The 61,923-nt window shown below is 39.2% G+C and overlaps 1 pseudogene; it reads left to right on the top strand.

Moving 5' to 3' along the window:
* Positions 1-34,788: 34,788 nt before the first annotated feature.
* Positions 34,789-60,088, top strand: LOC118907570 (potassium/sodium hyperpolarization-activated cyclic nucleotide-gated channel 1-like; annotated as a pseudogene).
* The last annotated feature ends 1,835 nt before the right edge of the window (positions 60,089-61,923 follow it).

Raw genomic sequence — 61,923 nt, 5'->3', positions numbered from 1 at the left:
ATATAATAACCCATGTTTACTCAGAAATTATTTCCTTAGTATTACCAAGAGAGACAAACATCTAGATGGTCCATCTGACTTATTTTATACTCACAAAAACCTTTTATTGCTATTATTATAAAAATAATACATATTTGTAATAAAAAGGCCTAAAAATTCATATAAGCTAAGAAGAAAATAATTAAAATCTGGTAGAACAACCACTTAGGAATAATCTCTTAACATTTCTATGTAGAGATAAGAGTGAGGTTGATAGGTCACTGCATTTATTTAGCACAAAAAAAGTACTAAACCTTACTTTATTAGCTCATCTAAATCAAAGAACAATTCTGTAAGGTGGTGCTATCATAAACTCTTTTTAAAGAAGAGAAAGCTGAGGAACAGAGTTATTAAATTACCTGCCAAAGATCACAGCACTACTACGTAACAGCTGGAATTTGACAATCTGACTTTAGAGTCAGTATTCATGGTCACTTGCTAAAATCATACTTACTAATACATTTTTTTAAACAGCTTTATTGAGGTATAATTGACATAGAATAAACAGCACATATTTAAAGTACACAACTTGATGCTTTTTAAAACCATCTTAACTATTTTTAAGTGTACAGTTCAGTAGTGTACAGTATATTCACATTATTGTGGGGTAGATGTCAAGAACTCAAGAGCCTTTCATCTTGCAAAACTGAAACTTTATAACCATTAAACAGCATCTCCCCATTTCCCCCTCCCTCAGCCTTTGGCAACCACCATTCCATTCTCTGTTTCTATGAATTTGACTACTTTAGATACTTCATATAAATGGAATCTACTTTAGGTTCTTCATATCAATGGAATCATGCAATATTTGTCTTTTTGTGACTAGCTTACTTCATTGAGCATAATGTCTTCAAAGTTCATCCATGTTGTATGACAAGATATCCTTCCTATCCTTTTTTTAAGGCTGAATAATATTCCATTGCATGTGTGTACTACATTTTGTTTATATACTCATCTGTCAATGATATATGGCTGACTTTCATCCTTTGGCTATTGTGAATAATGCTGCTATGAGCATGTTGTGCAAATATGTCTGAGATCCTGCTTTCAGTTCTTTTGGCTATACATTCAGAAGTTGGATTGCTGGACCATATGGTAACTTTATTTTTAATTTTTTGAGGAACTACCATACTGTTTTTCCATGGCAGCTGCACCATTTTACATCCCACCAACAGTGCAGAAAGAGTCCAATTTCTCTATGTCTTTGTCCACTGTTGTTATTTTCTGGTTTGTTTGCTTGTTTTGGATAGTAGACATTCTAATGGGTGTGAGATGATATCTAACTGTAGTTTTGATTTACATTTCTCTAATGATTAGTGATGTTGACCATCTTTTCATGTTTGTTGGTCATTTGTATATCATCTATGGAGAGCTGTCTAGTCAAGTCCTTTGTTCATTTTTAAATTGGGTCGTTTGATTCTTTTGTTGTTGAAAGAGTTCTGGGTATTAATACTCAATATATTTTTAAAATAAACATGGAAAATACTTAAACTTTGCAGGCTGTTTTACAAAGTGCTATTTCATTTTATGGATTTTGAATATATTTAATATTTTGTTATGAGATCTTTATTCTGTCATGTTTATAATTTTTAATGATCCCATAGACATCTTATAGTATTTTCATTTTTTGCTATTTTAAATTAAACTACACTGATCATATTTATTTATTTTGTGATATCTTCTGTATTAGTTTCTGGCATCCACTGTAACAAATTACAACAAACTTGATGGGTATAAGCAACAGAAATTATTCTCTCATAGTTAGTTCCAAGAGCTACAGATCTGAAATCTGGCAAGGCCACACTTATTCAAGGATTCCAAGAGAGAGAATATTCCTTGTATTCTCCAGCTTCTGGTAGCTGGGGGCATTCCTTGACTTGTGGCTGCATAATCCCAATATCTGCTCTGAGGTCAGATTGCCTCCTCCTTATCTGTTCATGTAGCCTCCTTCTACCTTAATCTCATAAAGACACCTGTCATTGGATTTGGGGCCCACCCAGATAATACAGAATGATCTTGTCATCTCAAAATCCTTAACTAAGTTATAACTGCAAAGAGCCTCTTTTTTTTATATATAGAATAACATTAACAAATTCTGGGGATAGGACATGGACGTATCTTTTGGGGGGACTATGACTCAATCCACTACAATTTCATTAAGATAAATATCTAACTTGGTAGTTCATAGTATGTAAAATTGAAATGTTTTTAGAGAAATATTTTGATTGTGCTCTAGAATGACTTTGAATTGCACTTTTAATGTCCTTAAACATATGTGTGCTTACATCCAGATCATGCAAATATATGTGTACTTCATACAAATTAAAAAAGGAAAGAAAAAAGAAGAGAAAGTTGGAGGTGTGGAGAAATAGAAGAAAAATTAGTGGGGGCTCTTAGAGCTGTCTTCCATGATAATTTAAAGTCTATCCATAGTTGTATTGATAAAACGTACCTTACTCGTCTAGGCCTAGAGAGGTATGTTGCCACACTTGTGTAGTTTTGATTTATTTGATACCTCTGTTTTGTTTCTGTCTAGAAATATATTTTGTGTTCAGATCTTTGTATTTTTATGTAAAACAATTAAGCTTTGATTATGACATTAAGTTTTCAATTAAAAAGATATTTTTCTCTTTTTTTGAATTGTCACATCATCTTTACAATGTAGGTATAAATGTTTGACTTTGAGACTAAGCTAAGAAAATCTTTATATGTATGTATATATTGTGTTGGGAGGTGGAAAACATTAAGATTGGGTACTTCTTTTCTTAAACATATTTGAAAAGTTCACCAGAAAGGAACTATGTCTTAGAATAAAAGTCCTTTTCAAGAACATTTGCATAATAAATCATGTGGAATTGTATTTTCAGTACTTTATCCTGAATAGCAGTGAATCACTAGCTTCTTGAGAGGGAGAGACTTTTTGTTACCAACTTGCAGAATTTACACATTTAATTGAGTGTGTGTCCTTCAACGTCAGAGGCAATGAACTTATTCTATGATGCGACCAATGTTCAAAATTGGGTTTTGAACTTCTCTCTTAAAGCTAACTGCTTTTAACTATGGCTTAAGATTCTCAGAAATAAATCAGTTTTCATTTATTTGATATACCCATCTTGTATTCTGTCCAAAATTTGTATTTATTTTTCACTGTGACCATCCACTAGACTTGACTTTGAATAACTTTTGTTTGGTTCCAAAAATCAAGTCCACATTCAAGGAAAAGTAATTTGCCACCAGAAAGGATACTCCATACATTGCTATGTTTCCCAAAAATGATGTAAGTAACAGCATTATCATTAACATATAAGTATATGGCCTCCCAAGGAGTGTACATTGAGAGAGAACACTTAGAAATGTTATTTGTGGTATATTATCATTAGTGTGCTGACACCTTGCTACAGAAGTAATACAATAGAGTATAGGTTATTGGATTTTATGAAGAAGAAGATACTCTCAAGATTTTCTAGTCAAACCTCCTTAAAAATAAGGAAAGATGAGGTTCAGGCAACTTAAAGAAATTACAGAGGGTTAGCTACTTCCTTATTTCTTGAATGAATTTAGGGAGATCCAAGGTTTTTAATTTGACCTTAGGGCTTTTTTTGTTAAGTGTAACATGGTATAGCTGAAGTTGTGAATTGGTAAGTGGCTTGCAAAATTCAAACTGTTTGTGTTGGCTAGAACTTTTTCTAAAACTTAAGGTGGGACAGTAATATTCCACTTCAGATTAGCAACAGATTTTAGTCATGTGTGAAACATAATGCCTTTGGGTAAAGTTGCCAGATTTAACAAACAAAAATTTGAATTTCAGATAAGTAATTCTTAACCCTTTTTAAGATAAATAATGCTTAGTATTTTACTGTATGTAGTCCCAAACATAGCATGGGATATATTGATACTAAAAAAATTCATTTATTAGAATTCAAATTTAAATGGGTGTTATATTTTATCTGGCAAATATAGCTTTGAAGCATAGGAGGCATACATGTCACCATTTTGAATCTGACCCACCAGCCAGACATGGCAGAAATGTTTACTTTTCACTAAGTAGCCTTATGTTGCCCCACATTTCGCAGCTTCCTTGAAGTCAGGAAGAGCCACATGACTAGTTCTGGACAATGTGCTGTGGTTGGAAGTAATGTGTGTCAGTGGACTGATGCATTTAAAAGCTGTGCAACCACCCCTCAGGTCACTCCTTCCCTACTGCAGTAACTAGCAGCCATGTGTTCAAGCTGCCTAGATGCACGCACAGCAGACTTGTATCCCTGAAGAAAAGTTGGAATGAAGGGACCCAAGAGAATCACTGGACCCACAGCATACTTTGCAAGTGTAAGAAATAAACATTTATCTGTTCAAATTGAAATCTATTGAAATTTCGGTTTCTGGAGCTTGGTGTATCCTGATGAACACACTGTATATTAGGTAAATTAAATTCTGTGAGTCTCAGTTTGCTGTTGTTTGTTAATCTCTATGGAGTTGCCATCAACTTTGCAGATTTGTTTGGTGGATTAACTCCAGTTATAGGTGAAAAGCTTTGGCACTTCACCTGCTGCATGGCACGCTGCAGCAAATGAGAATGTTTAATGATAACATGCTGATTATGATTATTGTTGTAATTCTTATAACAGTCCTATGAAATTAGTGTTATTATCATTTCCATTTTATAACTAAGGCAAATGAAGCTTGGACTGGTTAAGCAATTGGCCCAAGGTCATTTCACAGAGCTCTTATTAAATAGTTAGCTAGATCTCTATTCCAGGACAGTCTGACACCATTATATTTTCAAATCTACATGAACATTTGCCTGTGACATTCAGAAGCCTGTCTCTATGCCATTCACTCATTTCAAAAATATTTATTGATTGCCTATCATATCGGATGCCTATCTTAGCATTAGAATACAAAAATGAAAGACCAAACCAATCTTGTACTTAAGGAAGTTTCAGTCTTGCTTAGACAAGTACACACATAATTAGGGGTTGGTACAATAAGTTATTTTACAGAGGCAAGTATAGGCTTCTGAAGGAACACATGTTGGGAATGGGAATGGGGTTAGAAGAGGCTTCAAGGAGGTGGTAAAACCTGAGCTGAGGCTTAGGGGATGAATGTGAGTTGGTCTTACAAAAACACCCTGGACATTTTAGGCAGAGAGAATATGTACTAAGCAGGGACAAACCCACTTGGTATGTTCAAGAATTATAGTTAGTTACATGCCTGGGTTGCAATATTACAGTAAGTTCATGAGTTGGATATAACAAAGTAGGACTTAGAAACACAGCAGAAGGAGTGGGATTATAGAGATAGGGGCTGTCAGAGGGACAAAGAATATGTAGGTACCAACACAGATACAGAGAGAGGGGGAGAAATACCCTGACTCACTTCTTCCTCCTGCCATTCAATCTCCCACCTCCTCCTCCCATTCTGGCAAGGGAGGAAGGAAATACAGCCTCAGGGGCCAGCTTTCTGCCATACAGAACAGAACAGGGGAAAGGTGAAGAATGGATCCTAGAACAAATAGCACAAGAATATCAATTCCATCCCTTGCTCTGAAAAGAGTATTCATATTCTTCATTCAATAATATTAATATATCCGATTATCTCCAATTGGGTTTCCTTAGAAACAGACCTTGAGATGGAGATTAGGATATGAGTTTATTGAGGAGTGCCTTCAGGATCAACACTTGCGGAAGAGAGGAGAATGAACTGGGATTGGACAGAGGTAGAAATTGAGCTGCAGTGCAGTCCCAACAAAGCCTCAGCTGAACCCATGTGTAGCTATGCAGCCAGGACAGCCCTTCAGAGCTGCCTTGAGATGGGTCACTGGGATGGAACCTTTATACTCCCATGCTGATTAGTCATTGGATACTAGCTATCCTGGGAAGGAGGCATGACCTCGGGCACAGTAGTTTTCTTCAGCTGAGGAAATCCTTACAGAAGGCTGACAATTGAGCATCATTTTCCAGCCGCATTCCCAGAAGCTGAGGTGATAAATCACAATGTCTACCATAATCTACTCATTGGGCCTCTCAATCTTGTATAGTGTCCAAAGCAGCTCCCCATGGGCCTTTCCTCCTGAGGAAATTTGGAAAAGATCAGTGGGACAAACTAGAGTTCCCACTGCTGCCGCTGGTTGCAGGGCCACAGTTAACACCGGCTGTCTCTCTCCTCTATCACACGTCCTAGGTCCCCATACCCTCAGTAATCATCTCTACTGGTCTCAGTAGTTTATCTGGTGGCATGACCCAGACCCTTCTTTCTGAGGTATCTGAGCACTGCTCACCAGGCCTTCTCTGGCCAGAGTTACTGCACTTGTCATTGAACCATCAGAGCTGGGTGAGAAGGGTTACCCAAGAGATCCCCCTGAGGCTACACATGTATTCCAATCAGCACTACCTCCTCTTGATGATTAGGATTGATTTCCCCTGCAAAAATGGTGCCTCCTTGTTTTGCTGACTGGTCCCTGCACACAAGGAGCCAGAAGAGCCCAGGTAGCAGTACATTCACAGGTCACGTGGGCTCGTGCTGTGTCCTCTGCTAGAAACGTTCTCCCTTTGAGAACCAGGATCTCTATACCCACAGAGCCCCGGGTTCCTTGCAAACAGTAACAAAGAAACCTTAAAATTTCAGTGAAGATCGATGTAAGTCCAGGGAAAGGAAATCCCTTGGCAAAATACCTCTAAAAACCAAAATCAGTCAAAGGGAAAAATAAAGTTTAAAATCCATTTATTGCTCACAAACTACAGTACGGGGTCGTCTCTCTTTCCTGCTCCAGCAGAAGCAAAACCAGCCCTCCCCCTCACATCTCAGGTACAGATAAGCCCTCCATACCCCAGCTAATTACCCACTGATACGGAGATGAACTTCTCTCCACCCCTGAGGAATGATGCAAATGCGCTAAAGCCATACTTCTTTCTACCTCTGAGTGCCTATTGATATGCAGGTATACTAAAGCCAGGTGAGATATTCTGGAAATACCACAATTTTACCCGCAATCAATATTTGGGGTCTTAAAAATTTAGAGGGCCAGATAACATAAGAAAAGCTAGAGTAAAGAAGTGGCCAGTTATATCAGAAGGAAAACAAGCATATATGTCTCTGAAGCCAAAAGAAGAAAGTTTCTCAAGAAATAGTTTTGATCAATTCTTGTCAAAGACTGCTCTGGAAAAGGTACGCTAAGATAAAGACCGAGGACAGACCACTGGGTTCAGGAAGAATTAGTGACCTCAAGGAGTTTATTTTCAGGAGAGTGGGGGAATGAAAGCCTGATGAAAGAAAGTTAAAAATAGGAATAAGAGGGAAGAAAGTGAAGATGGTGAGTATAGATGTTTTAAAGATGTTTTTCTGTAGAAGGGAAATAAAAAGAAGGCAGTTTGAGAGCAAAGGCACAGAGGGATTTTTTTTCTTTTAAAAGAGGCAGATATTATAGTGTGCTGATAAAAATAACCCAATAGAGGGAATGATTGAGGAGGCCTAGTTGTTTCTGGCATAGATGCCTAACAATAAGTGCTCAGTAAATGCTAGCTACTCTGATTATTTCACATAACTTTTAAAATCGGGCCTTAATAATTATGAAATCATCCACAGACTTTCTTGAAATTTTTATTGAACTTTTGATATCTAGCAAGTTTTTGGATATCATCAAATTACCCAAAATTTAAGGTCCATAGATGTTGCTGTGAAAAATAATAAACAAGATGTTACTGTTTCTTATGACCATGTGAAAATAAAATTACATACATATTTTTGGAGAGAAGGACTTCTGGAGGCTGCTCTATGCATCTGAATATAAACCTGTTATTTCCACAGAATAATTCAGAATTATAGGGTTTATTATTTGAGTAGATTTTTGTCAGTTAATAACAAGAGTGCCCAATGGGTGTATAGAGCCATAAAAACAAAGAATTTAAAACAACAAACAACAGCAACACAGACCAACGAATAAGGTCAATGGTGCTGTTGCAAAGCACTAAACATAATCTGAGTGTTCAGATAAAAATTATCCCTTTTTAAAAGCGTTGACTAGGCAACTAGTCAGGGTACCTAGGATTAGACCTAATAATTTAGTGAATCAAAGACAGAAAGGAAGGGTATGATATATAGTTTTTGTTATTTTGAACAAAATAGAAAAAAGTGAACTTATTACTTGTGAAATTGTTCAATTTGTGTGTGAGGAAAAGCCATGACTATAACCAATCAGAGTCTCTGTCCAAGTAAGATTGTAGAGAATTATTGTCAGATGCTGAACTTTTCCTTCCAGAGAAATGACAACCCTATACCTCAAAATTTCAAGATAAGTTCCAAAACCCCTAAAAAACAGTAAACTAATATACTTGCAATTTTAGTACAAATCAGGATATGCAGAAATTACAGTACTCACAGTTATATTAACTAAGTTCACAGGGCACACATGTAGGACTTTTTATTCCAAAGCAACCCAGTTTGAGGAGTTAGTATTTCTTTGGAGACTGAATACTTGTATTTTCCGTCTTTAATCAAGATTAGAAAACAAAAATAACTGTTTGCATACTTCATTTAAAGTATAATTTCTTAGCATTGCCAAGATGTTTGGCTGACCTCTGATTTTGTATCAGTATTTAAGGGAAGGTATTAAATGGGAAATCATCTTGAGAGAAATTCAAAGACCATGTCATATACTAGGGTTTTTTTAAATGTTTATATTTATGATGCAGTAACTGTATTTCATGACGTTTCTAAAACATATTTTTGTCAATTGAAAAGAAAAATATTTAATTTCTAAGAACAAAGCCCCAGGTTTATACTTCTTAGGGCTAAAATGCTGAACAGCAGAAAATCATGCAATTTAACATTTCCTTATTTTTCTCATAAAATTTTTCTCATGCTTTGTTTACTTTTTTAAACTGTCCAAATATTTTCAATTGGTTAAAATATAATGGAAAATATGCATATTGATTTGGGAGCTGATAAAATACTTCTTAAAATCATGATGGCATGTCTACTTGCCAGTGTAAAAATGGGCATAACTAAAATATCCCTAAATCCTACATTTTTTAGTTGAGGAAAAAAATACATTCCTCTAAAGAATTATGGCAAATCAGCCAATATGATTTTATCATATGGGGACAGTCTGAGTTGCTGTGTGGAACACGTTTCAGAATTGTCCACTCAAAGATTGAAGAGGGGAGTATTTCTCTACAGATTCTTTTCCCACATTGGTTTAAATCTCTTGCACTTCCAAGTTTGTGTGTGAATCAGAATTAGCTGAATAGTTTCCCACAGGCACTACAGCAAAAATCCCTGATGCAGAGACCAAGAACTGCAGTGGAGGTAAGGTGCTGTCCCATTATACTTGTGCACACCTGAGTGTCATAACACCTAGGCTAGGCTGGAGGTACATTAAGAGAAAGTGAAGGAAGTGGAACACGAGAGGTGTCTAAACACCTTCTCATGATGAATTTTGTAGAAACAATATGGCATAACCATCAATAGATGTGGTTACTTGCAAACAGATATTTAAGGTGATATAGGAATATTCAAAATTTATCAAGGTGACTGTAAATAAAAATACTTAAGCCCAATCAGTCATATTGTGTTTAAGGTAAAAAAAAAAAAAAGATACCCTATAGTTAAAGAATAAATCCATGTTTTCAAGCCTGAATGGGGCCTATTAAGGGGAAGGCAGAAAGTACCATAGAAGCTTTGTGTGTCTTCAATATAGTTACAAAGCATTGTCTCCTATGAACTGGTCAAATATATAATCTGTTTAGCAGCATGGCTTTAGTGAAGAAGGGCATCAGGCAATCATAGCTTAAAGATATTAACTTGAAATATTATCTAACTACCCTGCTTCCATGTTTAAACAACCTCTGATTCTACTGAGGCTTCTTCATAAATTGGTCTGCAGGGATAAAATTTTCAACATGAGTACTTATGCTCCGTTCATAGTCTTATTTATCATTGTAAATTTAAAAATTGAACCATGGTTTACATATCAGTCCTTTGTGAATTTGGGTAATGTGAGATGAAGAAGACTGAGCTCATGTTGGGATATTGCTTAAAAATATATCAAGCATGGATGTGACAAGGAAACCATGGATATGACAAAAAGGATTACTTTAATTTTTAGTAAGAAAAGCAGTTGAACAAAAGTTTCTAGTGGAACAATAAATGGCTTGGGAGGAGTAGATGGTGAAAAGGGTGTGCTGTCATTCTTCCTCACTGTGGACAGGTGAATGGTTTGAAAGACAATGTAGTTTTTAATTAATGGGAGACAGAGCATTTGAGAAAAGGTTCAAGACTATAGCTTGGCTATTTTGACAGTAGAAGGGGCTCCTCAAAATATTGTAAACCAAATTATCCTAAATTTCCAATTGGAGTGTGATGTAATAGTGCCTTCTACCTTAGGAAAATTGCTTCTCCAATGGTGGTGTGATTTGATTTATTACCAAAAGTCTTTGGAGATGGGAAATAAAGGTGATTGCAAAACATTTGGTAAATGAATTAATACTAAACTGAACATTAGCAACTTTCCAGCAAATGTCTCTGAAATAAGTGGTGTATTTTGTTTAAAATTTCATAAAGTGGTTTCTTAATACATTAAAATGTTTTTCTCTTATTAGTGATGCTTTCATAGTTGGCTTGATTCACTTGATATTGATGATCTACACTGTAATAAAATTTAAGCAAAGAAACTTAATACAGTATGAATTAGGAACCACAGCTTCATTGGGACTTAATGTATCATATTGCAGCATAACATTCTAATATATATAATTTTCTAAATCATGCATTGACTTCAGGGAGTACTTAAATATTCAGCTCAACTCTCTCTTAAGTGTTCAGAACACAGTTAACAATATAATGTCCTGCATGTGGAAAGTAGGAAAGCTCCCCTCCACACCCAGCAGAAACAGCAGAGCCAGAAAATGAGGCAACAACTATATGAAAAAGCTTTCTGGAAGTCATTTCCAGCACATTTTGATGGGACAACTTTGGAAGAATCAATATTTCCTGAATGCTTACTGTGTGCCAGCCCTTTCACTAGTATTTTAATGTCCCTTAGTCATCTACAAGTATAGGTATTCATTATTTCCATTTCACTTTTAAGGAAATTAAGCTCAGAGATGCTGCTAAAGCTATCATAGCTGTGGTGGAACTGACAATCAAATCCTGTCTTCATCCTGTTTACACACTTGACCAAGGATCTATGTCCAAATCTATGAATGTGAGATAGTTCTGCCCAAGCACCGCATCATGGGTATTTTAGCATCATTCCTTCTTCAGACAATCCTTTCAGGGCTATCAAAGCATGCATGCATTTAACAAATGAAAAATCTCTGCTGCTTCCTTAAAAGCAGGAGGTGTTTATCAGAAGAGTTTCTGCTCTTTTAGTAACAATAGGTATGGTTTCAGGAACCATGCTTTTAACATGTTCACCAATTGTAAATTCCTGAATGGCAGAGGCAATGACCTTGACTTCCAAATTTCCAATTTATACCTGGCTTAAAAGAATCTTGCCTAGATTTGAATCATGGTAACAGAAGGTTATATTCCAGTTGCTGAATTCTTCCTCTTAACACTAAACACTCAAGTCCTGAATTTTTTCAATTATTTGTGAAATAAACCAATGCTCACATCAATACAGCTCTTCATTTATTTGATATAAATTAGTGAGGAAAACGTTTGGCAATTGCTTGCTGTGACAGTGAATTGCTTTGGCTTTTTGACTGATTGGCAAAGGATTTCGATATTAATATTTTCAGTTGGCAGTAGGAGGGAGAAAGAATTCTCCATCTGCTTCTTGACATTGTGAGTTTAAAGAATGCTTTCTGCTATTACCCTGATAGACTTACAAAACAAAATAAGCAAGAAATGGTAACCTACATTTTTCAGTGGAAGACTACTGAGGGAAAAAACAAGTATGTTTTCATTTTCCAAAGGGTAAAATCTGTCACAGAAGGAAGGGGAACTCTTATTTTTGAGGCTAGCATATAAAATATTAGTTTCATATAGCTTCATAGGCAAACAGATTAGAATTCACTTTAACTCCATGAGGAAGTTCATAAATATATGAGGAAACTAAGGTTAGTACTTCAAATGAAAAACTTACAAAGGGATGTAGTATGCAGCTTCTCAAAAACACCTAATGGTCCCTGCCTCTTGGTATGCTCACCTTATATAATCCTCTCCCATTGAGTGTGAGCTTGAATTAGTCACTTTGAATGAACAAAATAAGGTGGAACTAATAGTATATGTCATTAAAGGCAGTGTTCTCTCTCTAAGATCTTTAACTCTGGGAGAAGCCAGTTGCACTACTGTAAGCAATCCTGTGGTGAGGCCCATGTGTTGAGGAACTGAAGCCTCTTGCCAATAGCCATGTGAGTGAGCTTGGAAGTGGATCCTTTAGCACTATTCAAGCCTTTAGATGACTGCAGCCCCAGCTGACAGTTTGATGCAGCCTCATGAGAGACTGAATCAGAAGCATTTAGCCAAGCTGCTCCCAGATTCCTGATCCTGAGAAACTGTAAGATAATAAATGTTCAGTGTTTTAAGCCACTGTATGTTGGGGGTAATTTGTTGTGCAGCAATAGGTAACTAGTATAAGGGGGCAGGATTGATAATACATGGTCTAGACTGGGAAGGACAGGGCCAAGAATTCATTTCAGCAAGAGGACTAGACAAGAATATATCATGCTTAAGTAGGTCATTTAAGAGAAGCAAATATATGTCACAGATCTTAATACTCAGCATGTCAAGGCTGAAGGACTGGAGGGACAGGAAAATTGGCACACTTTAGAAATTTGGTTCCTAGGAGTTTAACCCAAAGGTTAGTAGAGAATGCAGGTAAATGACCTTAATGGAGGCAGCTACAGAGAAGCTAGAATTACTTCGTAGACTGGGAGACTTTGTAAGACATGTCTTAGTTATCAGTTGTTGTCAGTTATCAGTAAACAGTTGTCCTAGTTATCAGAGTTCATTCCATTAAATAGGCTTGGTTGCTACCCGCCAGGAACTTATACTTTCAATGGATAAATTGACATGGGCGAGCATACAAAAAAGCATAACTCAAAATTCTAAATGCATGTTCTTCTTCCTCTTCCTCATTTTCTTTGCCTGCCTTATAGCTCAGGCTCTCAGCACCTCATGCCGAGCACTTAATTGCTACCAGGTTGTTTCTTGTTCTTGAGTTTTGCCTCCTCAGTTAGACTGGAGGCTGCTTAAGGAAAAGATCATGTCTCATTTAATAATCCTTCAATAATCAAGTTCTTCTTATTTGAAATGTGAGTATATGTGGATTATTTCTATATACCTTCTCTGAACCACACTGATTTTGGATCAGTATTCATGAGTCACATCAGGTTGCCATCATCTCATCTGTAGCGCTATTCAAAATCCTCCAGGTCATTTGTTTCTACCCTCTTCTGTCTCTCTATTCTGGCTACATTCTCTCCAATTTTTGTGAAGATGTATTCTTTTATTTACATTATGGACATTATGATGTGGTGCAAGAAATGGTGCTAAGTGTTGGGAGGACATAGTGCCATAGATAAGATAGACATGGACCCTTCTTTCCTGCCATTTGCTGCCCATGTAGTCTGTACAATATTCGGAGAAAAGTAATTAAACAACAATACACATAAGCTATGGCAACTCCCTAGAAGGTTGAAGCAGTACCTGTGATGTGTTCTACATTTCCCAATGGAGGATCCAATTTTGGACCCAATAAGTAATATTTCTTAACAATAATAAGCAGTAAGCAATATTTCTTAACAAAGAAAGCTTCATAAGATCTTCCAATACAGAATGCTTTTCAAGACAAAAAGATGCACTTACATAAAAGGATACAGACAAAAAACATAGGTGTTGGAGAGACAAAAGAGAAGTATCTTTAAAGCAGGCAGCTAGCAATTGTCAGACACACTGAAGGGAGATGAGACCTTAGAAAATAACTTATTAAGCCTTGGTGAGGGTAGGTAGAACAGAACATGTTGCCTCGGTAGAATCAGCCAAGTTGAGACACTGACATTAGGCATTGTGGTCAGCTAGCCAAGTGGGATGCATAAGAAACCACTCCTTGAAATGGCCAGCCTGAGAAACAAGGGGTTTTTCTGATTCCAGCCCAACCCTAGCAACAAGTCCTAAGCAACCAGGTAGACTTCCTCCTTTCCAGTGCTTATAATCCACTAGACACAGCAGCCCAAATGTCATCCTCCCTTGGAGACCCTCCTGATTAACAGGATAGCTTTCTTTTCCTTCCTTAAAAGCTTTGCTGGTTGCTCTATCCTCTGGTCTATTGGCTTCATTCTCCATTGCCTCCAAGACAAGATCATGGGAAAAACAGCATCTCAGCTGGTAACACTTGTATATAAAAATTTTCATTTGAGCAAGTAGATGTAAAGTATATTTTAAAAAGACCTTAACACATATATTAAATAATTCACTACAATTCTATAAAATCACTAACTCCTTCTAATCTATTAGGTGTCCATGTAAAGTTGTTTCTTCCAGGAAGTCTTCCCATGTAGTCCAATACTCCCTTATACTCTATACTTAGCATAAAGTAAAGAAATTTAATATGTAATTGTCCATTTGCATCCAATAAGCTTTTAATGAGAGCAGGGTCTTGTCTTGATTAATTTTGTACTGCTAGTCCCTAGCACAGCACCTTATATGGAAAGTGCCCCCAAAAGAGTTTTTTAGAGGCGGAGCCAACATGGCGGCGTGAGTAGGACAGTGGGAATCTCCTCCCAAAAACATATATACTTTTGAAAATACAACAAACACAACTAGCCCTAAAAGAGAGACCAGAAGACGCAGGACAGTGGCCAGACTGCAGCTACACCAGCGAGAACCCAGCGACTGGTGAAAGGGGTAAGATACAAGCCCCGGCCCGGCGGGACCCGAGCGCCCCTCCCCCCAGCTCCCGGCGGGAGAAGAGCAGGCAGAGCGGGAGGGAGACGGAGCCCAGGACTGCCGAACACCCAGCCCCAGCCATCCGGGCCAGAGCGCAGACACAGTACGTGCCCAGGGGGCCCTGGATACTGGGAGAACAGGGGGTAAGACCTCGGAGCGGGTGCCGAAGCTGATGCCCCTGTGACAAAGAAAAGTGGGGGCTTTTTGAAAGTCTTAAAGGGAAAGGAACTTAACAGCTTGACAGAAACAACCCAGGTCACAGTACAGCAGCTGGAAATTACAGGGAAAACCGGGTGCACTAACCCCCTGGGCAACAGCTCTGAGACCCCTCACGGAGGCAAACAGTCAAGCAGCCCCCCCATCCATCACCCCACCGGGCGCTGCGAAAGCAGAGAAGCAGCCTGAGACAAATTCCGCCCACAGAAAGGGAAATTTCTCCCTCCCGGCCAGGCAAGACACAAAGACCCACTCTACACGCAATTACCCAACACAAGCCACTAGGGGTCGCAGTTGCCCCAGTAAAGAAAGGCCAGTAGTAAGTGAAAATTTTGGCCCTCCCAGCTGACAGTCAATAGCACCTGTCAACATGAAAAGGCAAAAAAATATGATCCAGACAAGACTAACCCAGACAGCTTCGGCATCTGCTACATCTTCCCCTGAGAAGGAATCTGGGGAGATAGATTTAGCCAGTCTACCTGAAAAAGAATTCAAAACAAAAGTCATAACCATGCTGATGGACTTGCAGAGAAATATGCAAGAACTAAGGAAGGAGAATTCAGAAATAAAACAAGCTCTGGAAGGACTTCAAAACAGAATGGACGAGATGCAAGAGACCATTAATGGACTAGAAAACAGAGAACAGGAACGCAGAGAAGCTGATGCAGAGAGAGATAAAAGGATCTCCAGGAATGAAAGAATTTTAAGAGAGCTGAGTGATCAATATAAAAGAAATAATATAAGAATCATAGGCATTCCAGAAGAAGTAGAGAGAGAAAAGGGGATAGAAAATGTCTTTGAAGAAATAATTGCTGAAAATTTCCCCAAACTAGGGGAAGAAATGGCCTCTCAGACCACAGAGGTACACAGAACTCCCATGACAAGGGATCCAAGGAGGGCAACACCAAGACACATAATAATTAAAATGGCAAAGATCAAAGACAAGGACAAAGTATTACAAGCAGCCAGAGAGAAAAAAAAGGTTACCTACAAAGGAAAACCCATCAGGCTATCATCAGACTTCTCAACAGAAACCCTACAGGCCAGAAGAGAATGGCATGATATACTTAATGCAATGAAACAGAAGGGCCTCGAACCAAGACTACTGTATCCAGCACGAATATCATTTAAATATGAAGGAGGGATTAAACAATTCCCAGACAAGCAAAAGTTGAGGGAATTTGCCTCCCACAAACCACCTCTACAGGGCATCCTACAGGGACTGCTCTAGATGGGAGCACTCCTAAAAAGAGCACACAACAAAACACCCAACATATGAAGAAGGGAGGAGGAGGAATAAGAAGGGAGAGAAATAAAGAATCATCAGATTGTGTTTATAATAGCTCAACAAGCGAGTTAAGTTAGACAGTAAGACAGTAAAGAAGCTAACCCTAAACCTTTGGTAACCACAAACTTAAAGCCTGCAATGGCAATAAATTCATACCTTTCAATAATCACCCTAAATGTAAATGGACTGAATGCACCAATCAAAAGACACAGAGTAATAGAATGGATAAAAAAGCAAGATCCATCCATATGCTGCTTACAAGAGACTCACCTCAAACCCAAAGACGCGCACAGACTTAAAGTCAAGGGATGGAAAAAGATATTTCAAGCAAACAACAGAGAGAAGAAAGCAGGTGTTGCAATTCTGGTATCAGACAAAACAGACTTCAAAATAAAGAAAGTAACAAAAGACAAAGAAGGACATTACATAATGATAAAGGGCTCAGTCCATCAAGAGGATATAACCATTATAAATATATATGCACCCAATACAGGAGCACCAACATACCTGAAACAAATATTAACAGAACTAAAGGAGGAAATAGAATGCAATGCATTCATTCTAGGAGACTTCAACACACCACTCACTCCAAAGGACAGATCCACCAGACAGAAAATAAGTAAGGACACAGAGGCACTGAACAACACACTAGAACAGATGGACCTAATAGACATCTACAGAACTCTACATCCAAAAGCAACAGGATACACGTTCTTCTCAAGTGCACATGGAACATTCTCCAGAATAGACCACATACTAGGACACAAAAAGAGCCTCAGTAAATTCCAAAAGATTGAAATCCTACCAACCAACTTTTCAGACCACAAAGGCATTAAACTAGAAATAAACTGTTCAAAGAAAGCAAAAAGGCTCACAAACACATGGAGGCTAAACAACACGCTCCTAAATAATAAATGGATCAATGACCGAATCAAAATGGAGATCCAGCAATATATGGAAACAAATGACAACAACAACACTAAGCCCCAACTTCTGTGGGACACAGCAAAAGCAGTCTTAAGAGGAAAGTATATAGCACTCCAAGCATATTTAAAAAAGGAAGAGCAATCCCAAATGAACGGTCTAATGTCACAACTATCAAAATTGGAAAAAGAAGAACAGATGAGGCCTAAGGTCAGCAGAAGGAGGGACATAATAAAGATCAGAGAAGAAATAAATAAAATTGAGAAGAATAAAACAATAGCAAAAATCAATGAAACCAAGAGCTGGTTCTTCGAGAAAATAAACAAAATAGATAAGCCTCTAGCCAGACTTATTAAGAGGAAAAGAGAGTCAACACAAATCAACAGTATCAGAAATGAGAAAGGAAAAATCACAACAGATCCCGCAGAAATACAAAGAATTATTAGAGACTACTATGAAAACCTATATGCTAACAAGCTGGGAAACCTAGGAGAAATGGACAACTTCCTAGAAAAATACAACCTTCCAAGACTGACCCAAAAAGAAACAGAAAATCTAAACAGACCAATTACCAGCAACGAAATTGAAGCGGTAATCAAAAAACTACCAAAGAACAAAACCCCCGGGCCAGATGGATTTACCTCGGAATTTTATCAGACATACAGGGAAGACATAATACCCATTCTCCTTAAAGTTTTCCAAGAAATAGAAGAGGAGGGGATACTCCCAAACTCATTCTATGAAGCTAACATTACCCTAATACCAAAACCAGGCAAAGACACCACCAAAAAAGAAAACTACAGACCAATATCCCTGATGAACGTAGACGCAAAAATACTCAACAAAATTTTAGCAAACCGAATTCAAAAATACATCAAAACCATCGTACACCAGGACCAAGTGGGATTCATCCCAGGGATGCAAGGATGGCACAACATTCGAAAGTCCATCAATATCATCCACCACATCAACAAAAAGAAAGACAAAAACCACATGATCATCTCCATAGATGCTGAAAAAGCATTTGACAAAGTTCAACATCCATTCATGATAAAAACTCTCAGCAAAATGGGAATAGAGGGCAACTACCTCAACATAATAAAGGCCATCTATGAAAAACCCACAGCCAACATTATATTGAATAGCGAGAAGCTGAAAGCATTTCCGCTGAGATCGGGAACTAGACAGGGATGCCCACTCTCCCCACTGTTATTTAACATTGTACTAGAGGTCCTAGCCACGGCAATCAGACAAAACAAAAAAATACAAGGAATCCAGATTGGCAAAGAAGAAGTCAAACTGTCACTATTTGCAGATGACATGATACTGTACATAAAAAACCCTAAAGACTCCACCCCAGAACTACTAGAACTGATATCGGAATACAGCAAAGTTGCAGGATACAAAATCAACACACAGAAATCTGTGGCTTTCCTATATACTAAAAATGAACCAACAGAAAGAGAAATCAGGAAAACAACTCCATTCACAACTGTATCAAAAAAAATAAAATAACTAGGAATAAACCTAACCAAAGAAGTGAAAGACTTATATTCTGAAAACTACAAGTCACTCTTAAAAGAAATTAAAGGGGACACTAACAGATGGAAATGCATCCCATGCTCATGGCTAGGAAGAATTAATATCGTCAAAATGGCCATCCTGCCCAAAGCAATATACAGATTTGATGCAATCCCTATGAAACTACCAGCAACATTCTTCAATGAACTGGATCAAATAATTCAAAAATTCATATGGAACCACCAAAGACCCCGAATAGCCAAAGCAATCCTGAGAAAGAAGAATAAAGTAGGGGGGATCTCACTCCCCAACTTCAAGCTCTATTATAAAGCCATAGTAATCAAGACAATTTGGTACTGGCACAAGAACAGAGCCACAGACCAATGGAACAGACTAGAGAATCCAGACATTAACTCAGACATATATGGTCAATTAATATTTGATAAAGGAGCCATGGACATACAATGGCGAAATGACAGTCTCTTCAACAGATGGTGCTGGCAAAACTGGACAGCTACATGTAGGAGAATGAAACTGGACCATCGTCTAACCCCATATACAAAAGTAAACTCAAAATGGATCAAAGACCTGAATGTAAGTCATGAAACCATTAAACTCTTGGAAGAAAACATAGGCACAAACCTCTTAGACATAAACATGAGTGACCTCTTCTTGAACATATCTCCCCGGGCAAGGAAAACAACAGCAAAAATGAACAAGTGGGACTATATTAAGCTGAAAAGCTTCTGTACAGCAAAAGACACCATCAATAGAACAAAAAGGAACCCTACAGTATGGGAGAATATCTTTGAAAATGACACATCCGATAAAGGCTTGACGTCCAGAATATATAAAGAGCTCACACGCCTCAACAAACAAAAAACAAATAACCCAATTAAAAAATGGGCAAAGGAACTGAACAGACGGTTCTCCAAAAAAGAAATACAGATGGCCAACAGACACATGAAAAGATGCTCCACATCGCTAATTATCAGAGAAATGCAAATTAAAACTACAATGAGGTATCACCTCACACCAGTAAGGATGGCTGCCATCCAAAAGACAAACAACAACAAATGTTGGCGAGGCTGTGGAGAAAGGGGAACCCTCCTACACTGCTGGTGGGAATGTAAACTTGTTCAACCATTGTGGAAAGCAGTATGGAGGTACATCAAAATGCTCAAAACAGACTTACCATTTGACCCAGGAATTGCACTCCTAGGAATTTACCCTAAGAATGCAGCAATCAAGTATGAGAAAGATCAGTGCACCCCTATGTTTATCGCAGCACTATTTACAATAGCCAAGAATTGGAAGCAACCTAAATGTCCATCGATAGATGAATGGATAAAGAAGATGTGGTACATATACACAATGGAATACTACTCAGCCATAAGAAAAGGGCAAATCCAACCATTTGCAGCAACATGGATGGAGCTGGAGGGTATTTTGCTCAGTGAAACAAGCCAAGCAGAGAAAGAGAAATACCAAATGATTTCACTCATCTGTGGAGTATAAGAACAAAGGAAAAACTGAAGGAACAAAACAGCAGCAGAATCACAGAACTCAAGAATGGACTAACAGGTACCAAAGGGAAAGGGACTGGGGAGGATGGGTGGGTAGGGAGGGATAAGGGGGGGAGAAGTAGGGGGGCATTAAGATTAGCATCCATAGCGGGGTGGAAGAAAGGGGAGGGCTGTACAACACAGAGAAGACAAGTAGTGATTCTACAACAGGTTGCTACGCTGATGGACAGTGACTGTAAAGGAGTATATAGGGGGGACCTGGTATAGGGGAGAGCCTAGTAAACAAAGTATTCGTCGTGTAAGTGTAGATTAATGATTAAAAAAAAAAAATGCAGTTCCTATGTGATGACCTCTAATGAGTTCTACACAATGATATAAAGGACATATAAAAGTGTAGGCAAAGGGTCTGTTTGTGTTTATACAGAGGATCAAAGCCTAATTTGGCTACCCCGAAAATGAACTAAGAAACGATATGAAAGAGAACTTCCAACATCAGCACTCTCGGGAAGACTCATGCCAGAAGATGATCATCAAAAAACCCCAACAAAGATCCACGCACTGCTACAGCTGTAGATGCACTCATCCCACCAGCTCCTGGACTTGCCATGGGAATGAAGGAGATATCTAAGCTGGCCTGTGCATACAGTAAAACAACAAATTTGACTGGATCTATACTGTTGGAACTCAACCAAGAATTAGGAGAAGTGCAAATTGTAGCGCTCCAAAATCTTACAACTACAGACTATTTACTGTTAAAAGAACATATGGGATGTGAACAGTGCCCAGGAATGGGTTGTTTTAATTTGTCTGATTTTTCTCAAACTATTCAAATTCAGTTAGATAATAACCATCATATCATTGATAAGTTTTCACAAATGCCTAGGGTGCCTAACTGGTTTTCTTGGTTTCACTGGAGATGGCTGGTAATTACAGGTATGCTTTGGTTATGTAACTATACTCCTATTATGTTAATGTGTGTGCGCAATTTAAGTAGTAGCTTAAAATCTATACATGCTGAAGTTACTCTACAAGAAGATATGTCAAAGAAATAATCAATCTTCCCATGTTTTCTCCCGCCTGCTACTTCTATAGCTTTTCTTCTTCCTTCCTAATTACAACGAATTCTTAAATAGAATTCGTGCCTCATATCAAATTTACCGAGTATCATAACTCCTCCAAGTGGTAAAGATACCTCAAGACAAATGCTGGGCATAGAAGCCACAGGGCATAAATATGCAAAGAAATAAAAAGCTAACCATTTCAAACAATAAGGCTTCTCTCTCACTTACCAACTTAACATTTCCCTGTATGGCCCCGGAAGATGACTGGTTAGCCAGAGACGGGTAAGATTCCTCAAGGGAGGAACAACCTAAGACAGGCACAGTCGCAGGGGGGTCATCAGGTGAGAAATTGGGGATCAACAGAGGTGAGGCTTAGAACCTCACCCCCCCTGTTCTGAGAGAAATCTTCTGCATATGTGGATGTTTTATTGCCCTTGTCTAGCTTGGATTAACACATAGTCTACAGGCACACACCTGATCATCTACATTTGCTCTCTTACAACACTAAACTATGTTTTCTACCTTTATGTTGTATCTACCTACCACTTCAGCATCTTATTAAAAATAATAAAGAGAGAAATGTGGTATCCACATAAAAATCAAGTATAAAAATCAAATGTGTATTCATATTTGAACTGACTGTTTATAGTTCATAATGCATGAGCAAAACCAAAAGTTTCTGTGATGACTGCCCTTGTACTGTTCACCATGTAACTTATTCACTATGTAAGAATTTGTTCTCCATGTAAGAACTTGTTCGTTATGCTTCAGAAGATTGGAGACTGACGAAAATTAGGCTTGGGGTGGATTAATGATTGTGCATTGAGCATTGACTCCCCTATACAGAATTTTATTGTTGTTAACAACCATTTGATCAATAAATATGAGAGATGCCCTAACAACACCAACCAAGAAAAAGTACACACTTCCAATTGTAAAATAAATAAGCAACCGGGATGTAATGTATAGCATAAGGAATATAGTCAAAATATTGTAACAACTTGGTATGGTGATAGCTGGTACTTAGAATTATCATGTATATAAATGTTGAATCACTGTGTTGTACACCTGAAACTAATGTAATGTAATACTGTGTGTCAACTACCCTTCAATAAAAAATAATTATCTAAAAAAAAAAAAAAAAAAGAGTTTTTTAATGAATGAAGAAATAAATACATGGAGACAAAGGAAGGCTTAAAAAAAAAAAAGACCTGTCATAACATATGTGCTTTCTTCAAAAAGACTTTCCATACATCAGAAAGAGATGAAATCAACATGTAGGGCTATTCAAGCACATCTGATGACAAATAATTCATCTGGGAGCACAAGCATTCATTAATTATTTTTCATTCATTTCTTCATTTATTTATTACCTTCCTCCTCAACAGCACTTAACAATGCCAGGTATTACCTCTCCCGTTTGGCCTCTGGAGCCTTCCTGGGGGCCTCTTCCTAGGTTTGGCTCTGGCAGAGAGACCAAACATTCTAGAATTCACTCTCTTTTCTATCTTTTGCGCTGAAAGGTCTGATATTGAACAGCCTCAGCTTATTCATTCATAACAAGATGAAATATTTGAAGTTAATTCTGCCAGCGATAGCAGACATTAAAAGTGTATGAGCAAAGAAGCAATGCTGTGAAGCAGAGTTCAGGAAGATTCTTCTGTTAATAGCAATAAGAAATGGTTTTTCTCTGGAGAGTCTGATGTTGAAGAACCATAGCTTCTAAGAAAGGAAGACCACGCAACATTAAAGGATGAGGAACAATGCAGTGTTTTGTACTTGGATCCAAACGGGTGTCACTGATATAAGCTGTGAAGGAGATGACATGGGATGGCAAGGTTGGGAGCCTTCAATGATGGCCACAAATTAGCTTTGAAAGACAGAAAGGATTTAGAGAAGTAATAAAGTATTTGGCTTATTAAGAGAAAAACAGCAAATAGCTTGGTCGTAGCAGTGATTCTCAACCTCAGCTTTGGATTCACTTGTGCAGCTCAAAAAAATGAGGGTTCATGTGGTCTCTCAATGCTCTCCAGCTAAAGACCACCAGGAATATACCCGCAGCTGCAGTTAAAGGAGGTTGGGTTTATTGATTCATTGAAAAAAAGGGAGACCACACACAATGGAGTACTATGGGGTATGTTAGTAAAAGGCTGTTAGAAAAGACTTTGGGCTTATGCTAGTGATTTGGGGGTGGACCTAAGAAAGCAGGGCTTTGCTCTTCATGAGACCCTGTCAAGAAGCAGGTGTAACTCCATGATTGGGTATTTTAATAATCCTTGCCTGGAAGATGCAAATAATCAAGCAAAGAGCAGCCATCAGTCATACCAGCCAGGATAGGGGATATTTGGCTATTTTTTTGGTTTGGACAATGTTCCTGTAATTGTCTATGGTGACACTTGATTATAGATTGGTTATCTGGTCACTGAGTGGCCAGATATCATTGTCTGATAATTGGTATTCTGTGAAATTGCTTGTATTCAACAGGAGAACACCATGGCCTAGCTGTGAGTGCCAGGCCAGCTCCCAGATGTCGGAGATGGCTTTTCAGTTCTTCAGATGAAGTGCAGGAAACTGATTTACTGGTGGGTAATACATCTATATTTCTAATAAGATGCCTACATAATTCTGTTTGAAGGCATCTGACTGTCAAGTTTTCCTATGGTAGGAAATAATGCTGAATAGAAGCAGATTGTAGAGATCCTTGAAAAACAGACTAATAGGTTTGAACATAATTCTTCCAGTAATAACAGCCACTGAAGGCATAGGAACAAAGAAGCAACATTGCAAAGCAGGGTTCAAGAAGATTCTTCTATGTGTGGTGGTTAGATAGGGCTTAAGAGATGGGGGCTCAATCTGGGGATGAGCAGGGAAAATAAAAGCAGGCAATATCAGCAGGACACTTATGCAAGGATCTGATCCTGACAAGACTATAAATTTGGTTAAAATACAAGCAGTGGCAATGGAAAGAAAGTATTGGATGTGAAAGACATTAAATAGAAATCTGAAATCTTCACTATGAGCCTAGAAGACAGGGTTTTATCTTGATAGTCTTAGTTCCCAGGCACGTGCCTGAAGCAAATTTTACCTTTAGGGACACATTGTGTAACCAGGAACTATTTAAGGAATAAACTGATTATCCACCAATAGGATTATTTAACTGACAGAATGTGGGGGAAGAGGAAGAAGGAAAAGTCAAGAGTGATTTGGGGACAATTTGGAAAGGAAGATTATTTCAGTAAAAAAACCAATCAGTTTGGTGATGTTGAGTCTGGTGTAACATCCAAACCAGAAGTGAGCAATGTGAGCTTGGAATTTGAATTCAAGAGATTAAGTAGGTGATGCAGGATGAATAAATGGGAGAATTGAAGTCAGTGGAGTACATGGAATTTCTCAGGGTGGGTACATGAAAGAAAATAGAGTCAGCCTCCTCTTGATTTGGTGTGGTAATTCTTACTTTTTCCCCTAGATGGTAGGTTGCTATTAGGGGGGAGAAAATGTATATTTTTATTTCAGGAATGCAGTGTAGGCTTTATAGGCATGTTGCTAGAATCAACAGACTGTGTTTCCAGTACATTTTTGTCCTAATCAAGCTGTGACTTTTCATGTATTTAATATTTTTAAATTAAAATTTTCTGGCCTGTAAAAAGGATATTAAGTGTGAAACCATGTTCTTAAAGATGGTTCTAGAAATAAAATCAAAATACAAATCTCATCTGGGAATGTATGAGTGATGACATGCAGTAAGAATGGTGAAGCTTTAGTTTGCTGTTTAGGATATTTCAGCTTCCCCAAAACATGACCTCTCAACTAATAGTGACCATCTTCAGTGACTATGCCATTTCATATCAGAAGACAAAGACTAAGAATTTAAACTCATCCAGTTGTGACAGAAATAGAGGCATTTTCAGAGCACTCTCCAGAAGTTGAGTAATTAGAAAATAAGAGAAAATCCTCTCAACTTGACTAGATAATACTATATTCAACCACTAATGAAGTTGTTAAATAAAAGTAAATGTATGTGTGATGGCTCTTGACTAGCCCATTCTGAGTTTCGTAAAATACATTTCCAGATGACAGTTCACTTAAAACATATGCCTTTTTCATTAAAATCTAACCAAAAGGTGGGGTGTTCTATACAGATGCTCACCAATCTCTTAACTCTATTACCTATACAGTTCGTAAAAGGTCTCAACAGTATACCGTATGAGAATCAAATTATTAAGAATCAGAAAAAAAATACCAGGCTTCATTAAGAATATTTGAAATTCATAAAAAAATCTTTAAAATTCAATACATAACACAATACAGTGTGTCAGAGTACTTGTGTTTTCACAAAATTTCCTTCAGTGCCAGAAATACAGAATCACAAAGCATCATTTCCATAATTGATTCCTACACTGTCTTCTTGCTTATCACATTGTCCATCTAAACATTTTAAAATTGATTAAGGTTTCCTTTTTCCTTAGGCAAATCTTTATTCTCTAGACTTCTCAGGGTGGCCTTCCAGCTTATTGCGTCAGTTTGTGTAATCTATGGGAAAAGAACACTGGCCTGCATTTTAAAGTATCCAGGTTTTAATTCAGGCTCTATCTTAATCATAAAAATGGAAAAAATAAACATTAATTGAATGACTCCCATACACTAAGCCAAGATATATATAATCTTGCTTACATGATAAAGGAGGCTCAATTGGTAAATATCATTAGTCATACTTTATACATAAGTAAAACTGAGTCTCAGTAAGTTAAATAACTTATCCAAGATCACTGACTAGCAACTAGGATGTAAACATTTAAACTAACTTTGAAGTCCCCGGTTCTTTCCATTGTATCAACTCCTATGACTAGATACCATTCATGATTTTTGGTTGTTACTGTATATTACAGTTAGGGAAAAACTACAAGTTAAGAACTTTTTTCAGGATATCAGGGCATACTTTTGTAGAGATAGTTTTAATAGTTCACAGCACGGTTTAGATGCAAAGTATGGAGATCTGGAAGTGTGTTCTCAGTGAGTGCATTTTAATAATATTGGAACACATTAATTAAACATCATGACATTGTTTAATTTTATACTTAAAACTTAATGTGAGGCAAAAAGCCATTGAATTATAACATATACTCAGTGTTCATCCCTTATTTTTTCCCTAATATGCATTATTTTTCCTAGTAGCTGTATTCGCAATGCTGTTGAAGGATTTTAGATTTCCTCAGTACTGTGCTTTTCCAATCCAAGTATTAGACCATCTCAGTCAAAATGCGATTCATGTTGGGCTGACTTTTTCCCCTAACTTTCTGTTGAAACAGTCTATTTCTCTGTTTTTTAAGACTGTTCTTACCATTTCCTGCTGGGTGGAACTTTTTATTTTTTTGGCTATGCAATTTGCTTAAACTATGAAGCCATTTCAAATAGATGTGTTTTATCATCCTTTTTCCCCTTTAGAGGAAACTCCCTATAATTTAAGGTTGTTAATAACCTCACCAAAGCAACATTTCTAATATTTACTTATTTATTTTTCTCACTGGAAACACAGAATGAGTAGTGGTTTTTTAGCAGTTCCAATTCCAAGCTATTGAAAACCTACAATGAATTGTTGATAGTGTATTCTTTTAGAGAAATTGTGTGTCACAAAAGGGAGTTGTTTTAAACATAAATAAGGCTAATGACTTTAAAAATACATGAGGGAAATAGCTAATATTAAATAAGGCTAATAATGCCTTAAAATATAGCTCATCCATTTAGGGGTTGAAAAACCAAAACACATTTCCTAGCATTGGGATTAAGTCACTTAAATGAATATTTAGGGTATGTATATTATTATCTTCCCCTTCATCATTATTATCAAATCATCTTATTCATAATAAGAATGTGGCATGTGGACCCATTTATGTTTCATCATATAATTAAAGCAAGTGACGTGCTCTTTGGGAACTTATTAATGAAACAGAACAAAAATGACAGGACTATATTAAGCTAACCAATATTTTGGATCATTGAAGGTGGAGGAAAAAATGGACATCCTTTTCCTTTCATAGCTGCAAACCTGAATGCTATTTAATAAAATTATTCCAGTATTTCCTGTTTCATTAGGGAGGGGTTTCCCATTGTGAAACTCCCCTTCAAAGGTGTCCTGACTTATTCTCAGTAAGTTACCATTAGCTGTATTCTAGCACGATTCTGATGAAAAAGGAGATTAAACCTTTCATATCTCTGGATCTAATCAGCTGTCCCTCTATGGTGTTCTAATGGTCTAGACCTACTGGGTCAAACAGTAAGGTAGGATCGGGTTTCCTAGAAAATACAGTGCATGCTATGCTTTTGTGAGATAGCATCCATTTGTAGAAATTGTAGGAAAAGTACTGAACTGGTAGTCATTAAACTAAGGTTCTAGTTCTAACTCAATTTCTAACTTATGAAGCAACCCTTGAAAGTCTTATAGCCTCCCTTAGTCTGTTTCTCAACAAATAAAATGAAGAACTTTTAGGATATAATGTCCTTAAGATGTCCTTCAGATTTAAAACTTTAACAAGGCCCACGAAATCTGTATGTCATGCCAGAATTCAACTGGAATAAATATAAATTTACTATGTAAAACACAGCACAAACAAGTGCTTTGCACTCATTTCCTAAGTGCTGTTTTGAAATTCTAAGCTGTATGACTCTTTCTAAAAATCAGAGCACCATGCACTTTTTAAAAAATCCTATTAGCATAGAAGCCTTAAGAATGAGTAAAATTCCTAGTTACAAAACTGCTTAGAATTCTTTGGAAATCATCTTCAGTAAACATGGAATATATAGCTACCTATTAGAATGACTAAATATGTTTCTAAACATGCCAATAAAGCTGCTACTTTGAAGGAAGAAAACAGATAAAAACCATTTTTGAAGGATGTTAACTAGACAATGGTGATTATTTTTCAATATATACAAATATTGAGTCATTATGTTATACACCTGAAACTAACATAATGTTACATGTCCATTATGCTTCAATTTAAAAAAAGGAAAAAAGTGAAAAACCACTGTATTTTCTTTTAGAGAAGCTGAAAATGTTTCTCTAATCTATTTTAAAAATTAAGAATAGGCAATATTGCCTTATAGTCAAGAAATTTAACAACCAGGAAGGAGAGGCAGATATTAGAGAGGACATTAAAGATGAAAATGAAGGAAAAGAAAAATGAGAGAAGAATAAAAAAATAAAGATATTCACAGAGACAGAGAAATAGGAAGACAAGCCAAGAACATAGGGACAAAGAAGAATATCAGAAAGAATGTCACTGAAGTTAAGTAGAGAGGAAAGATAGGCAGACACTCTACAAATAGAACATCAGTCATTCTAAGACAGGTTTCAATGAGGAAATGGCTTACTTAATGGCTTTGAATAAAACAGATTTCATAAACATTCATTTTAAGCCATAAGGGGCATATGGGAAATAACCTCTTGGAACTGACTTCTGGGCTAGTTGAAGACAAAACTGAAGAATGAATCAGACATTCTCCAGTGTTATTTCAGTTAATTAAAATTAACTTATTCAATGGGTATTCCCTACATTATTGTAAAGTGTTAGAAACTAACTAGAAACCAGTGCCTTGTCTAGAAAAGGGATGAGAAAAATTTAGGACAGGATATAAACAATTTTTCAAAAGTATTTTGTTCTCCATGGGAAAAATAAATCATTTATAATTTTTCATGGGAATGATTTATTTATAAGCTTTTTAAATAATGTCTTATTTAAATGATATCATTATCTTCCCCATCCTCATTATTATCAAGGCATTTTATTAATTAGTTAACCAACTGTTAACATCACTCTCTTTTCATGTTATTATTAATTCAAGATAGAATATTTCTGATATTAAGGATTTAATTGTTCATTTTTTAGGTTTTATAGATGACTCTTATATTAAAAAAAATATCTTTATCTATGGAAGATACAGTAGATATATATGACTGAAATGACATGATTTCTTTTAATATAATTTGGCAGAAATGTATGTGGGGGTTTATAGATTTTTTTAAAGTCCCAGTATTGACAGTAACTGAATTTGGACGGTGGGTACATAAGGGTTCATTGTATTTTTCCATTTTTGTGTATATTTGAAGTTCTCTGTAATAAAAACTTAAAGCATTTTTTCCTTTAACTGAGTCAACTATGTATAAAACATTTCACTGTGTCCAGAGGAAGTAGCTAAATGAATTCACACTCTCTGTTCCAGGGTGTCATGAAAAATTCTGAGGAATTTTTGTTACAGAAAATTCTTTGGTTCTTACTTTTTTTGTAGTGACTGTACAACTTTATTTGTCATAATTATTTAAGTTTTATTTTCAGAAGAGCTAACCTGAATTTTCTAAATTTCCCCTTCAGAAACACAGGAAGTCTTAAGAAATGGATGAGAACCAGGTACTTAGTGTACAGTTTTGCATTGTGTTCTGATTTAAACTAAGCCCCGAATTCTAAAAGCAGAAGTAGAAGTATATTTGTAACTTGGGTAGTGATGTCTCAATTGTTCCATGATAAACCTGGAGAAAGAGTTGCATTTGCAAGTCTTGCTTTGGTTACCGGGCTCAGGGCTCCCTTTCGGGATCTCTCTGTTGAGGCTGTAGCATGGCTGCAGGGCAGTTATATCATAAAGTGGTTGAAGTTCAGTGAAGATCTTGGTCATAAGAACCCCACCTTCCCCCACTCCAGTATTCTCGCCTTACAGTATACACGCTTTCAATCTTTCACAATGGTCCTGTGCAAGAAAACAGGAGCACTGAAACAAGATTACACAAGAGCAAGAGAAGACAAAAATAATTTAGAGACAATGAAAATCAAGATACAGCAAGATTTTGATGCAGGTAACAAAAATTATAAAAATCCTCAAGTCAGAGGATATTCCTAATAACAAAAGATATAATAATCCTCAAGCCAGAGGAAGTTCCCAATGCACAAAGACTTTGGGGCGATATGACACATGTTTTAAAGCCATCAACACAGGCAAATCTAGTCAATCAGGCAAGATTCATGCAAGAGAGCAGTCCTGTGATAGGAATGTAGCAGGCAGGTGGTCCCTTCCATGTCCACTATGCCATACCTTTACTTCTTTCGCCTTTGGGGTTACTGAAGGGTGTATATGTGGCCACTGCAGGTGCATTCACTGGCCATTATGTTAAAACAAAAGTCCCCGTTGAGATTCTCCTAGCGTCTGGCCGTTCAGGATACAATACTGTGGCCTTTGGTGACTACTCTGCTGTTATTCCAGGAATACACAGGAAGCCAGGTTCCAGGCCTTGTCCCCAAGGTGCCAGGAAAGCCAGCCATCATTGGTGTATGTGTAGAAAGCTCCAAGGCAATGTCCACTCACTGGAGTCTCCAGGATTCACTGCAGTTGGTGATGGCAGCAAGATGTTATTCTGGTGGTCAAACCTTGGCTTCAGTGATTCTTTCATGGTTTGTACTTGGAGTTGTATAGGGAGGCAGCCATATGTGCTAACATGTCCACTGGCCAGAGGGCTCCATTTCAGTGTCTCTCTGTTGAAGCTATAGCCTGGCAGCAGGGCAGTTACATCATAAAGTGGTTGAAGTTCAGTGAAGATCCTGGTCATAGGAAACCCACCTTCCCCACATTCCCCCACTCCAATATTCTCACCTTACAATCTACCTGCTTTCAATCTTCTGCAATGGTCCCTGTGCCAGAAAGCTGGAGCACTGTAACAAGATTCCACAATAGCAAGAGCAGATAATAACACATTAGAGACCATAAAAATTAAGATACAGTAAGATTTTGATACAGGTAACAAAAATTATAATAATCCTCAAGCCAGAGGAGGTTCCTAATTACAAAAAATATAATAATCCTTATGCCAGAGAAAGATCCCAATGAACAAAGAAATTAGGGGCGATAAGACACATGTTATCTTACTTTTTTTTTTTTTGAAAGAGGCTTTAGAGAGGCCCTGCAAGCACTCAGCACTAGTGAGGAGAAACAGCATCCTGCAGGGACTTTGAGGGGGCGGGTCGCATTGCTGTTCTGTCCCGCTGAAAACCAAGGCAGCTTGGACCTCAGGTCATTCCACACCTTACTCATCTCCACGATGTGGGTCTCCAGTTGCTCCACAGCCTCGGACTCGCAGCTCTGCACGTAGTGCTATCAACGAAGACAATTCTTCTACATCAGGCAGGATGCATGCAAGAGAGTGGCCCTGTGATAGGACTGTAGCAGGCAGGCATTCTTTCCATGTCTAGAATACCATATCTTTACTTCTTTCCTTGTTGGGGTTACTGAAGGGTCTATATGTAGTGCTACTGGAGGTGCATGCATTTGCCATTATGATAAAACAGAAGTCCCCAGTAAGATGTTGCTGCCTTCTGGCCATTCAGGATACACTACTGTGGGTATTGGCGGCCACCCTGCTGTTATTCCACGAATAAACAGGAGGCCAGTTTCCGGGCCTTGTCCCCAAGGTGACAAGAGAGCTAGCTGTCACTGGTCCATGTATCGAAAGGTCCAAGGCCATGTACATTCAATGGAGTCTCCACGCTTCGGCGCAGTTGGTGATGGCAGCAAGATGTTATTCTGGTGGCCAAATCTCAGCTTCAGTGATTCTTTCATGGTTTGTACTTGGAGTTGTATAGGGAAAGCAGCCATATATGGTAACATGACCACTGGGCACAGGGAACCCTTTCTGGGTTTCTCTGTTGAAGCTTTAGCCTGGCAGCAGGGCAGTTACATCATGAAGTGGTTCAAGTTCAGTGAAGATCCTGGTCATAGGAAACCACATTCCCGCATTCCCCCACTCCAGTATTCTCGCCTTACAGTCCACACGCTTTTAATCTTCCGCAATGTTCCCTGTGCGAGAAAACTGGAGCACTGTAACAAGAACCACAATAGCAAGAGAAGACAACAACAGTTTAGGGACAAAGAAAATTAAGATACAGCAAGATTTTGAAGCAAGTAACAAAAAATAAAAATAATCCTCAAGTCAGAGGATGTTCCCAATGCACAAAGAATTTGTGGCAATAAGACACATATTTTAATGCCATAAACATAGTCAAAACGAGTCCATCAGGCAGGATTCATACAAGAGAGCGGTCCTCTGACAGGAATGTAGCAGGCAGGTGGTCCTAGCATCCATGTCCACTATGCCGTACTTTTACTTCTTTCCCCTTTGGGTTTAATTAAGCGTATACACGTGGCTACTGCAGGTGCATTCACTGGCCAGTATGTTTAAACAAAAGCCCCTGTTGAGATGCTCCTACCTTCTGGCCATTCAGGTTACACTACTGTGGCCTTTGGAAGCCACACTGCTGTTATTCCAGGAACACACAGGAGGCCAGCTACCACGCCTTGTCCCCAAGGTGCCAGGAAAGCCAGCCATCGTTGTTGTATATGTCGAAAGGTCCAAGGCCATGTCCACTCAATGGAGTCTCCAGGATTCAGTGCAGTTAGTGATGGCAGCAAGATGTTACTCCAGTGGCCAAACCTCGACTTCAGGGATTGTTCCTTGGTTTGTACTTGCAGATGTACAGCGGATGCAGCCATATGTGTTAACATGTCCACCGGGCTCAGGGCGTCACCTCTGGGCCTCTGTGTTGAACCCGTAGCCTAGCAACAGGCCAGTTACATCATAAAGTCATTGAAGTTCCGTGAGGATCCTGGCCCTAGGAACCCCATCCTCCCCACACACCCCTGCTCCAGGATTCTTGCCTTACAATCTACATGCTTTCAGTCTTCCGCAACTGTCCCTGTGCGAGTAAGCTGGAGCACTGTAACAGGATGCCACAACAGCAAGAGAATATAACAACTTAGAGACAATAAAAATTAAGATACAGTGAGATTTTGATACAGGTAACAAAAATTACAATAATCCTCAAGGCAGAGGAGGTTCCTAAAAACAAAAGTTATAATAATCCTCAAGCTATATGAAGTTCCCAATGCACAAAGACTTTAGGGGCGATAAGACACATGTTTTAGTGGCATCTTGTAGGCAAATCTTGTCCATCAGGTAGGATGCATGCAAGAGGGTGGTCCTGTGATGTGAATGTAGTAGGCAGGCGATCCCTTCCATGTCTAGGATACCATACTTTTACTTCTTTCCTCGTAGGGGTTCCTGAAGGGTCTATATATAGTGCTACTGGAGGTGCATGCATTTGCCATTATGATAAAACACAGGTGCCCGGTAAGATCATGCTGCCTTCCGGCCATTCAGGATACACTACTGTGGCATTTGGTGGCCACCCTGCCGTTATTCCAGGAATACACAGTGTGCCAGCTTCCCTGCCTTGTCCCCAAGGTGCCAGGAGAGCCAGCCATCCATGTGAACAAACGTCCAAAGCCATGTCCATTCAATGGAGTCTGCAGGGTACAGTGCAGTTGGTGATGGCAGCAAGATATTATTCTGGTGGCCAAATCTCGGCTTCAGTGATTCTTTCATGGTTTGTACTTGGAGTTGTATAGGGAGGCAGCCATATGTGCTAACATGTCCACTGGCCAGAGGGCTCCATTTCAGTGTCTCTCTGTTGAAGCTATAGCCTGGCAGCAGGGCAGTTACATCATAAAGTGGTTGAAGTTCAGTGAAGATCCTGGTCATAGGAAACCCACCTTCCCCACATTCCCCCACTCCAATATTCTCACCTTACAATCTACCTGCTTTCAATCTTCTGCAATGGTCCCTGTGCCAGAAAGCTGGAGCACTGTAACAAGATTCCACAATAGCAAGAGCAGATAATAACACATTAGAGACCATAAAAATTAAGATACAGTAAGATTTTGATACAGGTAACAAAAATTATAATAATCCTCAAGCCAGAGGAGGTTCCTAATTACAAAAAATATAATAATCCTTATGCCAGAGAAAGATCCCAATGAACAAAGAAATTAGGGGCGATAAGACACATGTTATCTTACTTTTTTTTTTTTTGAAAGAGGCTTTAGAGAGGCCCTGCAAGCACTCAGCACTAGTGAGGAGAAACAGCATCCTGCAGGGACTTTGAGGGGGCGGGTCGCATTGCTGTTCTGTCCCGCTGAAAACCAAGGCAGCTTGGACCTCAGGTCATTCCACACCTTACTCATCTCCACGATGTGGGTCTCCAGTTGCTCCACAGCCTCGGACTCGCAGCTCTGCACGTAGTGCTATCAACGAAGACAATTCTTCTACATCAGGCAGGATGCATGCAAGAGAGTGGCCCTGTGATAGGACTGTAGCAGGCAGGCATTCTTTCCATGTCTAGAATACCATATCTTTACTTCTTTCCTTGTTGGGGTTACTGAAGGGTCTATATGTAGTGCTACTGGAGGTGCATGCATTTGCCATTATGATAAAACAGAAGTCCCCAGTAAGATGTTGCTGCCTTCTGGCCATTCAGGATACACTACTGTGGGTATTGGCGGCCACCCTGCTGTTATTCCACGAATAAACAGGAGGCCAGTTTCCGGGCCTTGTCCCCAAGGTGACAAGAGAGCTAGCTGTCACTGGTCCATGTATCGAAAGGTCCAAGGCCATGTACATTCAATGGAGTCTCCACGCTTCGGCGCAGTTGGTGATGGCAGCAAGATGTTATTCTGGTGGCCAAATCTCAGCTTCAGTGATTCTTTCATGGTTTGTACTTGGAGTTGTATAGGGAAAGCAGCCATATATGGTAACATGACCACTGGGCACAGGGAACCCTTTCTGGGTTTCTCTGTTGAAGCTTTAGCCTGGCAGCAGGGCAGTTACATCATGAAGTGGTTCAAGTTCAGTGAAGATCCTGGTCATAGGAAACCACATTCCCGCATTCCCCCACTCCAGTATTCTCGCCTTACAGTCCACACGCTTTTAATCTTCCGCAATGTTCCCTGTGCGAGAAAACTGGAGCACTGTAACAAGAACCACAATAGCAAGAGAAGACAACAACAGTTTAGGGACAAAGAAAATTAAGATACAGCAAGATTTTGAAGCAAGTAACAAAAAATAAAAATAATCCTCAAGTCAGAGGATGTTCCCAATGCACAAAGAATTTGTGGCAATAAGACACATATTTTAATGCCATAAACATAGTCAAAACGAGTCCATCAGGCAGGATTCATACAAGAGAGCGGTCCTCTGACAGGAATGTAGCAGGCAGGTGGTCCTAGCATCCATGTCCACTATGCCGTACTTTTACTTCTTTCCCCTTTGGGTTTAATTAAGCGTATACACGTGGCTACTGCAGGTGCATTCACTGGCCAGTATGTTTAAACAAAAGCCCCTGTTGAGATGCTCCTACCTTCTGGCCATTCAGGTTACACTACTGTGGCCTTTGGAAGCCACACTGCTGTTATTCCAGGAACACACAGGAGGCCAGCTACCACGCCTTGTCCCCAAGGTGCCAGGAAAGCCAGCCATCGTTGTTGTATATGTCGAAAGGTCCAAGGCCATGTCCACTCAATGGAGTCTCCAGGATTCAGTGCAGTTAGTGATGGCAGCAAGATGTTACTCCAGTGGCCAAACCTCGACTTCAGGGATTGTTCCTTGGTTTGTACTTGCAGATGTACAGCGGATGCAGCCATATGTGTTAACATGTCCACCGGGCTCAGGGCGTCACCTCTGGGCCTCTGTGTTGAACCCGTAGCCTAGCAACAGGCCAGTTACATCATAAAGTCATTGAAGTTCCGTGAGGATCCTGGCCCTAGGAACCCCATCCTCCCCACACACCCCTGCTCCAGGATTCTTGCCTTACAATCTACATGCTTTCAGTCTTCCGCAACTGTCCCTGTGCGAGTAAGCTGGAGCACTGTAACAGGATGCCACAACAGCAAGAGAATATAACAACTTAGAGACAATAAAAATTAAGATACAGTGAGATTTTGATACAGGTAACAAAAATTACAATAATCCTCAAGGCAGAGGAGGTTCCTAAAAACAAAAGTTATAATAATCCTCAAGCTATATGAAGTTCCCAATGCACAAAGACTTTAGGGGCGATAAGACACATGTTTTAGTGGCATCTTGTAGGCAAATCTTGTCCATCAGGTAGGATGCATGCAAGAGGGTGGTCCTGTGATGTGAATGTAGTAGGCAGGCGATCCCTTCCATGTCTAGGATACCATACTTTTACTTCTTTCCTCGTAGGGGTTCCTGAAGGGTCTATATATAGTGCTACTGGAGGTGCATGCATTTGCCATTATGATAAAACACAGGTGCCCGGTAAGATCATGCTGCCTTCCGGCCATTCAGGATACACTACTGTGGCATTTGGTGGCCACCCTGCCGTTATTCCAGGAATACACAGTGTGCCAGCTTCCCTGCCTTGTCCCCAAGGTGCCAGGAGAGCCAGCCATCCATGTGAACAAACGTCCAAAGCCATGTCCATTCAATGGAGTCTGCAGGGTACAGTGCAGTTGGTGATGGCAGCAAGATATTATTCTGGTGGCCAAATCTCGGCTTCAGTGATTCTTTCATGGTTTGTACTTGGAGTTGTATAGGGGAGGCAGCCACATATGCTAACATGTCCACCGGGCTCAGGGCTCCTTTTCTGGGTCTCTGTGCTGAGCTTGTAGCCTCTCTGCAGGGCAGTTACATCATAAAGTGGTTGAAGTTCAGTGAAGATCCTGGTCATAGGAACGCCACCTTCCCCACATTCCCCCACTCCAGTATTCTCGCCTTACAATCTGCCCGCTTTCAATCTTCTGCAATGGTCCCTGTGCGAGAAAGCTGGAGCACTGTAACAAGATTGCACAACAGGAAGAGCAGATAACAACAACTTAGAGACCATAAAAATTAAGATACAATAAGGTTTTGATACAGGCAACAACAATTATAATAACCCTCAAGCCAGAGGATGTTACTAATAACAGAAGATATAATAATCCTCAAGCCAGAATAAGTTCCCAATGCACAAAGACTTTGGGGAGATAAGACACATCTTTTACTGCCATCAACATAGGCAAATCTAGTCCATCAAGTAGGATTCATGCAAGAGAGCAGTCCTGTGATAGGAATGTAGCAGGCAGGTGGTCCCTTCCACGTCCACTATGCATTACTTTTACTTCTTTCCCCTTTGGGTTTACTTAAGCGTATACACGTGGCTACTGCAGGTGCATTCACTGGCCAGTATGATTAAACAAAAGCCCCTGTTGAGATGCTCCTACCTTCTGGCCATTCAGGTTACACTACTGTGGCCTTTGGAAGCCACACTGCTGTTATTCCAGGAACACACAGGAGGCCAGCTTCCACGCCTTGTCCCCAAGGTGCCAGGAAAGCCAGCCATCGTTGTTGTATATGTCTAAAGGTCCAAGAACATGTCCACTCAATGGAGTCTCCAGGATTCAGTGCAGTTGGTGATGGCAACAAGCTGTTACTCTGGTGGCCAAACCTCGACTTCAGGGATTCTTCCTTGGTTTGTACTTGCAGTTGTATAGCGGAATCAGCCATATGTGTTAACATGTCCACCGGGCTCAGGGCGTCACCTCTGGGCCTGTGTTGAACCTGTAACCTAGCAACAGGCCAGTTACATCATAAAGTCGTTGAAGTTCCGTGAGGATCCTGGCCCTAAGAACCCCATCCTCCCCACACACCCCTGCTCCAGGATTCTTGCCTTACAATCTACACGCTTTCAGTCTTCCGCAACTGACCCTGTGCAAGTAAGCTGGAGCACTGTAACAGGATGCCACAACATCAAGAGAATATAACAACAACTTAGAGACAATAAAAATTAAGATACAGTGAGATTTTGATACAGGTAACAAAAATTACAATAATCCTCAAGGCAGAGGAGGTTCCTAAAAACAAAAGTTATAATAATCCTCAAGCTATATGAAGTTCCCAATGCACAAAGTATTTAGGGGTGATAAGACACATGTTTTAGTGGCATCTTGTAGGCAAATCTTGTCCATCAGGTAGGATGCATGGAAGAGAGTGTTCCTGTGATGTGAATGTAGCAGGCAGGCGATCCCTTCCATGTCTAGGATACCATACTTTTACTTCTTTCCTCGTAGGGGTTTCTGAAGGGTCTATATATAGTGCTACTGGAGGTGCATGCTCTTGCCATTATGATAAAACACAGATCCCTGGTAAGATCCTGCTGCCTTCCGGCCATTCAGGATACACTACTGTGGCATTTGGCGGCCACCCTGCTCTTATTCCAAAAATACACAGTAGGCCAGCTTCCAGGCCTTGTCCCAAAGGTGCCAGGAGAGCCAGCCGTCATTCGTCCATGTGAACAAACGTCCAAAGCCATGTCCATTCAATGGAGTCTGCAGGGTTCAGTGCAGTTGGTGATGGCAGCAAGATATTATTCTGGTGGCCAAATCTCGGCTTCAGTGATTCTTTCATGGTTTGTACTTGGAGTTGTATAGGGGAGGCAGCCACATGTGCTGACATGTCCACCGGGCTCAGGGCTTCATCTCTGGGTCTCTGTGTTGAACCTGTAGCCTAGCAACAGTCCAGGTACGTCATAAAGTCATTGAAGTTCCATGAGGATTCTGGCCCTAGGAACCCCATTGTTCCCACACACCCCTGCTCCAGTATTCTTGCCTTACAATCTACACACTTTCAATTTTCCGCAATTGTCCCTGTGCGAGTTAGCTGGAGCACTGTAACAGGATTCCACAAGAGCAGGAGAATATAGCAACAACTTAGAGACAGTGAAAATTAAGATACAGCAATATTTTGATACCGATAATGAAGATTATATTACTCCTCAAGCCAGTGGATGTTCCTAATAAGAAAATGTATTATAATCCTCAAGCCAGAGGAAGTTCTCAATGCACATAGACTTTGGGGCGATAAGACGCATGTTTTAATGCCATCAACACAGGCAAATCTTGTCCATCGAGTAGGATTCATGCAAGAGAGCAGTCCTGTGATAGGAATGTAGCAGTCAGGTGGTCCCTTCCATGTCCACTATGCCATACTTTCACTTCTTTCCCCTTGGGATTACTGAAGTGTATGTATATCCCTATTCGAGTTGCTTTCACTTGCCACTATGATAAAACAAAATTCCCCGTTAATATGCTCTTACCTTCTGGCTGTTCAGAACACAGTACTGTGGTCGTTGGCTGCCACCCTGGTGTTATTCCAGGAATATACAGGATGCCACCTTCCACGGCTTCTCCCTAAGGTGCTCGGTAAGCCAGCCATCATTGGTGTATGTGTCAATAGCTCCAAAGCCATGTCCACTCAATGGAGTCCTCAGGATTCAGTGCAGTCGGTGATGGTAGCAAGATGTTATTCTGGTGGCCTATCCTCAACTTCAGTGATTCTTCCTTGGTTTGTACTTGCATTTGTATAGCGGATGCAGCCATATGTGCTAACATGTCCCCCAGGCTCAGGGTTTCCCTTCTGTGTCTCTGTGTTGAACCCATAGCCTAGCAACAGCCCAGTTACCTCATAACATGGCTGACGTTCCGTGACGATCCTGGCCCTAGGAGCCCCATCTTCCCCACATTCGCCCGCTCCAGTATTCTTTCCTTCAGTCTACACTGTTTCAATCTTCCCCAATGGTCCCTGTGCGAGAAAGCTGGTGCACTGTAGGAAGACTCCACAAGAGCAAGAGAAGATAACAACAACTTAGAGACCATAAAAATTAAGATACAGTAAGATTTTGATACAGGTAACAAAAATTATAATAATCCTCAAGCCAGTGTAGGTTCCTAATTACAAAAGTTATAATAATCCTCAAGCCAGAGGAAGTTCCCAGTGCTTTAGGGGCTAAGATGCAAGACTTTCAAGTATCGAGGTAGAGTGGAGGCTCAAAGATAAATTCTCCTTGGGGTAATTAAGAAATTGTGTCCATGGGTGTGAAACCATCTTATCTGAGATATGTCTACGGAATCAGGATGGTTAGTTTATGAGCAAATTGTTTATGAGAGGGTAGAGGATATTAGAGATGATAGTTAGATTTCACTAATTTGGAGTTCCTGTCTGTAGGAACAATACTTTTCCCTTGGTTCTAGCAGGTAAAGCCAAAATGAGGAGGGAAAAAATACAGAGGGAAGAGAAGGAACATAAGAGGTAAAGGAAGTGACTCATATTTTAAGACTCTCACTCTGTGCTAGGGTTGTACCAGGCACTGTATAGGATCCATTTTAGTTAAGTTTGCCAGTAAATAACTTGTCTGAGATGCTGCTACTTGGTTGACAGTTACCCTACTTCTTTTCTTAAGAGAGATGATTTGACCAAACATAAGGGGAGAAAAGATTTTTTTGACAAGGCAATAACTAGATGATCTAAATAATCATAGATAACAACATGAACAGTAGTAAAGGACACTAGTAATTGTACAAATAATGACTGTGTGTGTGAGAGCTGAAGTAGGTTATATCTTCAGAAAAAAAAGCAAAATTTGGTATTCTAGTTTAGAACATTTATCATGATATATAATCTATCTACATATATTTGCATAATTATTCCTTTATAACATCTGTATTTGGAAATATGCTATATCCAACCTGTTTCCGAAGATTACAAAAAACATGAGTTATTTCAAAATACATCAAATACTACAAAATTTCCATCTATTTAATGCTCTGTTCTACTTTAAATTTCCTTAGATCCTATTCAAATCCATCTGACATCTAAAGTGCTTCTACCAGCCAAGCTTTATACGCAAATTGATTTAAGCCAAGTGTTACCATCTCTTGTGCCACAAGAGATGATACTTTACTAGTTCACTAGTATAAATACAGAAAGATTTCAAATACAAATGTAGAAAGAAAACCAAAAAGTAATACCCTTATAAGACAGTAGATTAGAAACCTATGCAATTTATATGAAATTAATATTATGATGCACAACAGAGAGTCACTTTTATTTCACGATATTGGGTACAAAAGAAGGTAGCAGCTTCCTGCTTAAGATTACTATGAACAGCCGAATATAAATTTTCCAAAGAAGTCTAGAAACTTGGATTAAATATGTTTTCTTACAGATTTCTGTTATAAGTTCCTGATTAGTTCTGTATTAATACAATGGCAAACTCTGTTTCAGAGGTCAGAGAAATATTTCTGAGTTGCAAAATTCTTGAGGTTATTTGCTCTAACTTATAAAAATGACTTTATATAGGTGATGATAATGTCAGGTAGACTGAAAGGTTTATGACCAGGGTTAACTAATATCAGCAAAAAGAACATTGGGTAGTTGATATATCTCATATTCTAAGGACTATTGGAAGCATATATACATATATATGTAGGCCAAATTAAATCTCCTGGGACATACTCCTTATAATGTTAAAACTGGAAACAATTTTCCAATGTGCCCGTGATGGGGTGCATTACTGTCAGTTTTCCTCTTCAGTAAGTGAAATAACTCACCCTGTTAAGAAAATATTTTTACAGGATAAAGTAAAGAAAAACAGAAGAATCATACAGAATTAAAATTAATATACCGAGTCCTCATTATTTGTGCAACTGATTATGATATAAGTATTTATATCCAGATTAAATGACCTGTTTCCAAGTAAATTTGCACTAAATTTTTAAGGCACTGATTGCACTGCTAGGAAATTCCTAGTTGAATTCTCAGAGAGTAATTAAATGAGATAAAAAACAGAAAGAGTGTAATAACCAATAAGTCTAGAAACTACACCAGTAGATTCTTTAAAAAGCTTACATCTGTAGGCTGCACTTAACTCGTTCTTAGGGAGTGCAATTTTATTTAATTTTATATTTTATTTTCCATATGAAGTCAATTTCAGCCCCCAGAAGTAAATTCATGTTATACCTGGTAAGTAAGAACATATATCTACACTTGAAGAAAACATTACCAAAACTTTCAGATACTTTCTTCATTATAGACATTGCACAAAAACCCCAAAGATATGCTGTGTTACTTAAAGAAGGTACACGGAGCATTTGGCAAGCTCTACTACAAAGGGAGGAGATACCTAGCAAGAGAATTGATTGTTACATCATCTAAAACTTAAGAATTGCATTGTCTTGCCAATGGCTTTCAGCCCCCGGCAAGTTTGCTATGGATTCAGTGTGACCAAAGAAATGACAGTAGAACATTTCCTTGGGGTGAAAGGGTTTATTACCCGGCTTGTTCTCCAGGCGGTAGGTCGAGCACTAGCGTCTCTGCCTTTGCCCAGAGCACTGGGCCAACCTCTCTATATAGTGCAATAATAGCTAATTGCCTAAGGATGTGGAAGCAGTAGCCTAGCAACAGACCAGTTACATCATCAAGTGGTTTAAGTCCAGTGAGGATCCTGGCCATAGGAACCCCAACTTCCCCACAAGCACTTAGTGTGGGCCTTGGGTTCATCCACAATTATTGAGCTCATAAGCATTTTAAAATAACTTGCTCTGGGCTCAGAACTCAAGAGGGCAGGCACTAGAAGGTATACGGTAATCTTACTGAATGACTATTGTCAGTAAAATGTCTTAAGCCATTTAGGGAGACAAAATCAATACTCAGGATACAATTAGAAAATCCAATACAAGAAAATAAAAAGTGATAAATTAATATGTACATAATTTCTAAGGAACCTGAAGGATAGAATGGGATACAGATGACTAAAGTGATTTTTCTCTCTGCCTTTACCCAAACCCAAATGCACAACACAAAAAGTGAGTAAATAACATAGGATTCGCTTTACTTAAGTGCTGCTCCAAAATAATTTAATACCAGGATAATATTAGTCACAGAGAAGCCCCTACTGCATTCATACTGAATATGGAAATTCAGTTTATGAAATTTAAGACTCGCTTATAATCTAAGCGAGTCTTTGTTCATTGCTGGATGTGTGGCATTTCTTCATTCATTCACGGTAGAAGCAAAGAACAGGGAGGCTTTAAAGGAAGAAGGCACAATTTGAAGTGTTTTTGCACTAACCAATGACTGTTTCCACTTTTATGAATATGCCTTCATATGTTCTATTTCTCAATAAGAAATCATTGAGGACATGCTGAGAGATAATGGCTCATGAGTTTATGTTGGTAATAAACGAAGCCCTTTATTTAACTTCTGAAAGGGCTTTGTTACTGTAAGTCTACATGTAGCCCTTAGTTTTTCCCTTAATGATTGAAACTTACTGTATAGAGCATGTTGCTATTTAATTAAATGACTCATTGCAGCAAACATTAAGCCCCTCCTAGATGCCCCTAGGGCTTAGAAGATAGAAAGATCAGTGAGACTTTACAATAAAAAATGACTGTCGAGGGGCGGAAGATGGCGGCGTGAGTAGAGCAGCGGTAATCTCCTCCCAAAACAACATATATCTATGAAAATATAACAAAGACAACCCTTCCTAGAATAAAGACCAGAGGACACAGGACAATATCCAGACCACATCTGCACCTGAGAGAACCCAGCGCCTCGCAAAGGGGGTAAGATACAAGCCCCGGCCCCGCGGGAGCCGAGCGCCCCTCCCCCCAACTCCCGGCGGGAGAAGAATAGGCACAGCGGGAGGGAGACAGAGCCCAGGACTGCCGAACACCCAGCCACAGCCATCCGGGCCAGAGTGCAGACACAGTAAGTGCCCAGGGGGCCCTGGATGCTAGGGAAACAGGGCAGCAAGAACAGTGAGCGGGCACCGGAGGCCGGGCGCCGGAGGACATAAGAAAAGCACGCGACCAATTTTTTTTTTTTCCTGCTTTGTTTTGGCGAGTGCTTTTTGGAAGTCTTAAAGGGATAGGGACCCCAATACTAGGGAAACAGGGCAGCAAGAACAGTGAGCGCGCACCGGTGGCCTGGCGCAGGAGGACACCAGAAAAGCGAGCGCCCATTTTTTTTTTGCTGTTTTGTTTTGGCAAGTGCTTTTTGGTAGTCTTAAAGGAATAGGGACCCAATACTAGGGAAACAGGGCAGCAAGACCGGTGAGCAGAAGCCTGAGGCTGGCACTGGAGAATAAAGAAAAACGAGCGACCACCTTTTTTTTTAATAAAAAAAATTTTTTTTTTTTAATTTAAAAATATATTTCTTTCTTTTTTTTTTTTTGGTGGTCGTTGTTTTGTTTTGGCGGGTGCTTTTTGGAAGTCTTAAAGGGGCAGGGTGGGACACTTAATCCAGAGGTAGGGAATCCGGGTATCTCTGGGCACCCTAACCCCTGGGCTGCAGGGAGCAGGGAGGCCCCTTACGGAGATAAATAGCCTCCCAGCAGCTCCTGCTCCAACGCGACTCCACCATTTTGGAGTAGCTGCCCGAGCCAGGCCACGCCCATAGCAACAGCGGAGATTAACTCCATAGCAGCCGGGCAGGAAGCAGAAACCCTGTCTGCGCGCAGCTGCGCAGCACAAGCCACTAGAGGTCGCTGTTCTCCCAGGAGACGAGGGCCACAAACCAACAAGAAAGGAAGTCCTTCCAGCCGTCACTCGTCCCAGCTCTGCAAACTATTCCTATCACCATGAAAAGGCAAAGCTACAGGCAGACAAAGATCACAGAGACAACACCAGAGAAGGAGACAGACCTAACCAGTCTTCCTGAAAAAGAATTCAAAATAAGAATCATAAACATGCTGACAGAGATGCAGAGAAATACGCAAGAGAAATGGGATGAAGTCCGGAGGGAGATCACAGGTGCCATAAAGGAGATCACAGAAATGAAACAAACTCTGGGAGGGTTTATAAGCAGAATGGATAGAATGCAAGAGGCCATTGATGGAATTGAAATCAGAGAACAGGAACGCATAGAAGCTGACATAGAGAGAGACAAAAGGATCTCCAGGAATGAAACAATATTAAGAGAACTGTGTGACCAATCCAAAAGTAACAGTATCTGTATTATAGGGGTCCCAGAAGAAGAAGAGAGAGGAAAAGAGATGGAAAGTATCTTAGAAGAAATAATTGCTGAAAACTTCCCCAAACTGGGGGAGGAAATAATCAAACAGACCACGGAAATACACAGAACCCCCAACAGAAAGGATCCAAGAAGGACAACACCAAGACACATAATAATTAAAATGGCAAAGATCAAGGACAAGGAAAGAGTTTTAAAGGCAGCTAGAGAGAAAAAGGTCACCTATAAAGGGAAACCCATTAGGCTAACATCAGATTTCTCAAAAGAAACCCTACAGGCCAGAAGAGAATGGCATGATATATTTAATACAATGGAACAGAAGGGCCTTGAACCAATGATACTGTATCCAGCACGACTATCATTCAAATATGATGGTGGGATTAAACAATTCCCAGACAAACAAAAGCTGAGGGAATTTGCTTTCCACAAACCACCTCTACAGAACATCTTACAGGGACTGCTCTAGATGGGAGCACTCCTAGAAAGAGCACAGCACAAAACACCCAACGTATGAAGAATCGAGGAGGAGGAACAAGAAGGGAGAGAAGAAAAGAATCTCCAGACAGTGTATATAACAGCTCAATAAGCGAGCTAAGTTAGGCAGTAAGATACTAAAGAGGCTAACCTTGAACCTTTGGTAACCACGAATTTAAAGCATGCAATGGCAATAAGTACATATCTTTCAATAGTCACCCTAAATGTTAATGGGTTGAATGCACCAATCAAAAGACACAGAGTAACAGAATGGATAAAAAAGCAAGACCCATCTATGTGCTGCTTACAAGAAACTCACCTCAAACCCAAAGACATGTACAGACTAAAAGTCAAGGGATGGAAAAACATATTTCAAGCAAACAACAGTGAGAAGAAAGCAGGGGTTGCAGTAGAATATCAGACAAAATAGACTTCAAAACAAAGAAAGTAACAAGAGATAAAGAAAGACACTACATAATGATAAAGGGCTCAGTCAAACAAGAGGATATAACCATTCTAAATATATATGCACCCAACACAGGATCACCAGCATATGTGAAACAAATGCTAACAGAACTAAAGAGGGATATAGACTGCAATGCATTCATTCTAGGAGACTTCAACACACCACTCACCCCAATGGATAGATCCACTGGGCAGAAAATAAGTAAGGACACGGAAGCACTGAACAACACAGTAGAGCAGATGGACCTAATAGACATCTATAGAACTCTACATCCAAAAGCAACAGGATATACATTCTTCTCAAGTGCACATGGAACATTCTCCAGAATAGACCACATACTAGGCCACAAAAAGAGCCTCAGAAAATTCCAAAAGATTGAAATCCTACCAACCAACTTTTCAGAACACAAAGGCATAAACCTAGAAATAAACTGTACAAAGAAAGCAAAGAGGCTCACAAACACATGGAGGCTTAACAACATGCTCCTAAATAATCAATGGATCAATGACCAAATCAAAATGGAGATCCAGCAATATATGGAAACAAATGACAACAACAACACTAAGCCCCAACTTCTGTGGGACAGAGCAAAAGCAGTCTTAAGAGGAAAGTCTATAGCAATCCAAGCATATTTAAAAAAGGAAGAGCAATCCCAAATGAATGGTCTAATGTCACAATTATAGAAATTGGAAAAAGAAGAACAGATGAGGCCTAAGGTCAGCAGAAGGAGGGACATAATAAAGATCAGAGAAGAAATAAATAAAATTGAGAAGAATAAAACAATAGCAAAAATCAATGAAACCAAGAGCTGGTTCTTCGAGAAAATAAACAAAATAGATAAGCCTCTAGCCAGACTTATTAAGAAGAAAAGAGAGTCAACACAAATCAACAGTATCAGAAACGAGAAAGGAAAAATCGCGATGGACCCCACAGAAATACAAAGAATTATTGGAGAATACTATGAAAACCTATATGCTAACAAGCTGGGAAACCTAGGAGAAATGGACAACTTCCTAGAAAAATACAACCTTCCAAGATTGACCCAGAAAGAAACAGAAAATCTAAACAGACCAATTACCAGCAACGAAATTGAAGTGGTAATCAAAAAACTACCAAAGAACAAACCCCTGGGCCAGATGGATTTACCTCGGAATTTTATCAGACATACAGGGAAGACATAATACCCATTCTCCTCAAAGTTTTCCAAAAAACAGAGGAGGAGGGGATACTCCCAAACTCATTCTATGAAGCTAACATCACCCTAATACCAAAACCAGGCAAAGACCCCACCAAAAAAGAAAACTACAGACCAATATCCCTGATGAACGTAGATGAAAAAATACTCAACAAAATATTAGCAAACCGAATTCAAAAATACATCAAAAGGATCATACACCATGACCAAGTGGGATTCATCCCAGGGATATAAGGATGGTACAACATTCGAAAGTCCATCAACATCATCCACCACATCAACAAAAAGAAAGACAAAAACCACATGATCATCTCCATAGATGCGGAAAAAGCATTTGACAAAGTTCAACATCCATTCATGTTAAAAACTCTCAGCAAAATGGGAATAGAGGGCAAGTACCTCAACATAATAAAGGCCATCTATGATAAACCCACAGCCAACATTATATTGAACAACGAGAAGCTGAAAGCATTTCCTCTGAGATCGGGAACTAGACAGGGATGCCCACTCTCTCCACTGTTATTTAACATAGTACTGGAGGTCCTAGCCATGGCAATCAGACAAAATAAAGAAATACAAGGAATCCAGATTGGTAAAGAAGAAGTTAAACTGTCACTATTTGCAGATGACATGATACTGTACATAAAATACCCTAAAGACTCCACCCCAAAACTACTAGAACTGATATCGGAATACAGCAAAGTTGCAGGATACAAAATCAACACACAGAAATCTGTGGCTTTCCTATATACTAACAATGAACCAACAGAAAGAGAAATCAGGAAAACAACTCCATTCACAATTGCATCAAAAAAAATAAAATACCTAGGAATAAACCTAAGCAAAGAAGTGAAAGACTTATACTCTGAAAACTACAAGTCACTCTTAAAAGAAATTAAAGGGGACACTAACAGATGGAAACTCATCCCATGCTCGTGGCTAGGAAGAATTAATATCGTCAAAATGGCCATCCTGCCCAAAGCAATATACAGATTTGATGCAATCCCTATGAAACTACCAGCAACATTCTTCAATGAACTGGAACAAATAATTCAAAAATTCATATGGAAACACCAAAGACCCCGAATAGCCAAAGCAATCCTGAGAAAGAAGAATAAAGTAGGGGGGATCTCACTCCCCAACTTCAAGCTCTACTATAAAGCCATAGTAATCAAGACAATTTGGTACTGGCACAAGAGCAGAGCCACAGACCAATGGAACAGACTAGAGAATCCAGACATTAACCCAGACATATATGGTCAATTAATATTTGATAAAGGAGCCATGGACATACAATGGCGAAATGACAGTCTCTTCAACAGGTGGTGCTGGCAAAACTGGACAGCTACATGTAGGAGAATGAAACTGGACCATTGTCTAACCCCATATACAAAAGTAAACTCAAAATGGATCAAAGACCTGAATGTAAGCCATGAAACCATTAAACTCTTGGAAGAAAACATAGGCAAAAACCTCTTAGACATAAACATGAGAGACCTCTTCTTGAACATATCTCCCCGGGCAAGGAAAACAACAGCAAAAATGAGTAAGTGGGACTATATTAAGCTGAAAAGCTTCTGCACAGCAAAAGACACCATCAGTAGAACAAAAAGGATCCCTACAGTATGGGAGAATATATTTGAAAATGACACATCCGATAAACGCTTGACGTCCAGAATATATAAAGAGCTCACACGGCTCAACAAACAAAAAACAAATAACCCAATTAAAAAATGGGCAGAGGAACTGAACAGACAGTTCTCCAAGAAAGAAATACAGATGGCCAACAGACACATGAAAAGATGCTCCACATCACTAATTATCAGAGAAATGCAAATTAAAAGTACAATGAGGTATCACCTCACAACAGTAAGAATGGCTGCCATCCAAAAGACAAACAACAACAAATGTTGGCGAGGCTGTGGAGAAAGGGGAACCCTCCTACACTGCTGGTGGGAATGTAAATTAGTTCAACCATTGTGGAAAGCAGTATGGAGGTACATCAAAATGCTCAAATCAGACTTACCATTTGACCCAGGAATTGTACTCCTAGGAATTTACCCTAAGAATGCAGCAATCAAGTATGAGAAAGATCAATGCACCCTATGTTTATCGCAGCACTATTTACAATAGCCAAGAATTGGAAGCAACCTAAATGTCCATCGATAGATGAATGGATAAAGAAGAGGTGGTACATATACACAATGGAATACTACCCAGCCATAAGAAAAGGGCAAATCCAACCATTTGCAGCAACATGGATGGAGCTGGAGGGTATTATGCTCAGTGAAACAAGCCAAGTGGAGAAAGAGAAATACCAAATGATTTCACTTATCTGTGGAATATAAGAACAAAGGAAAAACTGAAGGAACAAAACAGCAGCAGAATCACAGAACTCAAGAATGGACTAACAGGTATCAAAGGGAAAGGGACTGGGGAGGATGGGTGGGTAGGGAAGGATAAGGGGGGAGAGGAGTACGGGGGTATTAAGATTAGCATGCATGGGGGGGTAGGAGAAAAGGGAGGGCTGTACAACACAGAGAAGGCAAGTAGTGATTCTACAACATTTTGCTATGCTGATGGACAGTGACTGTTAAGGGGTTTATAGGGGAGACCTGGTATAGGGGAGAGCCTAGTAAACATAATATTCATCATGTAAGTGTAGATTAGTGATTCCAAAAACAAAACAAAACAAAACAAAACAAAACAAAACAAAAAGGGCAGTTCCTGTGTGGTAACCTCCAATGAGTTCTACACAAGTGTATAAAGGGCATATAAAAGTGTAGGCAAAGGGTCTGTTTGTGTTTATACAGAAGATCAAAGCCTAATTGGGCTACCCCGAAAATGAACTAAGATACGATATGAAAAAGAACTTCCAACATCAGCACTCTCTGGAAGACTCATGCCAGAAGATGATCATCAAAAAATCCCAACAAAAATCCACGCGCTGCTACAGCTGTAGATGCACTCATCCCACCAGCTCCTGGACTTGCCATGGGAATGAAGGAGATATCTAAGCTGGCCTGTGCATACAGTAAAACAACAAATTTGACTGGATCTATACTGTTGGAACTCAACCAAGAATTAGGAGAAGTGCAAATTGTAGCGCTCCAAAATCTTACAACTACAGACTATTTACTGTTAAAACAACATGGGGGATGTGAACATTCCCCAGGAATGGGTTGTTTTAATTTGTCTGATTTCTCTCAGACTGTTCAAGTTCAGTTGGACAATATCCACCATATCATAGATAAGTTTTCACAAATGCCTAAGGTGCCTAACTGGTTTTCTTGGTTTCACTGGAGATGGCTGGTAATTACAGATATGCTTTGGTTATGTAACTATACTCCTATTATGTTAATGTGTGTGCGTAATTTAAGTAGTAGCTTAAAACCTATACATGCTGAAGTTACTCTACAAGAAGATATGTCAAAGAAATAATCAATCTTCCCATGTTTTCTTCCGCCTGCTACTTCTATAGCTTTTCTTCTTCCTTCCTAATTACAACCCTTAAATAGAATTCGTGCCTCATATCAAATTTACCGAGTATCATAATTCTTCCAAGTGGTAAAGATACCTCAAGACAAATGCTGGGCATAGAAGCTACAGGGCATAAATATGCAAAGAAATAAAAAGCTAACCATTTCAAACAATAAGGCTTCTCTCTCACTTACCAACTTTACATTTCCCTGTATGGCCCCGGAAGATGACTGGTTAGCCAGAGACGGGTAAGATTCCTCAAGGGAGGAACAACCTAAGACAGGCACAGTCGCAGGGAGGCCATCAGGTGACAAATTGGGGATCAACAGAGGTGAGGCTTAGAACCTCACCCTCCCTGTTTTGAGAGAAATCTTCTGCACCCATGGATGTTTTGCTGCCCTTGTCTAGCTTGGATTAACACATAGTCTACAGGCACACACCTGATCATCTACATTTGCTCTCTTACAGCACTAAACTATGTTTTCTACCTTTATCTTGCATCTACCTACCACTTCAGCATTTTATTAAAAATAAAAATAATAATAATAATAAGGGAGAAATGTGGGATTCACATATAAATCAAGTATAAAAATCAAATGAGTATTCATATTTGAACTGACTGTTTATAGTTCATAATGCATGAGCAAGACCGAAAGTTTCTGTGATGACTGCCCTTGTACTGTTCACTATGTAACTTATTCATAATGTAAGAATTTGTTCTCCATGTAAGAACTTGTTTGTTATGCCTCAGAAAATTGGAGACTGACGAAAATTAGGCTTGGGGTGGATTAATGATTGTGCATTGATCATTGACTCCCCTATACAGAATTTTATTGTTGTTAACAACCATTTGATCAATAAATATGAGAGATGCCCTCAGAAAAAAAAAAAAAAAAAAAAAGAAGGACAGACTTCCAATGGTAAAATAAATAAGTAACCGGAATGTAATGTATAGCATAAGGAATATAGTCAAGATATTGTAACAGCTTGGTAGGGTGATAGCTGGAACCTAGAATTATGTATATAAATGTTTTATCACTGTGTTGTACACCTGAAACTAATGTAATGTAATACTGTGCGTCAACTACCCTTCAATAAAAAATAATTATCTAAAAAAAAAAAATGACTGTCATCTGAGGTTACAGGTTAAATGTTAATAAAACTCTGGAGATTTAATTGAATTTTACCTTTTATAGATGAATAAATTTCCAATGAATATGTGTATTTGTCCAAATCTTTACAGCCAAGGGTAATCAAACAGGGATGCATCATCTGAAGGGATGAAGAATCCACTTTCAGTTACTTAAATGTGTGTTGGCACGAGACTTCAGTGCGTCTGCACAGGGCAACTCACACATGGCAGCTGGCTCCCCCTTGGAAGAAGTGATAAGAAAGAGAGAGAGGGCAAGAGGAAGGAAAGACAGAGAAACAAAATAGAAGGTGCACTGCTGCCGTAGTTTACTGGTAACACAAACCAAGCCTGGTACAGTGTGGGAGGTGATTACATAGGTTGTGAATACCACGAGGGAAGATCACCCTCAGCTGGCTACTCCACCAGGTGGAAAAACAGCATGCTGATACTTCCCACTGTCGTCACCTGAAAGACGTGGCCGACTACGGTTAACTGAAAGAAGAGTCAAACAAGCCAGATGCTATGGACTGAACTGCATTCCTCTGATCCCCGCCCCAATTCATATGTTGAGGCTCCATCCCCCAGTGTGATGGTGTTTGGAGAAGGAGCTGCCAGGAGGTGGTAGGTTCCAGTGAGATCATGAGGGTGGGGCCCTCATGTGATGGGGTCAGTCAGGAGACATTGTAAGAAGAGACCAGAGAGCTTGCTCTCTTCCATGAGTGGAGCAGAAGAAGGCGGCCTTCTGGGAGCCAGGGAGACAGCTGTCAGCAGCAGACCATCCTACTGTCACCCTAATTTTGGACTTCCAGCCTCCAGAGCTGTGTAAAATAAATTTCTGTTGTTCAAGCCAGATTTTTTTTTAAGTATGCTGGTGGTTAGTGATGAAACTTAAAAGGAAAGAGAGCTTGGAATATATATATATATACACACAGAGGGCTACGGCCAAGGAGGAGGATCTCCCTGCAGAACGCACGAGAGGCTCCTCTCTGAGACAGGACCACAGAGGGCCCAGGAAAAGTGGAAAAGTTGGGTGATTTCCTGAAGTCCTGTGTATGGCACACGAGGGCTCTCTGTCTCTTAGTCCATATAGCAGAACAGCCTGGAGCCAGGCATTTTTATTCTCCTAAGATGGGAGTAGGGGGAGGCCAGAGCCAGTGGTTCTCTCATAATGCAAGTGAACAAGCTGGGGAATTAGTACAGTTATGAGAGATATTGGAGACCCTGGAATAAAGCCTTTCCCATGCTGGCATTCCGGGAAATATGAAGACAAACTTCCCACCTCTTCACTCTACAGAGAAAGTCCAAGTCCACAAATTATGCCACACACTGGAGTTTTCATCCTTAAATGTGGTCATCAGTGAGTTTCCTGAAAATATTATTCAACATTCAAGGGAAAGATCTAGACAGAGACAGAAACAGCAAGTCCAGAGAGTAAAAAGGAAGGATTCAGAAAACAGAAGAGAAATTAAAATGTAAACATAAAGATGAAATATAATGACAAAAGCCTTTTTTCTTTGCATTTTGTTTTATTGCAGTGTATTTTACATCTGTAATCCACCCATTTAAAGTGTATGATTCAATTTTTTTTTAGTAAATTCACCATATTATGAAACCATCCCCATCCATCAGGTTTAGAACATTTTTCATCACCCTGAAAAGATTCCTTGTGTCCATTTCTTGTTAATCTCCTTTCTGACTCAGTGCTCCAAGCAACCGCTCATCCATTACCTGTCTTGATAGGCTTCCCTTTTTTGGATGTTCCACACAAATGGAATCATATCGTGTGTGAACTCTCATGTCTTGCTTCTTTCACTTATGTTTGTGAAGCATACTGAGGCTTATCCAAGTTGTAGCACATATGTGTAATTCAACATCAGAACTCTCAATACCTATTGGGAGACAGAGGATATCATATCTACAACAAAAGAGAAGGATATAATGACAAAGCAACAAACATAGGAAAATGGAAAGTGCTGGAAATTAAAAATGTACCAAAAATTTTTTAATATATCAAAAACAATGGAAGGTAAAATTGAGGAAACCTTCTACAAGAGTAGTAATCACTATTAACAGGTTTGTTTATGTTCCTTCATATCTTTTTTTTTGTATTCTGTGTGCTTGGTTTTTAATTTTTTAAATAAAGTATTTAAAATAAAAGCTATACTTGTCCACAAATAAAAGTAATTTATATGAGAGAAAGTGAAAAAGAAACAAAAATAGATAGCATATCTACAAAAAGGACTGTTTTCCATCCAGAGCAGGACATGTTGGTAGATTTTATTGTCATCTTACTTATATGTGATCATCTTTATCATATTATACTTATAATCTTATATCCATGTTTTCTCACTTAAGTTTTCATGACCTTTTTACCATAATTACACAGACCTTAAAAGCTTTACTTTTAATAACTGCCACATAGTTCATCTGGTGGCCATATAATTATGAATCTTGACTTGAACATTTAGGTCATTCCCATATATTCAGATGTATAAATAAATGTATATCACCACATAAACAACATTGTTCTAATTTTTTCTAGGTTAGATTGTCAAGTGAGATTCCTGGGTTGATGAGTAAGGATATTTGTTAAGACCTTTGTTACATATTATTGGGTTATTTTCCCTGCGGTTCATAATCATTCTACATGGTGACTTGTTCGGATTTGAAACCAATGCTCAGCAGTAAAACATTTCTCATTAGCTTCTTTTCCATATGTAGCATTTGTAAATTATATAATATGGCATTAATACTTAGGTGACAGAGGGATTTAATCTTGGGGTAGTATTGAAAATAGTTCCTTTTATTACATTATTTTAGAGTAGCCAGGAAATTCCATGGTGTGAAAATAAGCTTTACGCTTAACTTATGACCAATATAGATTCCTACACACATCCAGTGCGCATGCGCGCGCGTGCGCGCGCACGCGCGTGCGCGCGCACACACACACACACACACACACACACACACACACACACACACACATGAACAATGAACACTCAGCAAAATTATTTATTAAGTTTCCATCATGTTTATCAGCATAAACAACAGCAAACATAATTGGGGGCTTAGGTAGCATTTCCTAAAATCCTCTCTCTGCTTTTTTTAGTACTCCCACAGTGCTTGCCCTCTGTATCATTATCCTTACCGGAGTGCATTTAAATGAACACTTAATTAAGATGAACTATTTTTTTATTACCACCAATATAGATGTAACACAAAGTAAATGTTATGTATGATTTACCTTTCCAACTCTAATATCAAGTCCATGATGTCTACCACATAATTTACTAATGATATTTATCAACATGAACTGAACTTCTTTAAAAAAGTTCAGAGGAGTGTGAATTTAGGCCCCTTTTGGTAATTATTTTGCTATATTTCGTTTTGTTAAGCAACTGTGCCTTTCAGAAATGCCAGTCATTTTCCTTTCCTTTCCAAACAAATCTTTATTTCTTGTTTTCCTAGAGATCTGCCTGCTGACCAAGGGATGCTGCACTGCCAGTGTTTGAGCTGATACATATTGTCTTTATTCGCTGTCTGTGGACAATTTCAGTGAGGTCCTGGAGGAATATCCAATGATGAAGAGAGCCTTTGAGACAGTTGCCATCAACTGACTAGACCGGATAGGTACTCTTTCTTCAGTTTTCTAATCTTCTTTGTGCACAGTGTAGTTTTAATCCAGTGGACTGATGTATGTTTGCCATCATAGGTCCTAAATGTAAGGTCATAGATTGCTTGTTAATTAACATACAAATAGCAGTTGGCTCTAGCCATATTTCTACTACCTAACTTTTTAAAGTATTCATCTCTATTTTTACTAGCTACACAATCTGATTTCCCCATTGATACCAAGACTATTTGAATCCTCAAGTTAAAAGCAATGATAAAAATTCTAGGTAGCACTAAAATTGAACTAAAAATACATAGTGAGTCTACATCACAAACCAAATTTTATTACGAGGGTTTTTTATTTTTTTAAGGATCAACTTTACATTTTTATCCTTAGATTGAGAATTGGAAATTTGTGCATTTTAATTGTCTCAGTAGAAACTTCTGGAATTGTTTGTAATACAGACTCAAGCAGAAAAAGCCTTGATAGAAGTGCCTTATATGGATGCTTTACTTTGCAAATATCAATTTATTTCAAAGTCTTCTCTGCTCTCAAATAAAAAAATGTAAATAAGACTTTAGTAGATATACTAGTTTACAGATTTGATTAATTGCCATAGTAAAGTTAGATCAGCTGGGCTTGCTGTTCACTTCCCAAGATACGTTGGAACATTCCGATGTCAGAAGGTGGTATGGATTCATTTTCCACACCTAAATCCTCTTCTCCCACCCTACCCTGCTCTGACCCCTTGCTGTACTTAACTGTACTCATCCCTCCTTAGTTTAGACATCACTTCCCTGTAAAAACCTTTTCTGACCTCCTGTCCCACTAAGAGTCTGAGAATGCGGGATATGTCCTCCCGTACTCATTGGAAGGTCTTCCATTACAACATTGCCTTCATTATCGTAATTGCTTCAGAGATGCTGAGACTTATAAATGCAGAGATTGTGTCTAATTCACTATTACACTCGCAGTTCCTAGTACACCATGAATATTGTAGAAGAGAGGTAGGGAGGGTTGACGAATCAGTGAACTCGAAGGAGAAAGGGCTGGGATCTTTGGGAGTAAACAAAGAGGTCCTTCAACTGCTTCATTCTTATTAGAGGTAAGGACTTCTGACTGATAAAGTCTTGCATCAGCTTTTCTTCTACACTTTACTTTTTTTTCACTCTATATTAGTAGGACAAAAACTCCATGAGGGTCTGAAATTCAGTTAGAAGGAAGGGTGGTATTTGGATATTGCCTTTAAACATAACACACATATTAGAAATTCACATTGACAACTTAGAGATGTAAGAGGACATAGTGTCCAGGGAGACAAAGCCCATTAAAGAAGTGAGTACTCCTGAAAACATCTACTTAATTTGAAAATAACATCCCTCTTTGCAGTGTATGAGTTCTCAGGGTAGAGCTAGGAACCAACTTCTGAGCATAGGAGTTCTTTCCTAAACCAGCTACACAGCTTTAGAGAAAACATTAAAATCAGGATATTTCAATAGAGAATTTCTGTTAATCTCATAAAGAGGGTTAAAATTTCACTCTTATCTAATCTATTACAGTTAATTTTTATAAAGAAATTGGCATGAAATGGTTTGCAATCAATAATGTGGGCCATAAAATTGCTAATAAGCACCAAGCATTTGCAGTTTTGATACTTAAAAAGTTCTAGCATTGTACTACAAGTTACAGTATTTTTCTACAAGTCCATAGATACTTAAAATTATGAAATACTGACTATTCACATAATCACACAGAAATATCCTTCTCCATTTTATGGCTATTGCTTATGAATGTATACAGTATTTAGTGTTAACAAATCTCTCTGTAAAATAGGAAATTTAGTTAAGGACAACTTTATTGCTAAAAAAACGGATTGTGTACCCAGGAGGTATAGCCCTTGGTTGGCTATGAACCAAAAGTGCAACCAGAGGAACAAAGGGAGAGGATTGTTTTTATAGTAAAAGTTTCTGGCCAGGTTTAGTCATAGGCCCATTATGTAAATGAGGGAGGCAAGCTGTTACATCTGGATTGGTTGATGCAAGTTGCAAATGATTGATTTTCCAGGCCTTGTCTGTTTTGGCAGCCGTAGTGGGACCATGTGAGGGACTGGTTTGGCTTTGGAAAATATACTTTATTTTGTGGGTCTTCCAAGAACAGAGAATAGTGTGTCGCCTCTTGTTAACACATGGGTATCCTACTCTGTTTTGCTTTGGGCCTCAGTGAGCCTGGCAGAAGCCATCTTGTTTTCTGGCATAGCTGGATTTTGGGAAAGGCTGAACTCATTTGCTTTCATGTTGTTTTCACATTAGTTAAGACAGTATGCTCAATCATCATTTATATTTATTACTAACATAGGAGATTTTGTTCTTTGGGAAGTTAGGACAATTCTGTAAAGAGAGATGGTAACTATTTTGGCAGTCATCTAAAATGATAGTTTTACCAGTCAAGTAAATTATAGCATGTATTTCCATTCAAAAATATTCCTTGTTACTTTAGATATGATACTTTATTTAGCAATATGACAAATTGATTTACTTTTCCGTTACTGTATTCACCTGGGTATTATTTTATCAAGAGGCCATAAAAAAAATCACCAATTTTCTCCTCTTTCTTCAATCTAATTTTATTTCTGATGGTCATACTGCCAGGGAATGTCCACTTACTGCAAACCACTCCAATGCCAATGTCATCAAAAAAGGAGACGTAATGCTTATTGAGGTACTAGAGTGAGCCAAGAGCCTGCTCTCTAGCAGGTCTCTTCAATCTCACAGTCTCTCAGAAGAGGAAAGATTATGAGGTGGTTCTTGATCTGACTATGCATAAGAATTCCCTGGGGACATTTGCTTTTGAAGTACTGAAATCTGGACCCCCTGTCTGGTTATTCTGATTTAATTGGCAGGGTACAGGTGGCAATCAGTATGTTTTAAACCTCCAAAGATGAGAAAAATATGAAAGTCGTGGGGAGGATCACTTGCACAGGCCTTGCCATAGTGCTTCACAAACATGCATGTGAGAGTCACTCAGGGATCTCAGTAAAATGCAGTATGTGGTTCAGTAAGTGGGGTGAGACCCAAGAGGCTAGAGAGCACTCATACGATACACGGGCGGCTGGCTGTTTGTCTGTAGTAAGGATCTACAAGCAGATTTATGTTTTCTCTCCCCAGTCCTATTAGTTTTTAACCACATTTTCATGGGCATTGTTCTTAACCTTCCTGTGCCCCATTGTCCTTTTGGGTAAAGTGGGATTGTGAACACGCCTACCCCCTAAGAGCTGAGGATTAAAAACAATAAATCTCCCTAAAGCCTTCAGTTGAGTGTCTGTCAGATAGTAAGTGTTCCATTGTCTTTCTTGAAAAAGTAGCTTTCAATTGAAGTTTTTTTTCCAGGCCCATCCTGATCCAAATGCCCTCTCCTCTCCCACGCTTCAAGGCAGCTCTCATGTTAAATATCTCCATTTCTTCTGTAAAATGGCAGCCATCTTACAGACTTTTCAACTTGACTTGCATAGAAGGTAATATTCATCAGAGAGACAACAGGAAGCGTGCAAGGCAGGAGCCACACTTTGCATTTGCTGTCGAGGTGAGTACTTGGCTTTTAAGCCTCTCCATTAAACACTGGCACACTTCAGTTCTCAGGAGCCACTCTCACTTGCAGTCGTCTGTCAGTCATTTGTAGGCTTTCTAAATGCCTTTCTTTGTTCTGGTGATAGGAAAGAGAAACTCAATTCTTCTGCAAAAGTTCCAGAAGCATCTGAACACTGGTGTCTTCAACAATCAGAATGAGATCCTGAAGAAGATTATGAAACACGACAGGGAGATGGTGCAGGCTATCACTCCGATTAATTACCCTCAAACTGCAGCCCTGAATTCCACGTCTTCGACCACAACGCCCACCGTGCGCGTGAGGACCTAATCCCCGCTGGTGTACACGGCCTCCAGCCTGTCTCACAGCAACCTGCATTCCCCCAGCCCCAGCACGCAGAGGCCACAGCCCTCGGCCGTGCTGCAGCCCTGCTCCTCCACCACGGCGGTCTGCAGCCCACCAGTGCAGAGCCCGCTGGCCGCGCGAACTTTCTACTACGCCTCTCCCACCGCTTCCCAGGTATCGCTCACGCAGCTGCCAACACCGTTACCACAGCCGCCGCCACCGCAACCGCTGCAGCCGTCGCAGCAGCCCAGCAGCTTCACGCCCAAAAACGAGGTGCACCGCAGCGCGCAGGCGCTGCACAAAGCCAGCCTGACCCGCGAGGTCAGGCCTTTGTCTGCCTCACAGCCCTCACTGCCCCACTAGGTTTCCATTTTGATTTCCAGACCTCATCCCACCTGGGCGAGTCCCTGGCCTCCCTTCCTCAACCCGTGACAGCGGTCCACGGCTCGGGCCATCAGGCAGGGGGCAGGGACACTGTTCCCCAGCGAGTCACCCTGTTCCGACAGATGTCGTCGGGAGCCATTCCCCCCAACCGAGGAGCACCCCCACCTGTGCCCCCTCCACCAGCAGCTGCTCTTCAGAGAGAGTCCTCAGTCTTAAAAACAGACCCAGATGCAGAAAAGCCACGATTTGCTTCAAATTTATGATCCATGCTGATTGTGAAAGAAATACTCTAATTAACTGAGGATACTCTCAGATCTTATTTTCCTCTGTCTCCTGATAGATCCCCTATAACCTATGGAGAGAGATTTTAGACAGCTCTGGCCTACATGCAAAATGTAAAAACTATATATATATATATATACTATTAAATATATATCTAAATTTCTAAGAGAGTTCAAAAGACCTGTTTAGCATTCACTGTTATGTCTTCCTTTCTTTAAATCATTAAAGGATTTTAAATGTTGTTGGAAGATTATTTATTTTTAGCCTACTTTTACTGAATTCCTTTGATATATGTATTTCTCTATTTTATGAAGAGTTCTTTGATTCAATGGAAACAAAAACAAAACTGATTTTTAAAAAGGCAACTCAAGTGAGCTACTGAATAGCACCAATCAGAACTTTCATTAGCTGTGTCTCTGCATCTAAATTGTTAATCATCAATTATGGAGGATTACACAGCAAATCCCATTTTATGGGTCTAAATTATATTTAGGTGCTTTCAATTTTGAATTAAGGTAAAGAACACACTATATCCCTGGCCATGGTTGGAGACTAGCATTGCCACTTACAGAATCTCTCTAACCTCAGAAGTGTTCATTGTCCTTTCAGAAACCTGAAGGGTATTTGTCTTCCTGTTATCAGACTTTTACCAAGACTCAATCAATGTTAGCTGTAAATAACTTTTTCAACCCAAATGAAATAGCTATTCTGTGCTGTACGAAGGTAAAAGTCATCGTTTAAGAATTTAGTTTTATTGCTTTACTTCAGAACTTAGAGTTTTAAATTTTACAAAACTTAATTGTGACACTCAACTGTAATGCAATGGCTTGAAACCTACAATATTATTTTAATCAGCAAGTTTTAGGCAAACTTGTATGCTCGGTTCCACAAATTGCTTGTATTATACCAAAAATCGTTACTTTTCTAACTTCTTGCCATAATCAAGCATCTGAAACTAGTCCCTGCATACTTTTTGGTAAAAAGAATAGCTTCAAATCAGTCATTATAGGAAAAGGCTTAAACTATTTCTCATTTCTAGAAAAGAATAACCATTCATTAATTGCTTATCTTAAAATTCCTCTAAGGCTGACTTGGATCTCTGACCTAAATCTAGAAGTGAGGTTTTCACTTTCATTTAATATCATTACTATTATCATTTAGATAATGATTTGCAAAACCACAGCTTGATTAGGAGTTGCCAGGGTGTCTGTGTCTTTACTGTAGTTGGTAGTTTACTGTGGTATTAATTTAAGGAAATAAATACACTATAGCATCAGGTCCGTTTGGGAACACACACTCTGCCCTGTATACGTTATAACAAAATGGTTAGTAAACCTTTAAGCCATGTGGTGACTAACATAGCCCTTAAATAGGAGGTCTGTTATTCAAATGCGCCAAAAAAAAAATGTATGAACAAGGTGACAGAAAGCAGGGGTCAAACTGAATGTCTGTGAGCATTGTTTGTTTGTTTGTCTGTTTCCTTAACTCCATGATCTGTGAGCATCTGCTGCTTCTCAAAGAAGTCCCTTAGTAATCATTTGTGCCTAATGACCCCATGAATGTGGTGGCTGATTGGAACACAATTGGATGATTCCTAATAACCGACTTCTGTAAATAACCCAAGTTAAGAGAATGACCTGAAGCGGAGGTCTTCAGTATCTTTGACACCGGCGATACATTTAAGAAGAACTTAACAAAGATCACACATTAAATGGGACAGAGCCTCCACATAGACTTGAGGACAGAAAAAAAAAAAAAAAAAAGCAAAAACTCTAAAATGGATCCACGCTGCCAGTTATGCCTTTTATGGATATAATACCTATAATACC

This window comes from Manis pentadactyla, chromosome 3 (assembly GCF_030020395.1).
Source record: "Manis pentadactyla isolate mManPen7 chromosome 3, mManPen7.hap1, whole genome shotgun sequence".
Taxonomy (NCBI): Eukaryota; Metazoa; Chordata; class Mammalia; order Pholidota; family Manidae; genus Manis; species Manis pentadactyla.
Note: the sequence above shows the minus strand (reverse complement) of the source record. Positions and strands in the feature narration are given on the sequence as shown.